The sequence below is a fragment of the Staurois parvus genome, unplaced genomic scaffold (assembly GCF_062004578.1).
Source record: "Staurois parvus isolate SC_StPar_1 unplaced genomic scaffold, SC_StPar_1.0 ptg000269l, whole genome shotgun sequence".
NCBI classification, from domain to species: domain Eukaryota; kingdom Metazoa; phylum Chordata; class Amphibia; order Anura; family Ranidae; genus Staurois; species Staurois parvus.
In genome coordinates this window covers 153,359-225,447 of record NW_028318065.1, presented here as the reverse complement: position 1 = coordinate 225,447, position 72,089 = coordinate 153,359, and the positions used below count along the sequence as shown (strand labels likewise).

Here is a 72,089-nt window from a genome sequence, read left to right as displayed (position 1 = left end):
TCAATCTCCCCCAAAACCACACTTGAGGGATCCAAATAAAGGATATGTGCAACCCGTGAATTCCCTCTTCTTGGGAACATAAACAGTGCAAACGGTGTTAAGTGTCATACAACACACAACAAATATGTGAATAACACTAATAAATATCCAGAGCCAACAGCAAACAAATAAATAATCATGAAAAAAAGTCCCAAAACAACACATATGATAGTGCTCCAACCCCACTCTCATACAAGTAGTGATGTGTAGGTAATCGTTAGGTGACTATCCTTCAGTGACCAAAATGCCCCCTCGCCTCCTTATATAGACCCCAAAGGGCCAGCTCGCTTTAGGGATCACACCGATCCTAATAAGGACAGACTCCTCACAGGCTTCCCCTCAGTGATGGTATATATCCTTCAATCCCAAGCCTCCACACAGCTACCAGCAAGCATCTCCCAGGATCATAATGAAACAAAAAAGATCCTCCATAGTGCAAACTGTTTAATCCAGCATAAATAAATATAAAATGCCCACTCCCATTGTATGCTTTACATATTCGCTTTTCTACCACGTTACGGATGTACTGCATGTACGTCACCGCGTAACTGGAAGTTCCTCCCCGCGTACCGATGCGTTGCGTCACGCTTACCACGTGACTTCCTCAGGGTATCAGTCACCCTGAGGAAGTCACGTGGTGTGACACAACTCGTCGGTACGCGGGGAGGAACTTCCGGTTACACGGTGACGTCATTTCCAGCATGGGGGCCATATTGGAACACCTTTCTAGATACCCAAGCAGTACACCCGTCGTGCACTTATATCTATGTTTATCACATAATTTATTGATTGTCGATATTATTTAGTTTTGTTTTAGCGCTACACTGTGTTATTTATTGTCACTTACACTTATCAGGTATAAGGTTAGTGTTAGCAGCTTTAGGGTTAGGGCTCCATTTAAGCGCAGGAGGATCCTCTTTATATTTATTAATGATGGGGTGTGATTCCTACCACAACCAATGATGGAGTACTATTCCTCCCACTGACACCAATAATGAGGCACTATTCCTCCCACTGACACCAATAATGAGGCACTATTCCTCCCACTGACACCAATAATGGGGCACCATTCCTCCCACTGACACCAATAATGGGGCACCATTCCTCCCACTGGCACCAATGACGGGGCACTATTCCTTACACTAGCACCAATACTTGGGCATTATTCATCCCACTGGCACCAATGACGGGGCACTATTCCTTACACTAGCACCAATACTTGGGCATTATTCATCCCACTGGCACCAATGATGGGGCACTATTCCTCACTCTGGCACTGATACTTGGGCATTATTTCTCCTACTGACACCAATGATGGGGTACAATTCCTCCCACAACCAATGATTACTATTCTTCCCACTGACACCAATGATGAGGCACTACTCCATACACTGGTACTGATATTTGGGCATTATTCCTCCTAGAGACAAGAAGCTGATTTGACCCTCTTGATGACCCTTGTTTTTGGGTGGAAATAATCGCTGGTTACCATAGAGTCGTCTCCTTGCTGAGCACGTTGTCGGAGTCTATGGAGGGAGAGCCCTGTCTGAGCACATAGTAGGACAATGGGACAAGGTACTCCATGTGGTTTGTCTGCTGAGGGACAGGACACTGGAAAATCATTCCATAGAGTCCCACCCTGCTTGTCATTTCCTCTGACGGCTAGTATTTGTATTGAAGGAAGATAAAAGAGTTCCTCTGTAAGCAGGACATGTCTAGCATGGAGCACCAGCACTGTCCATACAGGACACTGAGCTCCGCCCATGACGTACTGCAGCCTATACTGCGAGGACATCTGTGTAGTATTCCCCGGACAGTGTCCGGTATCCATGCGCGGATTGTATCACTCATGTCTTCCGCTCCACCCACTTTCCGGTGACGTAGCGGGTGAAGCTGAGGTCTCGGGATTCTCCCTTTCCACGCGTCCTCCACCAGCCGGATCCCGCTGCCTGATTAGGGGTGGGCGCGGCCTCATGTCACTAGTCACCGCCTACCTGACACGCCCCCCACATGCAGGAAACCCAGGTGCTGGCGCTGTCTTCTCTGGCTGTCCCGGGGCAGTGAGCTGGGAGGCAGGAGATGGGTGTAGAGGAGGGCTCCTGTCCTGTGCCATCATCTACATCTATAGCAGACATCAGTCTGTACACTCCACTGGAATATCAGCCAGCACTGACAGTAAGCTGTGTTCACACACTGCTCACTTCACAGAGCCAGGACATGCTGCACTCATCATACAGCCATCAGGGTAATACAGCCATCAGGGTGCAGCACACAGCCCACCTTCAGGCGAGGTTCACACCTATTGCAGGTTGCATTTCAGCACCTGCATTTTTGATGCGTTTTGCATGTTTTTAATTTAACCTTGTTGCCAGGCAAATTTAAAAACGCAAAATGCCGCAAAAACGCAATACATGCTTTTTTTGCAGCGTTTCCATTTTTTGCGTTCAAAAAAGTCCCTGACCCTTTCCAAAAAACACATCGGGTGAAAACGTGCAGATGTGATCATGTCCCATAGGAAATCATGTTAAATGGACTGTACTGTGTTTCTGCAGAAAATGCTTTTGTGTGAATCTAGGGTCATAGGAATGGATAAAGCGCGTTAGTCTGTCTTCAGTACTAACCTCTTCACGCCGGCCGAACGCAAATGTGCGGCCTCCCAGCGTCTGGGCCGCACATTTACGTTCTATTAAAAAAGAACATGTGTGCTGTGAGCACACTCCATGTGCACTCCAAGCACACATGTCCGGTACTCACGGAAAGGTCCCTATCTAATCTTTCGATTCAACCTTTCCCGATCATGTGATGGCGTGTCACGGCGGTCACATGACCCTAAACCCGCCTCCCGGCTTCTGAAGCCCTTAAAGGACCAGGAGGCATCGGCGTGAAGGTGTTAAACCAAAAATGTATTATAATGTAGCTTACCAATCATTAGATATGGCGGCTGCATTCGTTTTCCTTTTTTATGCGTTCTCCCCTCTTTTCGCCTAATGATCTGACCAGTAACACACTTCCAGTATTAGAGTGCCCCCACTCTGGATGAAGGAGCACAGGGGGTACAGCAGACAGCAGCATTGTCAGTCTGGGGGGAGTGTTAGGGACAATCACATACCACATTACCATGTAATTCACACACATTCCTGTGCACTGCTATTTTTTTTCACTGGAACGCAGAGAAAATAGTGCATGTACTGCTTTGAAAAATGCAAAGCACCAAATCACATGGTACTGCGATACTATTAGATTCAGTGCTTTTAAATGCACTGCATTTGGGGTGCCGTTAATATTACATTGGCACCCGCATGCAAATTGCAACAGCAGTGCATTTGAATGTAGTACTTGGAACGCGCATTTTCTACACTGCATTCTGGTGTGAACTTGCCTTTATATGGACTACAAAGAAACCCCCCACAAAAGGATAAAGCACCTCAAAAGCTTATAAGCGGTATATATTTATTGCAGACTTAATTCAATCATGTCATTTATTCAGTGTATATATCCCATACATCCCCTCCCCATTTCCCCCACTCCCACCCTGCTGACCCCCCACAAGGGTGATTAAAAAAAGGGGGGGGGAGGGACGAAACATGTAAGGGATCACGTCCTCCTTCCATGTGACGTGCGATCCCCTGTTGAGAAGCCGGAGTGTACGCCGGCTCTCCTGACCTGCTTTGAGACTTTTGCAAGTTGTGCTGCCTAAACTTAAAGTGGAGTTCCACCCAAAAGGGGAAGTTCCGCTTTAAAGATTGGTCCCACGCTACCATTAAGGATTGGCACCTTTGGGGAGCGGGAGAGGGGGAACGGGTACCTGAATTTGACAGGCATCCACTCCCACTTCCACTGCGATTGCCTAGGGCGATCGGAAAAGGAAGTTGTCCTCCTACCCTCCCTCCCTGAAGTCTTGTGGGACACGTGACAGGTCCCATAAGACGACATTCAGGAAGCCCAGTGCTACTCGCGCATGTGCAGTGGTCACCTGTCTGTGAAGCCACAAGCTGTCAGAGCCGGGTGCCCACACTGAAGATGCCGGCGCCTGGAATACAGGACAGCCGGTGAAACGGACTGCGGAGGGGGGAAAGCGGCATTGTGGGACAGGTGAGTGGCTGTTTTTTAAAAGTCAGCAGCTACAGTTTTTGTAGGTGCTGACTTTTATTTTTTGACAGACTGTGTGGAACTCCGCTTTAAGGATACCGTGTACGTCCGACTGGATTACATACAGAACGGATGTTCTTGGGCCTACATGGTGAGACTGGTCCATTTCCCTCCTGTATGAGTACAGGACTTATTCTACGGCTTATGGATATACAATCAGCTTCCTGGATGTAGGCTGGACCTGTCAACTGCCGATTATACATCCTTTTTGGAAAGCTCCAGTGTTGGTGATGAGGACACTAGGAGGATTTGAGCATTGATACTCTATCTGAAACTGTGGTATTCTTTTTGAGGCATATCTGTTGCCCTATTGTCTATTGCTCTCCTCCTCAGAGGACCTTGTGGCCCCTATACCACTAGCCAGATATACCTTGGCTCTTATTGGATTACATCATAGCAGGGTCTTTCAGGGAAAGTCTACATCTGCACAGGAAGGGGGACTTGGAGACTAGTAGGGGGCTGGCCCTAATCACCCTTGTTTGGGATTAATAGGGGGGAGAAGGTAGGGTAGCTTGGGTGGGACTTTTGGGGGGATCAGTACAGGGTGGGGGGGTCGGCTGGGTGGGAGTGGGAGGAAATGGGGAGAGGATGTATGGGATATACGCACTGAATAAATTACATGTTTTTATTGTTAAGTCCCCAATAAATATATACCGCTTATAAGCTTTTAAGGTGCTTTATCCTTTTGTGGGGGTTTTCTTTGCAGTTACTATTGGTAGGATGCACCTCCCCCTCATTGGATACCACTCCTAGGACAGGCTATTGGGCCATATGGGTTTTTGTTGTATACCTTATATGGACTATCAGATTTAGATTCACTAATAAAATTAAGCCAAATTCCAGCTAACACTTTATAATCAGTTACAGTTTGTTTTGTTTTTTGGGGATAAAGATTTTACATAACTGTTCCTTTAAGCACCCCTGCCAGTGTTAAATGGTTTGTCTCATCCCTCTAACTGCTACATCTGGAAGAGAGCTTGTTCTATTTAAAGACAGGCTTAATGTGTGAATCACCAGATGAAAATAAAGGAAAAAAAGCCTAATGAATACCACCTACTCAAAGTGTCCTTAATCACCACCACACCAGTAATGGTGTCTGTGATCACCGCTACATCAGTTACAGTGTCCAGGATCACTGCCATGTCAGTGAGGGTGTCTGTAATCACGGCCATGCCAGTTATGGTTGTCCACGATGACTGCCATGCCAGTTACGGTATCTGTGATAACTTCCATGCCAGTTACTGTTGTCCATGAAGACCGCCATGCCAGTTATGGTATCTGTGATCATTTCCATGCCAGTTACGGTTGTCCATGATCACCGCCATGCCACTTACGGTGTCTGTGATCATCACCACACCAGTCCCATTGTCGCGGATGACCACCACACCATTTATATTGTCTATAGTCACTGCCATCCAGTCACAATGTTGCTAATCGCCGCCACACCAGCCATATTGTCCCTGATCACTGCCACATCAGTTAACCACTTGCCTTCCAAGCCTATTCTGATACTTTACATATACACTCACTGGCCAGTTTATTAGGTACACCTTGCTAGTGAATAGATATTAGCAGCTGACAAGAGCAGGCCTGCTATAAAAGAAGGTATATAACGAATCCCATGCGGAGTAATAATTCACTGTTATAGAGGATGCAATTATTTTTATTAAGATCACATGGATCATGGAAAGGTAGACATTTAGATCATGGTGAATCTTCAGTATTCTTAATCTGTATCTTCTATCTTTAAAGGTATAAGAGTTTTTCCTTCCATTGTTCATCAATATGTAGTGATGAAAACATGAGTAGTAGAGATCCTGAAGAATAAATGTATAGTGAATACAAAGAACATAGAATAATTGCTAGAAGCCTGTCATGAACTTGCAGTATCAAGATAAATCCTATTTGTGAATCGTATGGCTCTAAAATAAATAGACAAATGTTATAGCATCAAATTCAAATGAAAATCATGGGCAATTCCAATGAAAGAAATAGTTACCCTAATAGAAACCATGTTTGTTTCCACTGATAAGATATGGATCTATGTAAATCCTATGTAGAGATGAGAGATACAGTATATATCCTCCTGGATACCAAAATATTGTTGAACTACAGTAGAGATATCTTGATTGTGCACTGTGGCACTAAACATTTGAGTAACTGGCCTATTAAGGGCTCCAAAAATTCCTCTTTTATGTGAGAGCAAGGCGGTTCCTTTAAAAGGTTCTTAGGACTGATCGTCCCGTTTTACATATGATAATGCTTATCATGAGATAAAAAAATCAGTATTCACCTATGAAAGGTCCAAAAAGCAGCTTGCTATGGGGGCACCCGCTGCTCTATGTGTTCATTCACACACAGAGACGTGGCTTGGCTCCGTCCCCTCAGTTTCCTCATTGGCTGGCTGGCTGTGACTGACCATAGCGGAAGCCAATGGCTTCCGCTTGCTGTCTCAGCCAATGAGGAGGCAGAGACCCGGGAGAACCTGACCAGGCCATTTTTTGCATTACGGCGCTGCATTACTATAGCTGAAAATTGCGTGGTTATGCCACGCTGCACCCAAATGAAATTTATGTCCTTTTTTTCCCATGAATAGAGATTTCTTTTGGTGGTATTTGATTGCCTGTGCATTTTTTATTTTTTGCGCCATTAAAAAAAAAACAGACTGACAATATTGAGAAAAAAACAATATTTTTAACTTTTTTCTATTAAACATGTCCAGTAAAAAAAATTTAGAAATCAAATTTCGTCCTAAATTTAGGCCAAAATGTATTCTGCAACATGTCTTTGCTAAAAGAAAATCCCAATACGTGTAAATTAATTGGTTTCCGTGAACGTTATAGTGTTTACAAATGGTGGTATATATACTGGGATCTTTTTATTTTTACTAGTAATGGCGGCAATCAGCGACTTAATGTGGGACTGCAGTGGCCAGTCTGACACTGGGGGGAACTGACTTGATGTCACTGACATCCCCAGTGACACCAATACAGTGATCAGTGCTAATAAAAAGCACTGACACTGTACTTATGACACTGGGCAGGAAGGGGTTAACATGTGGTGCGATCAAAGGGTTAACTGTGTGCTGTTTTATTAAGGGCTGTGTGTTAGTTCTTCACTGTAAGTACACTGCTTTGCATGGCTGTGCTATGCACAGTCATGCAAAGCAGTGTGCATGAGCTGACAGGGAGGAGAACTGTTTTGTTTACAAACAGTTCCCCCCCTTCCCCCCGTTGGAGATGCTCAGCAATCACCAGGCGAGTAATCACCAGCTGGGACCTGGTGATTGACAGCGGATGGCAGCGTGGGTAGGGTGCACGCCCCCCTACCCTGAAATGCAAAATCACGTATATATGTGTGATTTTGCACACCCCTTCCACCCTGTAGCAGTATATCTGCTATAGGGCGACGGGAATACAGTTAAATTGCCAACTTTGTTTTAAAAAATTATTTTCCGCGTTCTCCAAAAACTTTTGGCAAAAAATGGAGTCTTTAAAAGACTCACCATGTCTCTTAAAAAAAACCTTGCGGTGTTTACTCTAAAAAAGTGGTCATTTTGTGGGTATTTCCATTGGTCTGGTGCTCCAGGACCTCCAACAATGCAACAGTTAGGAAATTAGATAATTTATGTCCCTAGAAAGCCTGAAGGTGTTCCTTAGATTTTGGGCCCCTCTGTGTGTCTAGGCTGTAAAAAAAAGTTTCATACATGTGGTATCACCACACTCGGGAAGAGTAGCAGAACATGTTTTGCTGTGTATTTCGAAGTATGCCTATAATGTGTGTTAGAAATATCTTATTAATTGACAACTTTGTGTAAAAAAATATACATTTTCATTTTCTTTCCTGAATCTTCCAAAAGCTTGTGGCAAAAAATGACATTTTCAAAAGACTCATTATGCCTTATAGAAAATACCTCAGAGTGCTTTCCAAAATGTGGTAATTTTGTGAGTGTTTCTATTGTCCTAGTGTTCCAGGGCCTCCAAAAATTTAATAGGTAGTCAGGAAATTAGACGCGTAATTTATGCCCCTAGAACGCCTGAAGGTGCTCCTTGGATTGTGGGCTACTCTATGCATCAAGGTTGTGAAAAAGTCTCGCATTTGTGGTATCCCCATAGTCAGGAGGCATAGCAGAATGTGTTTTAGGGTGTAATTGTAAGTATGCCTGTGTGTGAGAAATACTGTAACTTGAACTGTCCTGGAATTTTAGGACCTCAAGAAATGAGATATCAGTACATCAGGAATGATCAATTATCAAATATATATACTGTACCATGGTTTGTAGACTTTGTAACTTTCACGAAGATTTGGGTTATTTTTACAAAAAAAAGGTAGCAGAATACATTTTGGCCTACATTTATGCTAAAAGATTATTAATTAGCAAAATTTTATGATAAAAACTAAGAAAAACATGCTTTTTTCAAAATATTTGGTATTTTTTTCATTGACACAGCAAAAAAAGTGGTGATTAAATACCACCACACAAAAGCTATATCTGTCTCAATAAATAATAACAATTTCATTTTGGTACAGTGTTGCATGGCTGAGTGATTGGCATTTAAAGCATGACAGCATCAAAAGCTGGAAGAGGGTGAAATTGTCCAGTCTTGAGGTGGTTAAAGAGCCTGATAGGGAAGGGCGCAACACAGCAGCAGTGGTGAGTATAGAGGTGGATATCAGTGCAGTGGTGAGTGGGAGCATTAAGGAGAGGTGGTGAGAGCAGGGAGTAGGATGGGGGTCAGGCACAGTGGTGAGGCTGTACAACTTTCCTGTCCATACATGGACCGAAATTTGGTCGATTCCTGTATGGCTTTCTTTACAGGGGCACAGACCGCAATAAAAACTGACAGGTGTTCTAATACATCTCCCCTCTATCCGAAAGTAAAAAAAAAAAAAAATGTTGTTTTAGTGACACTTTAACTGGTAAGTGTTTTATGCCATTAGATCCCGTTTAGGCAATCACAAAGTATCCTGTACCTGTAAACATATCTCCTAATATATGAATTTTGGTCAGTGGTCATCATACCTATAACAGCTAGTTTTCACAATTACAATTTTTTAGAGCTGCTGAGAAGTTAGTAAATCACCACCACAGTGTCCCATGGCAAGAAAAGAACTGTCCAATGGAGAATACATCTGCTGAATGTACAATGATGCAGAAAAAAATCAAACAAATGCTAGAAAAGATTTACAAGCAAGTGAAATTCACATTCCTGTGCAGTTTACAGATACGTTTTTTAAAATTATATAGGATGAAACCAGCCTATATCCCCGCACTCAAGAAATGGTGGCATTGGTGAAGTAAAAGCTTCTTTCTGGCACCTTGACCAAACAGCTCATTTTTGTTCAAGTATAACCGTATTGTACTCCTTAAAAACAACCACACCATCTTTTTTCAGAGCAGCCTGTATTTCTTTTGAGGTTGCCTGTGGGTTTTTCTTTGAATCCCGGGCAATTCTTCTGTCAGTTATGGCTGCAATCTTTTTTTGGTCTACCTGACCTTGGCTTGGTATCAAGAGATCCCCGAACTTTCCACTTCTTAATAGGTGATTTAACAGTACTGATTGGCATATTCAAGGCTTTGGAAATCTTTTTATGTCCTTTTCCATCTTTATAAAGTTCCATTACCTTGTTACGCAGGACTTTTGACAGTTCTTTTCTGATCCCCATGGCTCAGTATCTAGCCTAGTCAGTGCTTCCACGTAAAGCAAACCTTTAAAATCACTTTAACCACTTCCCGCCCGCCATATAAGGAAATGACGGATGGGAGGGAGTTCTCTTGTTCTGGGAGGATGTAATCCTTCTACTCCAGCTGCACATGCGCACCCCTGGGGGCGTGCGGCACAGCGATCCCTTGGACACAGCGGATCACTGATCGCGATAAAAAGCCGATTACATGTCTAATCGCAGCTGATCACATGTGAACAGGAAATGCCAGTTAGCTTCATTCCTCAGAGGGGACATCTACACTGATAATCAGGGCACTGATCATCAGTGCCCTGATAATCAGTGCTACCTATCAGTGCCCATCATTGCTGCCGATCAGTGCCCATCAATGCCATATATCAGTGCCCATCAGAGCTGCGTTTCAGTGCCCATTAGTGATGCCTGTCAATGCCCATTAGTGCCATCTATCAGTGCCTTCTCATCAGTGCAGTCTATCAGTACCCATCAGTGCCACCTATTAGTGCCGGCCATCACTGTCACCTATCAGTGCCAATCAGTGCCGCCTATCAGTACCAATCAGTTCTGCCTATCAGTGCCACCTATCAGTGACCATCAGAGCTGCCTATCAGTGCCACATAGCACTCATCAGTGCTGCCTTTCAGTGCCCATCAGTGATGCTTGTCAATGCCCATCAGTGCTGCCTATCAGTGCCTCCTCATCAGTGCAGTCTATCAGTACCCATCAGTGCCACCTATCACTGCCAGTCAGTACCACCTATCAGTGCAAGTCAGTGCTGCCTAACAGTGCCACACACCAGTGCTGCCTTTCAGTGCCCATCAATGATGCCTGTCAGTACCCATCAGTGCCATCTATCAGTACTGTATATCAGTGCCGCCTATCAGTGCAGCCTCCTCAGCACACATCAGTGAAGGAGAAAAAATATTTATTTACAAAATTTTATAAATATTTTTAAAAATTGTAGTTTGTTTAGCAAAAAAAAAAAACAGTGGTGATTAAATACCACCAAAAGGAAGCTCTATCTGTCTCAATAAAACAATACAAATTTGGTTTGGGTACAGTGTTGCATTACAGCGCAACTGTCATTCAAAATGTGAAAGCGCTGAAAGCTAAAAATTAGCCTGGGCAGGAAGCACGCGAATGTGCCAGGTAGTCAAGTGGTTAAAAAGTGTTAGCTGGAGTTGAGCTTGGTTTGGCTGGAGTTGGTTTGTAACCAGGGGCGGACTGACAACTTAAGGGGCCCCCGGGCAATAGGGGATCATGGGGCCCCTGTGTGCTTGCCCAAACTCAAAAAAGCCTATGAAAAAGGTACCAGGGGCATCTCATGGGGCCCCCTACTGACCCCGGGCCCTCGGGCAGTGCCCGAGTTTCCAAATGGTTAGTCCGCCCCTGTTTGTAACTTCCTTGATAACAACCACAACAGTGCTCAGCACTTTGGAATACTAATAAAGCTAGAACAACTGCTACTGAATAGAATTGTGCTGTCAGGTTGATCCTTTGGTTTCAACACATGCTATACCGCTGACATGGAACAAATATCATACTTATGACAGATTAGTAATCCTGCTTTTACCAAGAACACACCAGTGAGAAGTGAGCAGTAAAACACTCTCATGCTTGCTTGAGTCGCTCCCTCGCCAGTTGGATAAGTGAGTTGTTGCTCTCTCCTTGCTATGTATGAATAATTTTGTGCCAACTTTATTCTTCCATAAATGGTATTGACGTAAAATTTTAAAAACCTGCTGACAGACAGAGTTTTTATAACAGAAGAGACCCTAGCAGTGTCTTCTGCTATAAATGCTTCTCCTGGCCTGTCAGCGGTAATGTTATCTGGGCCCTTCATGCACAGCTCAAACCACATGACGGCACCTGTGCTATGCCATGGTGAAGTGACTCCCATGTGGGGAAGTGATATCATTGCAGCCCAGCCATTTCAGCTAATGGAATCTTCTATTCCTTCTACCAATCCATCCCCCACAGTTATTAACTTTTGTACCACCAGCCCCTTCCTCTTAGATTGTAAGCTCCAAGGAGCAGGGATCTCCTAACCCTCTTGTATTGAACTGTATTGTTGCTGTATTGTCTCCCGTTATATTGTAAAGCTCTGAGCAAACTGTTGGTGCTATATAAATCCTGTATAATAATAATAATTCAACAGAGGGCAAATGGATGGAAGACTGAGGAAAGATGGAAACACCTGGGACCTACTGGAGCAGTGACAATGCAGTGCTAGAGGGCTGATTTTGACAGTTAAGTCTGCCATAATGTGCGAATATGTGGTGCATACTAGCACACTATGGCATTAACCTCCTGGGGGCCCATAAAAAAAATTACAGGAGAGTTTAATAACGTTTTAACCTAGGATTTAAGCAAGTGTAAACTGTCAGATCACCTGGGAGTGGAGCAACCATAGCAGTAGGTGGACTGTTATTGCCTGTCCATACAGATCTGCCATCATGCTTGTTGTAGGTAACTATCTCTAATAGTACTGGGGCCAGGGACATCCAGGCAGCTAGCATTTTCAGAAGAGCAAGGCAGCCTATACTTTTATCTCATAGCTTTCCTTAACAACAGCAAAGACACTCCTATTGCTCTTCATTTCCAATATTAATAACCAATAATACTAAACATTTTTCATAGCCCTTCCATAGGTGGTACTAAGCTAGCATTACATCAAGACTTACACTTATTTTACTGCTATGAGGGGCATTCCAAGCAAAGCAGGACTTTTAATTTTTTTAGCTATAAAAAGGAATGCTAGCATGGTGGTACTACATGCAGTAGTAAGTGGCAAGTGTGTCATATTACTGATAGGCGGTACACATGTTGCAGGCCAGTCCAGAGACCATTAATCAAGATGGCAGACAACAGTGTTAGTGCATGCATGGAACAGCATATGGTGATGAAGTTTACGGAGGCGTAAAACCTGTGGATATCTACAGAAGACTTCAAGCACAGTACGGTGATGAGACTCTAAGCTGCAGTAAGACATCCTGGCCATGGTGGTTCCCAGCCCACAGCAGTTATTCCTGTGAACATTCAGCACATGGAACACCTGATCCTGGATAATCGATGTATAACCTGTAGTGAAATTGCACAAGGGACGAATCTTTCTATAAGAACGATGAAGACAATGGTGACAAAGTGAAGTAGGCTCCCCTAGGATGGTTCAGGCGTACTGACAAATATTTCTATGCCGAAGCTTTCCAGGCATTAGTTAGGCCCCTTTAAGATGGGGCGGACCCATCAGCTGATCCGCTTGCTCAGTGGGGGATCTGTCTGTTGATACCTGCTGAGCAGGGGTGGACTGACCATTTGGAAACTCGGGCACTGCCCGAGGGCCTGGAGTCAGTAGGGGGCCCCATGAGATGCCCCTGGTACCTTTTTCATAGTCTTTTTTGAGTTTGGGCAAGGACACAGGGGCCCCATGATCCCCTATTGCCCAGGGGCCCCATGAGTTGTCAGTCCGCCCCTGCTGCTGAGCAAATGGATGACAGGTCTGTGTTTGCTCCGCTTATGCAGAGCAGACAGAGACACAGCCCGCTGTCCTCTATGGGCAGTCGGATAGAAACAGACCGCTTGTCCATTTTCATCCGACTGCCATTCCAATCTGATTTGATGGATGGAAGGGGAATGGATCCCCATTCGTCTCTTTTTGGTGGAGTGACTGTTGGTAGGTGTAAACGGACATGTGTCCGTTTACACCCGCCGATCCATAGAGGAGAATGAAAGGGGCCTTAAACGCTGGGATAACAGTATACATGTAGCAGGGGAGTATGTCAAAAAGTAAATGTAGTTTCCACTCCTTGAAATTTGTTCCTATATTATATATAATCAAAAGTCCCAGTTTGATTTGAACACCCCTCATATTTTCAGCAGAAGTAACACAAGGATTAATATATTCCACAATTGGGATATCTTTACTTCTTTATACCAAGCAGGAATGTAAACTGACAGAATAATACAGGTTTCTTCTGTAGTCACCCTTTGCCTTCTCACTTTTTAAACTTTCTTTACACAACACTTGCATTTCATCTAGCCTTCATCCATTACCAGTCCTTTTCTTATTGTTTTTTACTGGTCATTGTACACCGCTTGCACAATGAATAGAACAATTTTTGCCATTTTTCATCTGCATTCCTTTGACAACAATGTGAAAAAATGGAAGATGGCAGGAAGGCTGACCTTTCATATTTGTACATAATATGAATTTCCCATTAAAACTAAATGTACACATTTAACAAAAGCCAAAAGCAGTCAACATGTAGCAAATTCACAGCACAAAAGTGCACTGTATGGTGTACACAGGGCTCATTTAAACCGCAAGCATTGTTATCAAGGTTTTTTTCTCAGAGAATAGGTGCAGAAACTCCGCCCTTCTGAATCACTTCTTGTCTATGCCCCCTACCCACCTTCGAGTACAGTCCCTTGGTTCCACCTCTGCGCACCACCCAGTACCCCTCCTTATAGAGAATACACAGCCAAGTATCATGTAGTGCTGCTAAGTAATTTGTATGGAATTTGGTAATGATAACAAGAAAAGCAGTAAAATAGAGTCCCCACAGCCATGATGAATAGACCCCGCCCCCCCAGCAACAATGGACCTTGGCAAAAAAATACCACCCAAGCAACAATAGACCCCCAGCAGCAAAAACAGATCTCCAAGCAGCCAGCAACAATAGACCACCATGTAAAAATAGATCTCCTCCAATGACAATGGATCTCCAGCAGACAGCATCAATAGATCCTCCAGCACCCCTTGCTATTACATACATTCAGTGCTGGATCTGTGTTCCCCCACGTTCCCACTGGAAAAAAAACCCTGATAGTTGTACATTTTATTAATAGGTCTCATACCTGAAAAAGAGATGGAATGTGTTGGAGCAAATCCCTGTATGGTGCAATTTTGAGCGAATTGACCTGCATTGTAACATTCAGGTCAATTCAGTTGGTACCTATCTAAAATGCAGTCTGCTTGACATACATATCAGTGCTATGCACCTTAACGCATGCACTCTGTGTGAGTCCATAGTGAAGCATAGGCCATAGACTTCAATGAAAAGGTATTGGAACCCTATACTCTGTGAATAAAGCAAATATCTTGCCAGCATTTCTTTTCCCAAAGCTGTAATCTGTGAGCATTGTGTGTTTGTTAATTACTACTTGTGGAGCACATTTTGGCAACACGACCAAAATAAAAAGAATAATGCTTTCACTTAGCTTAATATTGTATGCTATATTTAAAATGTATTTTTTTCCTGTCACTGCAGACAGATGTTGCTCTTATGAAACCTTTGTAGGGAATGTTCATATAAATATGATTTCTATACCATTTTATTTGCTAAAAAAGCAAATTGGAGCCAAAGCAATCAATTGCTGTTGTTGGGAAGTGGACTAAACATTTTTTGATAAGGGGCAGTAAAATCTTTGCACTATACTATATGGTGCGATACCGCAAGTCACATTAAAGCGATCTTCACCCTCCAGGCAATCTTCCCTCCTTCCCCCCACCCCCCCCTTCACCAAAATAGTGCTATCTATTTATTTTTTACCTTTAAAAAAAAATATGTTTCGGCCGCCCCTCAGGTGCATGTCATTTGTCTAGACCACAGGTGTCAAACTGGCGGCCCTTCAGCTGTTGCCAAACTACAAGTCCCATGAGGCATTGCAAGGTTGACAGTTACAAGCATGACTCCCAAAGGCAGAGGCATGATGGGACTTGTAGTTTCACAACAGCTGGAGGGCCGAGAGTCTGACACCCCTGGTCTAGACGAATGACGTGCACTGTGCTCCTTTGGCCTCCTGGGATATGCACATCATATATCCCAGGAGGTATTGTCCTTCATTCAGTAAAGGAGGAGAGGAGGGGGGGGGGCAGGCCTAGCAGCTTGTCATTGGTAGGCTCGCCGGCTGAACCCAGAAAAGCCTGTGCCTTCCGATGATGTCACAGATAACACAGCGTTTTGGGGACAAGAGGTGGCAAAACAGAAGGTGACCTCAGCAGGACAATGCTAGATTTTTTCAAAAGACAATCCCCAGTAAGCAGGGGTTAAGAAAAAAATTGGGGGGGGGGGTGAAGATCCGCTTTAATTCGCGAACCATATTGCATTATGGTGCTATTTTTTTAGTGCTACCCTAGTGATCTATTACAATAGCAGGGAATGCACCCAATGGACATGGCATGGGTTGTGGTGCGCTGTATTAAAAAAAGATCAGGTCTGTTTTTTTGTGCATTAGGGTGTATTTAAAATGAATGAGCTGCCTTAAAGAATGATCACTTTTTTTTTACATGATTCAAAAGACCATGTGATACTTTGTCCCATCTTCTTAGGTGCCTTGTAACACTAGCTTTGATGTTGGACAGGATGCCATCCTTTGGCACAGGGCCGGCAGATTCCACCACTGGCAAGGAGATGGCTGCTTTGATAGCAACCACCTATCCCCAGCTCCCAGCACTTGCTTGAGACAAGCACCAGCAAGAGGAATGTAGAGGAAGGTGATGCGGACACATCTCACCACCCTCTCCATTCCTCTTGCCAGTGCTTGCCTTGTGACAGAGAAAGGTATTTGCCATTACAGCAGCCGTCTCCTTGATAGCTGTGGAGTGGGGCAGCTGCATGCCAAGAGGTGGCAATGTGTCCGACATCGCCGCTAGTGTTATAGATCACCTTTGTCCCATCCGGAACTGAACAATGCAAAAAAAGTGATAATTATGCTTTAATGCAGAGCACCTTGATGTGTGATAACGCATTAAGTTACAGCACATGTCCTAATGGAAAGCATAGTGTGAATGTGTCCTTAGGCTCTGCTTACATAGACATTTGCTCCCTCCTCTTCCCCATACTAGTGATGAGCCGAACACCCCTCTGTTCAATTCACAGTCAAATATTTGAACCTAACAAAAGTTTGACCGCAAACCTCGAACATAATGCAAGTCTATAGGACTCGAACTTGTAAATTCAAAAGTGCCCATTTTGAAAGGCTTATATGCAAGTTATTGGCTATAAAAGGGGTATTGAGACTCGGGTACTGCCCTGAGGGACATGAATCAGTGAAAATAAAATGTTTCAAAAAGTACTGTTTTTAAAGGGGCAGTCATTTGGACACAGCTGACACATGACATGGTAAAAGGCCAATCACAGTGGCCTTTTGACATGTGATCAGCTGTGTCCAGTCACAGCTGACCACAATGTAAATACACGTGCTGGTTATCGACAGTACTTTGCTCACGCTGAAAGTACTACCCGTACCGGCAACTGTCAAAGCAGACATCGGGGGAACTGATCAGTGCAGCCCCAAAAGTACCCAACAGTGCTGCCCATCAGTTCCCAACAGTGCTGCCAATCTGTGTCCATCAGTGCCGCCAGTCAGTGCCCTTCAGGTCTACCTATTTGTGCCCTTCAGTGCCGCATATCAGTGCAGCATCATCAGTGCCTCCTCCTTAATGCCCACCAGTACTGCCTCATCAGAGCTACCACATCAGTGCAGCCTATCAGTGCCCATCAGTGTAGCCTATCAGTGCTGCCTATCCATGCAGCCTCATCAACACACATCAGTGAAAGAGAAAAATTCCCTGTTTGCAAAATTTTATAATAGAAACAAGGAAAACCTTTTTTTTTTTTTTTTTTTTTTTTAATTTTCACTTGTTTATAGTGCAAAAAATAAAACACCCAGTGGTGATTAAATACCACCAAAAGAAAGCTCTATTTGTGTGGAAAAATGCTAAAAATGTTATATGGGTACAGTGTTGCATGACCGCGCAATTGTCATTCAAAGTGCAACAGCACTGAAAGCTGAAAATTGACCTGGGCAGGACGGGGGTAAAAGTGCCCAGTAGGCAAGTGGTTAAATATCATGCCTGGGGGGGGTCCCCTTAAACCACCTGCAAAGTTGCACATCTGTACAATGTGTAGAACCTTCTGCAGCAGGACTGATTTTTTTTTTTAAAGAAAAGGACATTTAAAAATAACCCCCTCAAAAAACAGCGTGGGGTCCCTTGCCTAATCCTTATCAGACCCTTTAGGTTAGAAGGTTAGAAAGGAGCCCACAGTAAATTTTTTATTTTTTTTAAAGTGTGTGGGGTTCCCCCTAAAAGCCCTACCAGGCCCTTCAGGCCTAAACTCCTACTAGACCCTTGAGCCGAGCACAGGCCTGGCAGACAAGGAAAGGGGGGGATGAATGAGCACCATGTTGATGGGGACAAGGGCCTCTACCCCACGACCCTGAGCTGTGGTTGTGATGGTCTGCAGGGGGTGATTTATCGGAATCTGGAAACCTCCGGATCCTGGTCCCCCCTTTGCAAATGAGTATGGGGTACATAGTACCCCTACCCATTCACCAACAAAATGTGAATAAACAACAGTTTCAGCTCTTCATTAAAAAATGGTTCCCTCATTGTCATCCATGGTCAATCACAGTGTCCAGCATTGTCATGACGACGATGACTCGCCGGAATTGAAAAAAAAACCTGAAGCACGCTAACCCATCGGCACTCACCAATCACTCGCCGCTATCTGACATTTGCCAGTCAGATGTAAAAAAGCTGGCAGAGCTAGCGGTGATGTTACCGCTAGCTCTGCCCAATTGTGCTATGATTTGCCAAAACTGTGGTCAGGTGCATTGCTTTGGCCAATCACAATGCACTGTCAGAGCACAGTGCATTGTGGGGTGTGGCAGGCAAACAGTCTGCTGAACGCCCTTACCGTTTGTGTGTTTGCCAAACACACGTGCGGCCGATGTTCGAGTCGAACTTACATTCAACTTGAACATCGAGCCTATCTCTACCCCATACATATGAATGCAAAAATAACTAAAAAGGAACTCAAAGGCAAGCTAGTTAAGTCAATGGACATAAACCCTTATACTGGTTTGTGCAAAGTAAGGTATATGTACAGATGTAGGCAATTTTTCATCACATTACTGCATGATAAAATTCAAAATACTAGCCACAACATACAAAGCTATCCACAACACTGCCCCCAGCTACATCGCAAACCCCACCTGCAGATACTGCAGTCATTCTCTTCTCTCTTCCCAAGACATTGTGCTCTCTAGCTCCCTTGTTACCTCCTCCATGCTTGCCTCCAGGACTTCTCCAGAACCTTTCTCAACCTCTGTAACTCCCTACCCCAGTATGTCCAGTTGGCTTCTACCCCGAGTGTTTTGCTGCAAACAGTGCTGTGCTGTAGACATTTTTCGGAATCCTTCCCAGGAATAGAACATAAAGAGCTGGTCTTGAGGGACATGTACCAGTGAAAAGAAAACATTCAAAAATACTGTACAGAGGGGAGAGAGTCATCCCTTTAATGCGGCTTTGAGTGCGATATGGGAAAAACTCCAATAGTATGGCTCTAATCGCACTGCACACACCAAAAATGTGCAGGACCCTTTTTTTGGTCCGCAGTAGAATTGGATCACATGGGTATTCACACCTATGCGATCCGATTCTGCACATTGTGGATCGCTTTCGGGGTGTTGTTAACTTAACATATACACCAGCAGCGGTTCACATTAACAGGGTGCGATTCTGATGCGGTGCGGAATTCGCACAGAAAACACTGCAAATTCCGCACCGCATCAGTGTGGACCAGGGCTCAATGTCTGAAGTAAACAATTTTTGCACATGACCACAATCATCTTCCTGCAGCAAGTGAATGATCGTGTGGTAAAATAATGTTGGTGACTCATCCATGCCAGTTTGAGGGGCTATGGTCAGATTATCAGAAGGAGAAGAGGAAGAGGGTGCTTTACCTGCAGTTGCAGACAACTGCTTGCTCGGCCCCTGGAGGAGAAAGAAAAGGAAAGCTTTGTCAGCTTCTCCTTTGTGAGCTATGTCCATATAGCCACTCTCAGGAAGAAAAGGCAGACTTTGCCTGCTTCTAGACATTGCAGTCATCCTTATACTTTTCTTTTTAACATTCCCCATTACTGGCTGTGCTAAGCCACCGGACCTAAATTCAAAGTCCAGCAAGTGCATTATTTGTGGTTGGTTGATGCGGCAGCTAAAAGTGCATTAGTTTGGTCTGTGAACGCATGCTCAACCTGAACCTCATTCTTCTAATCATAAAGTTATTCATTCAAACGGTAAATCAGAATAGGTGATCCATGGGTAACTTTTGTAGCTTCAGAACATCTTCTGCTAATGGATAAGGGTGGATATTTCAAGGCTTCTGATAACAATAGTCATTCAATCCCTGGAGTAGACTTTATATTTTCACTCTTCACAGCTTTATCTAAATATTTGTAGCCAAAACAGATTCAGATTAAAAAATTCTGATTTTCTTAGAGGCCACAGTCACCAAGATAAAATGATGGGGGATCCTAAATATTAGAGCTGTTCCCAGCAAGTGGTGAATATAAATCATAGGGACAAATGTTTGGGAGACAGCTAAGATGAGGATTCCCCTCAATTTGGGGAGATTTTTGGCTCATTTCCCATTGCTTCTAAAACAAATAACCCAATGGGGTACAAATATTTTCCTACGCTGTTCAAAACTAAAAATCTGAACTAAAGAACCAAAGCTGAGGCCCTTTTGTATTGTTTAAAAACACCATGGTATACATCTCCCTTTACAAAAAATGTTTGCTCAAAAAAAAATCTATCCAAAAATTAAAATTCAGTGTTTGTTAGACATGTGCAGTACAAATTGATTTCCAGATGAAAATTCGATTTTCAGAAATTCAGATCTATAGGAATCTTCAAACAGACATAGTAACAAATATCAGCGAATCCAAAAAAAAGTTATAATGAACCTAACGAATGCATCTGTTTTATTAATTTCATTCGGATGACGTCACATGATGCGATAGTAGTTCAGGCTCATGGGGAATTTAATTCAATTCAATTCATTTTTAATTTGTTCGATTATTTGGATTTCAGTAAATTTGTGATTTAAATTGAGTTTGTAATTGTTAGAGCCAGTCAGTTCAGTTCCACAGACTAATATAATTATTAGATTTGAAAATTTTTGGGACTTGGAATTTTGCATTATTTATTCTGTTGCATTAAAAAATAAGGAATCCTTCCAAATAGTTTCGATATATGATTTTTGAAATATATAGCAATCTTCTGAAAAAACTGCTAAACTTTTTGAATCCAGCCAGAAAAACAAATATATGAAAGGAATGTTAAATACAATGAAACTAATCAAGAAAATGAATCAGTTCAACAAAACGAATATGACAAAACTAAAATCTTCAATGAACAAATTCATCCGAAATGTAACAAAATTAAAATTTCCAGTATGCACATGTCTAGAGTTTGTTGTATTTTAGTCAGCAGTTTGATGTTGGCTAATTAGAATGCATTTTTCAGCAAGATAATACTTAAGCAGGGTGGCCACATGCAGGGCTGCTGTTAGAAACCACGGGGCCCCATACAGCCACCCTAACAGGGCCCCACCCAAAAAAACACAGTTTATTATGCTTCAATTATGAATGAACACAGTGAGTGATCAGTACTGAGGGGGCAGGTAAATGTGATATATGCTATATTGCCAAAAGTATTGGGATTCCTGCCTTTAGACGCACATGAACTTTAATGGCATCCCTTCATAGTCCGTAGTGTTCGATATTGAGTTGGCCCACCCTTTGCAGCTATAACAGCTTCAAACTCTTCTGGGAAGGCCGTCTACAAGGTTTAGGAGTGTGTCTATGGGAATGTTTGACCATTCTGTCAGAAGCGCATTTGTGAGGTCAGGCACTGATGACAGACGAGAAGGCCTGGCTTGCAGTCTCCACTCTAATTCATCGCAAAGCTGTTCTATCGGGTTGAGATCAGGACTCTGTGCAAGTCAGTAAAATTCCTCCATCCACCCCAAACTCGCTCATCCATGCCTTTATGGACTTTGCTTTTTGCACTGGTGCGCAGTCATGTTGGAACAGGAAGAGGCCATACCCAAACTGTTCCCACAAAGTTGGGAACATTAAATTGTCCAAAATGTCTTGGTATGCTGATGCCCTAAGAATTCCCTTCACTATAACTAAGGGGCCAAGCCCAGCCCCTGAAATACAACCCCACACCATAATCCCCCCTCCGCCAAACTGTACACTTAGCACAATGCAGTCAGGCAAAACTTCTTTTTTTTTAATTACTTTTAGTAGACAGGGGGTTAGAACCTCTGTTAGGTATTAATTTCTGTCTATGAACCTATTGTTGATCATGTTTTTCTTGGTGCCTTGGTTCACCAAAACAGGAGTAAACTGGACATCTTTAAATGGAGAGATTTATTTTGGTGGCAGCTGAGGATTTCCATTCTTTGGGGAATTTTTCTTTCACTTTATGTTGTATCTCTAGATTAGGAAGTGAGTTAAAATTTTCCTAATGGGGCACAAACCATAATTAAAATCTGACAGGCCATTGAACTATTCCCTACTCTATTCATAAATGAGAAATGAAAATTATTTATCTGGAGTTTCCACTTTGTCTCCAGTAATAGAAAGACAGGAAAAGTTGGTGCCAGATGTATCCTTTTTTTGTTTCAGCAGCCAGTGTAAGACTCCCACTGAGAACATAATTTGTAATTATGGCTGAACTGTATAGGATGATGACACAAAAAAGACAGACTCTACCTGAACTGCAATTTCAATATAGGTGGCTAGTTCAGGCCTTTTTAGCTCACTAGTTCTTACTCCTTCCTTGGACTCTGGTAGGTTGATTTCCTCATTACAATAATAGCAGAGTCCAGCTCAAAATTCTGCTTTTTTTTACCAAACCATTTGCTATCATAGTAGATGTTTGTTTGTGGTTTCTTAATAGTTACAGACCAGTAACACCTGATAAGCTGAGCTCTGGATCCTCCACAGAAGAGTGGGTGGGAGGTGCGAACTACATTCGTTTTAGTAGAGTTGCTCTTTAAAAAGGAATACTTGGAAGCACATGACGATATACAATGTATCCAAAAAAGTCTGGATCCAAAGGCATTGAGTTATTAGAAATTATCATTTTCCATCCCTTTTAAATGCAGTCCAGGAACGGCTTTGTAATGACACAGAAAGGTTTTCTGGAATATTGTGAGTGATTCTTACAAAAGCTAGGATTTATGGTGTTTTACGGTGATTAAGCCTAAATGGTCATCCGACCCTGGACTGGCTTATGCTATCTGTCAAATCCAGTGACAAGAGAGTGGGGAAGTGGGGCAGACCTGCCTAGTGTGTGTCTATAGATGCACACAGCCTGGTTTGGGATTGAGTCGGTATGAGTGCCCTCAGAGTAAGTGGCTTGCTGTGAAGGCACTCAAAAGGAAGGAGGAGCTGAGAGTGCTGGCAGGAGACAAAAGAAGAGGAGGATTGGGGCCACTTTGTGCAATACCATTGCACAGAGCAGGTAAGTGTAACATGTTTGTTATATTTATATAAAACACTTTTTTAACTTTACAGTCACTTTAAAGGAGAAGTATAACCAAAGCTCTTTTGGTATATTTATCTTATGGGTTACAGGACTGCACTTAGTTCTGCACTCCTGTGACCTGTTTTCAGCTGACAGCGGGCTAAAGTCTGCTGTCGGCTGACGTCAGATCCTACTTAGAACCCTGGACTGGCAACTGGCTCAGCCTCTCAGTGATCCACTGAGAACCTGAGCCAGCCGCTCCTGCCTCCTTTACAGCCCAGTGCTCCAGTAAGCACTGCAGGGGCAGAGCAGAGAGCCAGAGACTGACAGTCCTGGATTTCTGCTCAGAAGGGAAGCATAGAAATGACTGAGTCGTTGATCGCTCAGTTCTCTGGGCGGAGCCGGTGGGGGACAGATGCAGCATCAAATTGAGGTATATATATATATTCTTTTTTTTTTTTTTAAATACTCCATACTTCTCTTTTAACCACTTCCCGACCGGCCGTTGCATATAAACGGCCGGACGGTGGCACTGCAGGGTCGGGTGGCCGTCTATAAACGGCCTCCCCGCACCCTGCTTGTGCGCGCTCCCTGGGAGCGCGCAGCACCGCGATCCGGTGCCCGCTGTGTCCTCCGGACACAGTGAAACACCGATCGTCGGACGGGACCTCTGTACGAGGTCCCGATCATGTGATCACTGATTGGCCAATCAGTGATCACATGCAAAGTAGTAAGCAAGATGTCACTTGTGACATCATTGCTTACTACGTGTGAAATCTGTGAATGATCACAGAGGTCACATGGTACAAGCCTATTCACAACAGCCTTGTACCATGTGACAAGCTGTGACCAATCACAGCTCAGTCAGTACTTCTCAATGAGTGCATGAATGCACACAGAGAGAAAGAGAAATGATTGCTTTTACATCCTATATGGGTGTAAAAGCAATGTGTAAAAAAAAAAAAAAAAAATCTTCATCACCCCCCACAAGTAGTACAGTGTCACCATGGTGACACTGTACTGCTAGGGTGACAGTATGTAAAAAAAAATAAAAAATAATAATATAAAAAAATAAAATAAAAATGTAAAAAAAAATGTTTAAAAATTATAATTTTTGTTATAAACTAATTTGGATTTTTTTTTTTTTTTACTAAAAAGATAACGGAATAAATTTTGGCAAAGATTTATGATGAAATATTATTTATTTGCAAAATTTTATAAAAAAACTTTTTTTCAAAATTTTTGGACTTTTTCATTTACATAGCAAAAAAAATAAAAATCCCAGCGGTGAATAAATACCACCAAAATAAAGCCTTATCTGTTTCAAAAAAATGGTAAAAAATTAATTTGGGTACAGCGTTGCATGACCGCGTAATTGTCATTCAAAGCGTGATAGCGCTGAAAGCTGAAAATTGCCCTGGTCAGGAAGGGGGTAAAAGTGTCCTGTCTTGAAGTGGTTAAGAAGTCATGTGGCCACTCAATGCAATTTAACCCTAAAATGCATAAGGTGTCCTCTACTGTAAGGAACTCCCTTCCACAGTTGGTGGTGTCAGCAGGAAATGTTGATAATTAAAAAAAAAACAAACCTTTAAATAGGCATCTTAACAAATGCAATATGCAGGCATATGGGAAATAGTAGAGACATACAGCAGGTAAAATAAGTATGAACATGTCACCATTTTTCTCTGTAAATATATTTCCAAAGGTGCTATTGACATGAAATGTTCACCACATGTCAGTAACAACCCATGCAATCCATACATACAAAGAGCCAAAACAAGTTCAGAAATTAAGTTATGTGTAATAAAATGGAATGACATTGGGAAAAGGTATTGAACACGTGAAGAAAAGGAGCTGCAAAAGGGCATTGAAAGCCAAGACACCAGGTGAAATCTATCAGTAATTAGAAAGTAATCCTGCCTCTTATCAATGCAAATTAATATTAGCTGGGTCAGTCTCAACTGATAGCTTATAAAAAGGTTTCTCCTTACCAAGGTGTCACACAAGAAAAATCTCAAGATGGGTAAAAGCAAAGAGCTCTCTCAGGACCTTAGCAACCTTATTATTACAAAATATACTGATGGCATTGGTTACAGAAGGATTCCTAAACTTCTGAATGTTCCAGTGAGCACTGTTAGGTCTATAATCCAGAAGTGGAAAGAACATTTCACCATAAACTGGCCATGACCAGGTGCTCCTTGCAAGATTTCTGACAGAGGTGTGAAAAGAATTATCAGAAGAGTTGTCCAACAGCCAAGGATCACTTGTGGAGAGCTTCAGAAAGACCTGGAATTAGCAGGTACAATTGTTTCAAAGAAAACAATAAGTAATGCACTCAACCGCCATGGCCTGTATGCATGCTCACCACGCAAGACTCCATTGCGGAAGAAAAAGCATGTTGAAGATAGTTTAAACTTTGCCACACAACATTTAGACAAACCTGTGAAATACTGGGAGAATATAGTCTGCTCAGATGAGACCAAAACTGAACTCTTTGGATGACATAACACACCATATTTGGAGGTCAAATGGCACTGCACACCACCCCAAAAACACAATACCAACAGTGATGTTTGGAGGTGGGAGCATCATGGTGCGGGGCTGTTGCTCAGCATACAGTACTGGCAAACTTCATGTACTCAGATATTCTTGATAAAAATCTGCCATCTGCCAGGATGATGAAGATTAAATGAGGGTGAACATGTCAGCAAGACAATGATCCCAAACACAAAGCCAAAGAAACTTTCAATTGGTTTCAAAGAAAGAAAATAAAGCTACTAGAAGGGTCCAGCCAATCACCAGACTTGAATTCGCTAGAAAATCTATGGAAAAAAACTAAAGATCAGAGTTGATAGAAGAGGGCTTCTATAGAAGGGATAGATTTGAAGACTGTGTGGAAGAATGGGCCAAAATCACACCTGAGCAATGCATGCGACTAGTTTTTCCATACAGGTGTCTTGAAGCTGTCATTACCAACAAACGATTTTGTATGAAGTATTAAATAATTTTCAGTTAGCGTGTTCAATACTTTTTCCCTCTGCCATTCCGTTTTATTACACAAACTTTAATTTCTGAACTTATTTGTTTTGGTTTCTTTGTATGTATGGATTGCATGGGTTGATACTGACGTGGTGAAAATTTTATGTCAATAGCACCTTTAGAAATGTATTTACTGACAAAAAGGGTGACATCATGTTCAATACTTATTTTACCCGCTGTAACTACATACACACAGACTGAACTGGATAGAACGTTGTCATTATTTAGCGTGTAACAGGACACATAGTGGCTGACTTACTGAAACTGAAGAGTGCAAAATCTAGTGCGCCTCTGCATAGAAACCAATCAGCTACCAGGTTTTATTGTCAAGGTTTAATTGAACAAACTGAAGTTAGAAGCTGATTGGATGCTATGGATAGCTGCACCAGATTCTGAGTGCTCCAGTTTTAGTAAATCTCCCCCAGTGTTTTTATGTCTGTCCTGATCCCAGCTTTGGAAGACTGGAAAGCAGCAGTTAGTAGTAGAGAAAAGCCATAACAAAGAACAATGTGCGCAGGTTACATATAATGTCAGTATGAAGGAAGTGGATCTGCCCGTGGAGTGCCTCTTCTAAGCTGGTACGGATGTCAGACCCGATCCTGTGGTCCTGTCAATGTGCAGCGCTGTATGTACACAATGCGGTCAGCCAGTCGGTGGCCGCCTCTCGCTTTCTCTCTAATGTTCCATTGTGAGGAGGTTCCATGCTGACATCACTCCAGTGTGTGTCCATATATGGACAGTTACGTCACTGGAGCTTCCCCGGGCGGAGATAAAAGCAGCCGGAGTCTCCTGTCAGAGGGAGAGGAGAGAGAATTCTTGTAGCATCTCCCCGGAGGGATCTGACACTCTATATCCTCCATCCCCGGGGGGCACAGCCAATAACCCCACCCCATCCCCACCATACATACCTACCCCAGTCTGGGGCCCCCAGATTACCTGTCCCCACACCTGTTACACATCTCCAGCACCACCCTAGTCTCTTCCACATGCACGGCGGCTCTGCTCCTGACTTGTCCCTTCTTTGCTCGTGTTGTGTCTATAGATCGCACATTCCTCCATCTTATGGGGTAGCATTGCAGTCCTTCTGATCTTCATCCTTCATTTCTCCATCTCACTACTACCCCCTCTCAGGGGGGTGCATGGGGCAGACGTGACAGCCATCCGTACTATGGAGCACAGTCGGTGTCCCCTTTGATTCCTGTTCGAGGGTTCATCACAGCAGGGGCCAGTCCAGAACCTTCACCCCCTTCCCAGGCACAGCTCTGATCAGAGGGCACATCTCCTACAACTTGGACGGTGGGAGATCTACGGCGCAAAATCCATCCTGCCCCACTGTAGCCGGGGCTATGACCGGAAAGCTGCTGGATAAACTCCCGGTTAATATGACATCGCTTCTACCGGACAACCTGTACGCCGAGGAGGGGCAAGACCTGTCAGGAGCTCTGTCCATCTACCCAGGTGGGGGCAACGAGCAGCACTACTCCGCCATGTCTGCAGGTAAGTGACGGAGCGATACAAAGCCTTTACCTGCATCGTGTTCTAATGATCAGTACCTATAGAACAACTGTCATTTCCAGTACCTATGGGTCTTCTGTCATTTCCAGTACCTTCAGATCAACTGTTATTTCCAGTACCTATGGGTCCTCTGTCATTGTTAGTAGCTATAAGTCAACTGTCATTTTTCAGTACTTATGGGTCATCTGTCATCGTTAGTACTTATGGATCAACTGTCATTGTCAATACCTATGGGTCAACTGTCATTTCCAGTACCTTTAGATCAACTGTCATTTACAGTACCTATGGGTCCTCTGTCATTTCCAGTACCTTTAGATCAGCTTTCATTTACAGTAACTATGGGTCCTCTGTCATTTACAGTACCTTTAGATCAACTGCCATTTATAGTACCTATGGGTCCTCTGTCATTGTTAGTACTTATGGATCAACTGTCATTGTCACTACCTATGGGTCACCTGTCATTGTTAGTTCCTGTGGGTCAACAGTCATTTGCAGTACCTATTGATCATCTGTCATTTCCAGTACCTATGGGTTATCTGACATTGTTTCCAATACCTAAGAGTCCTCTGTCATTGTTAGTAGCTCTGAGTCAACTGTCATTTTTCAGTACCTATTGGTCCTCTGTCACTGTCAGTACCTATGGGTCTTTTGTCATTGTTAGTACCTATAAGTCCGCTGTCATTGTTAGTACCTATGAATCAACTGTTATTTTCAGTACCTATGGGTCATCTGTCATTGTTAGTAGCTATAAGTCAACTGTCATTTTTCAGTATCTATTGGTCCTTTGTCATTGTTAGTACCTATGAGTCAATCGTCATTTTCAGTACCTATAAGTCCGCTGTCATTGTTAGTACCTATGAATCAACTGTCATTTTCAGTACCTATTGATTATCTGTCATCTCCAGTACATTTGGGCCCTCTGTCATTGTTAGTACCTATGGGTCCTCTATCATTGTCAGTACTTATGAGTCCTTTGTCATTGTTAGTACCTATGGGTCAACTGTCATTTTCAGTACCTATTGATCATCTGTCATCTCCAGTGCCTATGGGACATCTGTCCTTCCAGACTAGGTATATGTGCAAGGTAAAGGTGACAGTTGAAGGAGTAGATGATCATATATGTATATAAGAATGGAGTTTTGGGCTGTAGAGGAGAGGTCCTCTAGTGGATGGATTCCGGCAGGCTCAGCAGTGTTACATTGTATCATTGTCAAGTTTTCTTTCCTGTGTTGGAATGTTACATGTAACAAGTCGCACAGATCGCTCTGCTGTAGACATTACAGGAGGAGTCTGCACTTCCAGGATCGAGCGATGCAAACAGCAATCTATGGATTTGTAGATCATATATGATATGTTATGTGATATGATATATGAGATGTAATATTGTGGTCTGTGGATGATGCCCCGATCCCTGTCTGCCTTCATCCTCGGAGTTTTCTGCACTCGCAGATAACAGATCCGGAGTGTCAGCCAATGACCCTGTGTGGGGTGATGTCCCTAATACTGGGTACCCTATAGAGGTGGGATCCTTCTGTACCCCAACAACCGGAGGTCCCCCATCTCCGGGGTACTCCATGGCGGTGATAGCTGCACCATTCCCCTTCAGACGCGGAAAACGTCACATTGTGGGGGAAGGAGAAGTCTTTAAATATGGTTGCGGAGGTGGGGGAGCTCCCAGCCCTGTGTGTGGGGGAGGCAGGCGACGGAGTTGGGAGGTGACACGTGGGGGCAGCTGGTGACAGCTCACAGGATAGAGGTGAGTAGGTGTATGGGGGGGCGGGGGAATTCCAGCTTTAACCCTTTAAATCGGAGATGACCTGCAGCATTTACTAGCCACACGGTCCAAACTACTTTGTTACAAGTCTGGTGTAAACATATCCAAGTAACACAATATCTACAGAATGGATTTATATCCAGCAGACTCAGACTTCACCTTCATCAAATTATCACAAGCAATCCTCACCAAGTTATCAGTGATAGCATAAAAACCAGGGACATCAAGTATCAGGGATGTCTTTAAAAAATCATTTACACCAAGTACTAGGGATGGCATTAAAAACCAGCGACACCAAGTACTAGGGATGGCATTAAAAAACAGTGACACCAAGTACTAGGGATGGCATTAAAAACCAGTGACACCAAGTACCTGGGATGGCATTAAAAAACAGCAACACAAAGTATCAAGGATGGCATTGAAAACCAGCAACAGCAAGTATCAGGGATGGCATTAAAAAAACATACAAACCAGGTACCAGAGATGGCTTACAAACCATCCACACCAAGCACCAGTGATAAAATTAAAACTACCCTTACCAAGTACTAGAGATGGAATTAAAAGCTGTCCACTCCAAGCATTACAAAGTATCCACCCCAAGTACCAGATATGTCATTACAAACCATCCACACCAAGTACCAGAGATGGCATAACAAACCATCCACCCCAAGTACCAGAGATGGCATAACAAACCATCCACCCCAAGTACTAGAGATGGCATAACAAAACATCCACCCCAAGTTCCAGAGATATCAAATCATCCACACCAAGTACCAGAGATGTCATTACAAACGATTCACACCCAGTACCAGATATGAAATTACAAAACTATCCACACCAAGTACCAGAGATGTCAAACCATCCACCCCAAGTACCAAAGATGGCATAACAAACCGTGCACCCCAAGCACCAGAGATGTCATTACAAACCATCCACACCAAGTTCCAGAGATGTCAAATCCTCTACACGAAGTACCATGGATGGTATTACAAACCATCCACACCAAGTACCAGATATGACATTACAAACTATCTACACCAAGTACCAAAGATGTCAAATCATCCACACCCAGTACCAGAGATGTCATTACAAACCATCCACCCCAAGTACCAGAGATGTCATTACAAACCATGCATGTAAATACCAGAGATGTCATTACAAACCATCCACATCAAGTACCAGAGATGTCATTGCAAACCATCCACCCCAAGTACCAAGGATGGCATAACAAACCATCCACCCCAAGTACCAAAGATGGCATAACAAACCGTCCACCCCAAGCACCAGAGATGTCATTACAAACCATCCACACCAAGTTCTAGAGATGACAAATCATCTACACCAAGTACCAGAGATAGCATTACAAACCATCCACACCAAGTACCAGATATGACATTACAAACTATCTACATCAAGTACCAAAGATATCAAATAATCCACACCAAGTACCAGACATGTCATTACAAACCATCCACACCAAATATCAGAGATGTGAAATCATCCACACCCAGTACCAGAGATGTCATAATAAATCATCCACACCAAGTACCAGAGATGTCATTACAAACCATCCACACCAAGTACCAGAGATGACATTACAAATCATCCACCCCAAGTACCAGAGATTACATTACATATCATTCACACCAAGTACCAGAGATGGCATTACAAACCATCCACACCAAGTACCAGAGATGGCATTACAAACCATCCACCCCAAGTACCAGAGATGGCATTACAAACCATCCACACCAAGTACCAGAGATGGCATTACAAACCATCCACACCAAGTACCAGAGATGTCAGTACAAACCATCCACACCAAGTACTAGAGATGGCATTACAAACCATCCACACCAAGTACCAGAGATGGCATTACAAACCATCCACACCAAGTACCAGAGATGGCATTACAAACCATCCACACCAAGTACTAGAGATGGCATTACAAACCATCCGCACCAAGTACCAGAGATGGCATTACAAACCATCCACACCAAGTACCAGAGATGGCATTACAAACCATCCACACCAAGTACCAGAGATGGCATTACAAACCATCCACACCAAGTACCAGAGATGTCAGTACAAACCATCCACACCAAGCACCAGAGATGTCAGTACAAACCATCCACACCAAGTACTAGAGATGGCATTACAAACCATCCACACCAAGTACCAGAGATGGCATTACAAACCATCCACACCAAGTACCAGAGATGGCATTACAAACCATCCACACCAAGTACTAGAGATGGCATTACAAACCATCCGCACCAAGTACCAGAGATGGCATTACAAACCATCCGCACCAAGTACCAGAGATGGCATTACAAACCATCCGCACCAAGTACCAGAGATGGCATTACAAACCATCCACGCCAAGTACCAGAGATGTCAGTACAAACCATCCGCACCAAGTACAAGAGATGGTATTAAAAACCATCCATGCCAAGTTCCAGAGATGGCATTAACAATCATTCACCGGAAGTACCAGAGATGTATTAAAAACTATCCACCCCATGTACCAGAGAAGGCAATAAAAAAATTAGCACACCAAGTAAGCCCAGGTTCACACTGATCCATTTGTGGATTCATTTTGAACTGCAGTGATTCGCTTGACATGAAAAATAAAATGCTTTCCTATATATGCAGTTCAGCCAGAGTGTGATTTGAAAAGAGGTCCTGTGTGTGTGTTTGGAGTGGGGCGATCTGTTTTTGGGCTCTATAGAGTTGAACTGAAACCGCATTGGAAATGATTATGTGTTCAGACAGAATGAGAATTCCTCTGACTGAGCAGCTTTGCAGGAAACAAGTTTAGTATATCCTGCTAAGGCTCTTTCACATGGACATTTTGATAGGGTCCTCCTGCCCGTTTTTCAGGTGGACCCAATCTGAACCTCTATTCTTCTCTATGGTGCGGCGGTTGTAAACTGACGTGCTTGTTTACACCCACCGACATCCAATCCGATCCACCAAAAAGAGATGGATGGGTATCCACTCCCCTTCCATCCTTCAGATTGGATGGGATGGCAATTGGATGGAAATGGACAGGTAGTCTGTTTCCATCCGACCACCCTTAGAGGACAGCAGGCTGTGTCTGTGTCCACTCTGCAGCAGCGTAGTGGACAGGAACCTGTCATCTACTTGTTCAGCGGGCATCAGCAGAGAGATCCCCTGCTGAGCAAGCAGATCCATTGACGGGTCCACCCCTTGTGAAAGGTTCCTGAGGAACAAGAGATCCAAAATCGCAGCTGGACCAAAATCGCATGCAAAACGCATTGGTATTCAAGCAGAACTGTAGGTGAATTACAACGCTGCTGCTCACTGAATCGCACTTGAAAACTGAACAAATTGGCACCGCATATGTCTGAATCTAGCCTAAAAGACTACAGACTCCCAGGGACAATGCTTCGAAACTCTGACTGTTCCTGAAAAAACACAAGGTACCAGGAAAATATAGTTCTCTTAAAGTTCAGCAAACTTTATCAATGCATGTGTATTTCTCCAGCAATACATATTTTAACATCTATTCCATAAGTTAGATCTTTTGGCAATGGTGTGCTGTGTTTTGTCAGTAAATAACTGTAGTTTAGTAATACAGTCAGGTCCATAAATATTGGAACATGGACACAATTCTAACATTTGTGGCTCTATACACCACCACAATGGATTTGAAATGAAACAAACAAAGATGTGCTTTAACTGCAGACTGTCAGCTTTAATTTGAGGGTATTTACATTTAAATCAGGTGAACGGTGTAGGAATTACAACAGTTTGCATATGTGCCTCCCACTTGTTAAGGGACCAAAAGTAATGGGACAATTGGCTTCTCAGCTGTTCCATGGCCAGGTGTGTGTTATTCCCTCATTATCCCAATTACAATGAGCAGATAAAAGGTCCAGAGTTCATTTCAAGTGTGCTATTTGCATTTGGAATCTGTTGCTGTCAACTCTCAAGATGAGATCCAAAGAGCTGTCACTATCAGTGAAGCAAGCCATCATTAGGCTGAAAAAACAAAACAAACCCATCAGAGAGATAGCAAAAACATTAGGCGTGGCCAAAACAACTGTTTGGAACATTCTTAAAAAGAAGGAACGCACCGGTGAGCTCAGCAACACCAAAAGACACGGAAAACAACTGTGGTGGATGACCGAAGAATTCTTTCACTGGTGAAGAAAACACCCTTCACAACAGTTGGCCAGATCAAGAACACTCTCCAGGAGGTAGGTGTATGTGTGTCAAAGTCAACAATCAAGAGAATACAGAGGGTTCACCACAAGATGTAAACCATTGATGAGCCTCAAAAACAGGAAGGCCAGATTAGAGTTTGCCAAACGACATCTAAAAAAGCCTTCACAGTTCTGGAACAACATCCTATGGACAGATGAGACCAAGATCAACTTGTACCAGAGTGATGGGAAGAGAAGAGTATGGAAAAGGAAAGGAACTGCTCATGATCCTAAGCATACCACCTCATCATTGAAGCATGGTGGTGGTAGTGTCATGGCGTGGGCATGTATGGCTGCCAATGGAACTGGTTCTCTTGTATTTATTGATGATGTGACTGCTGACAAAGGCAGCCGGATGGATTCTGAAGTGTTTCGGGAATATTATCTGCTCATATTCAGCCAAATGCGTCACAACTCATTGGACGCTTCACAGTGCAGATGGACAATGACCCAAAGCAGACTGCAAAAGCAACCAAAGAGTTTTTTAAGGGAAAGAAGTGGAATGTTCTGCAATGGCCAAGTCAATCACCTGACCTGAATCCGATTGAGCATTTCACTTGCTGAAGACAAAACTGAAGGGAAAATGCCCCAAGAACAAGCAGGAACTGAAGACAGTTGCAGTAGAGGCCTGGTAGAGCATTACCAGGGATGAAACCCAGCGTCTGGTGATGTCTATGCGTTCCAGACTTCAGGCTGTAATTGACTGCAAAGGATTGCAACCAAGTATTAAAAAGTGAAAGTTTGATTTATGATTATTATTCTGTCCCATTACTTTTGGTCCCTTAAGAAGTGGGAGGCACATATGCAAACTGTTGTAATTCCTACACCGTTCACCTGATTTGGATGTAAATACCCTCAAATTAAAGCTGACAGTCTGCAGTTAAAGCACATCTTGTTCATTTCATTTCAAATCCATTGTGGTGGTGTATAGAGCCAAAAATGTTAGAATTGTGTTGATGTCCCAATATTTATGGACCTGACTGTATATAAAGCAAAACAAAAAACATGTATAATGCTACAGTTCCCAGCCCTAGACCAGTAAACTGAACTCTGGTAGAATGCTGGCAGCACTTTCCACAGCTTTATTGAATGAACATGATAAGCATTAGTCACATCTGAATTGCCTTATTAATACTGGGAATTATTAAGAAATAACAAGGGAGAATGTCACCAACACACCGAGGATCACCAATATGGGTCCAAAAGTTTTAATGAACGGTCACATAATTACAGCAAGGCAACGTTTCAGAGTCTCGCAGGACCCCTTCATCAGTCATGTGACATGCCTGATGAAGGGGTCCTGTGAGACTCCAAAAAGTTGCCTTGCTGTAACTATGTGATCGTTCATTAAAACTTTTGGACCCATATTGGTGATCCTCGGTGTGCTGGTGACATTCTCCCTTGCTGATTCTGTTCGGTTCCAGCAGACAGTTGCTGCAGCACCCACTTATACACACAGCCATTTTTAACGCAGGAACGTGCGCGTTTGGATTATACACTTTTATTAAGAGATAAAACACATAACAAGGTCACACATGATGTCAGACATCGAGCTACCTACATTGTGGGAACATTTCTATAATTTTATGTCATAGGAACTAGTAGTGGTTAGCTAATTATATTCATCTTTACTTTTCAAAAAAATCAAACTGTATTATATGCTAGGTCAGGCAGCCAAAAGCTGATCCTTCAGTCATTTTGATGTTCAAAACAGTTATACATACTGTATACGTGCCACTGGGTCAGACTGTCAGGGTCAGGACTGGTATGCATTATGTAGGACAGTCTTTCTCAAACTCTGCAACACAGAAGAACCCTTGAAATAATTTTCTGGTCTCCAGGAACTCCTGATAGTAATTACCATGTCTTACTGTACATTAGTGCAATTGTCAGTTGGAAGAATGCTCCTTACACCATTGACCAGTGGGAAAAACGCCTCCTTACTGATAGTTAAAAACATCACTGGTTTCAATGGTTACTTATCTGATAAGCAGAAATTGTTAATTGCTCTTAGACAAGGCTTTTTTTCACAGAGAATAGGTGCTGGAACTCGCCTTTTCCAAGTCACCCCTTGTCTCCACCCCCTACCCACCTCCCAGTACCACCCTTTTAGAGAATACAGAACATATCATTTTGTGGTGCTAAGTAATTTGTATGGAATTTGGTAATGGCGACAAGAAAAGCCGTAAAATAGATCTCCTGCAGCCAATAACAATAGACCCCCTACCCCAGTGACAATAGATCCCCCCAACAATGGTTCACCTGCAACAAATTAAATCCCAGAGGCAACAACAGATCTCCCCATAGCCAGCATCAGTAGACTATCCAGTAGCCAGAAACCGTAGACTCCATCCTCAACAGTAGATCTTGCCTAGTAACAATTGCCCCCCAGCAACATAAGACACACCCCAGCAACAATATATCCCCCACTAGCAACAACAGACCCCCTTGCAAAAATAGATCTCCTCCAGCTGCAATAGATCCCCAGAAGCTTGGATCAATAGACCCTCCAGCGCACCCCAGCACTCCTTGCTGTTACATATATTCAGTGCTGTAGGTGCCGGAACTGCGTCCCCTGCATTCTCAGTGAAAAAAAGCCCTGGTCATAGAAACCCTAGCAACTCCAAAGGAACCTTAAGGCTCCAGGAACCCCAGTTAAGAAAGGCTGATGTAGTGTTTCAACTGTTTTCCAGAGAGGAGTGAGTGAATTATTGGTTAGTGTTGTAGAATTGGTCCCCTAGATTAATTTCCTACCAAGAACCCGGACATGTAGTTTGCATTGTATGTTCTCCCTATGTTTAGGCTTCTTAACCTTCCTGGCGGTATTCCCGAGTGTAGCTCAAAGTAAAGTTTCAGCACCACAAACGGTAACCCCAAGCTACACTCGGGAATACCCTACAGCGTTGCTCCAGGATCTCTTCTTCACTTACCTTGTCCTTCGCTCCCGCGATGTCCCCCCTGCAGCATCCCCGGCAATGTCCTCCGGCCGATGCCGGCATCTGTCTTCCGTGTTCTGTTCCCTGCTACGTCTGGACGTACGGGGACTGAACTGGTGGGAAATTTCAAAATGTCAAAAAGTGACATTCACAAAATACATTAAAATCACATAGTAAAACATTACTGTATCAAACCATTTCACATACATTTTGTCCCGAGTGCTTTGTCCTGTGCCCTGCCTGCATTTTTATTGTTCTTTCTGCCTGGAAACTGAGAAGTCCATGGCGTCCAAAAAGCGTCCCTTTAGTTCAAAAGTGGTTTTAGACTGGCTAGAGAACAGCGATAGTAAATTAGAACTACTTGCAGAATTGAGTGATAATGATTCGTGGGGAAATTCGACATCAGACACTGAAAACGATTTTGTGACTTTGCTCAGTGATGTGTGAACTTGGCGCTATAGTTCAAATTTCAGTGCTTTTGGTTTGATTATATTATTGAATAACATTTATTATTATTATATTATTATTTTTTATGATTATTTGTTATATTATAATTTATGATTTCGTGTTTCAAATTTTAACATACCCGGAATGTTTACTAGACTCTTGTTCGCACAGATTTCAGTGAGTTATTCCTAAAAATTACAGGCCTACAATAAAAAAACTACATATTTCCATGCAAAAAAATGTACCGCTTTGAGCACAGAAATACTGACATAATCACACCGCTAGGAAGGCTACGGGACTTCTTAGGCTTACTCTGGATGCAACAGTTGCCTCACATAGTATATTTAACATACTGGCTCCTTAGCCACCGCCTTTCTTTAAAACCATGTCTGCTCACTGCAGTTCTCCAAGGAAAACAGAAATATTAGTGTTTGCCTCTTCCCTAGACATTAATATACCATATGCATGAACTACCTGAATATTCTTGTTTATGTCTGTATCTGGCTAAAAACCTTTCCCAATGACTGGATTGTACATGTACATTCACCTGTCAAATGAATAGCCAGCTTTAGGGTTAGTCAAATGAAGAAGCAGCAAGTCAAATGCTTTCAGAGAAAATCAAAATCCAAAAACTATTTTCAAAACTGGTTCATAATCACATATCAAATGTAAAACACCCATGTAAGATACCCATGTACACTAACCTTTGGGAACATTAGATTGTAACTTCCATTGGGGAAAGGACAGATAGGAATGGTTCTGTGTTCTTTTCAAAACACAGTGGAAAATGTAGGAGTTATTTCATTTATCATAAGCTTATCCCTCTCTGTCTCCACACTTCTGCTTTAGGGGACTTTAAAGTGTTCCTAAACCCACAACAGTAAAATCAGCCTGTATATGCAGTAAAGCATGCTTGTTATACTCACTGTGGAACCTAAGGGGTTAATCCTCTGCATTGTGTAAAAAGGCTGTTTGATCCTTTCTTTTCTGCCCCTCCTCTTGTTCAAATGTCCACATCTTATCTCCTGATAAGACAGACTGAATCTGTAGTCCTTCTGCATGTGCTCAGTTAGTTTATAGGGCCAATCACCACTGCCCAAACAGAGGTCAGGGGTTTTGCATCCTCCTAGAGAAAACTCCTCCTACAAGCTTTAACCAGTGCCCAGCTGGTATTTAGCCATTTGTATTCACTAAAATAATTGCATTTCCATGTTCTGTATACTGGGGGAGACCAGATATATTGAGTACAGGGTCCTAGGTTTAGTAACACTTTAAACTCTTGTGCTTCCTAACTGGAGATGTGCATAAAACTCTTCTGAAATAAGCTTAACATCTACACTGCTTAATGATGCTCATGAGATAAGGGAAATTATTGTCACCTTCAACTTTGGATGTATGTATGTACTATATGTAGGCATATACAGTGCCTTGAAAAAGTATTCATGCCCCTTGAAATTTTCCATATTTTGTCATGTTACAACCAAAAACATAACTATATTTTATTGGGATTTTATGTGATAGACCAACACAAAGTGGCACATAATTGTGAAGTGGAAGGAAAAAGATAAATGGTTTTCAAAATTTTTTACAAATAAATATCTGAAAAGTGTGGCGTGCATTTGTATTCACTTCCCTTTACTCTGATACCCTTAGCTAAAATCTAGTGGAACCAATTGTCTTCAGAAGTCAACTAATTACTAAATAGAGTCCACCTGTGTGTAATTTAATATCAGTATAAATACAGCTGTTCTGTGAAGCCCTCAGAGGTTTGTTAGAGAACATTATTGAACAGACAGCATCATGAAGGCCAAGGAACACATCAGACAGGTCAGGGATAAAGTTGTGGAGAAGTTTAAAGCAGGATTAGTTTATAAAAAAATATTGCACGCTTTGAACATCTCGCAGAGAACTGTTCAATTCATCATCCGAAAATGGAAAGAGTATGGCACAACTGCAAACCTACCAAGACATGGCCATCCACCTAAATTGACAGGCCAGGCAAGGAGAGCATTAATCAGAGAAGCAGCCAAAAGGCCCATGATAACTCTGGGGGAGCTGCAGAGATCCAGAGCTCAGGTGGGAGAATCTGTCAACACGAGAACTATTAGTCGTGCACTCCACAAATCTGGCCTTTATGGAGGAGTGGGAAGAAGAAAGCCATTGTTGAAAGAAAACCATAAGAAGTCCCACTTGCAGTTTGCGAGAAGCCATGTGGGAGACACAGCAAACGTGGAAGAAGGTGCTGTGGTCAGATGAGACCAAAATGTTACTTTTTGGCCTGTGGCAGAAAACTAACACTGCACATCACCCTCAGTGGTGTATTTTGGATTTGTGCTGCCCTAGGCAAGACTAAAATCACACCCCCTATCTAAATTTGTCCCACCCCTACCTGTTTAGGATCCACCTCTTCATCTGTAAACTCCACCCCTTCTGCTTTAGGCTCCTCCTTTTCCTATTAGAGCTCCACCTCCAGGAGTTTGTCAGAGACTGCAGAGAAGATACAGGAGACGGTCAGAGACTGGACAGGATACAGGAGACAGTCAGAGATTGTGGACAGGATACATGAGACGGTCAGAGACTGTGGACAGGATACAGAAGACGGTCAGACATTGTGGACAGCATACAGGAGATGGTCAGAGACTGAGGACAGGATACAGGAGATGATCAGAGTCTTCTGACATACTATAGGAGATGGTCAGAGACTGTGGACAGGATACAGGAGATGGTCAGAGACGGAGGACAGAATACAGGAGATGGTCAGAGACTGAGGACAGGATACAGGAGAAGGTCAGAGATGGCGGACAGGATACAGAAGAAGGTCGGAGACTGAGGGCAGGATACAGGAGATGGTCAGAGATGGCGGACAGGATACAGGAGAAGGTCAGAGACTAAGGACAGGATACATGAGAAGTCAGAGATTATTATTATTATTATACAGTATTTATAAAGCGCCAATAGTTCACTCAGCGCTGTACATTACAAAGGGGGACAGAACATGTGACAGAACAATACCAATACAATGCAAAACATGAGGGGATCGAGGGCCCTGCTCTTTCGAGCTTACAATCTAGAAGGGATGGGATAGTGGTACAGGAGGAGATAGCTGTGGGGGATGGAGTGGTAGGAAGAGTGGAGGAGGTCAGCAAGTTAGCAGGGGGTGAGGTAGGCTTCCCTGAAGAGATGGGTTTTCAGGGTGCGCCTAAAGGAGAGGAGAGTAGGTGATAATCTGATGGGTTGGGGCAGGGAGTTCCAGAGGATGGGTGACACCCTGGAGAAGTCCTGGAGGCGGGCATGGGAGGAGGAGACCAGGGAGCTAGAGAGAAGGAGGTCTTGTGAGGAGCGGAGTGTGCGTGCTGGGTGGTACTTGGATATTAGGTCAGTGATGTAGTTCGGGGCAGTATGGTGGACAGCTTTGTACGTCAGTGTTAGGATTTTAAATTTGATCCGTTGCGCAATCGGAAGCCAGTGGAGGGATTGGCAGAGGGGGGTGGCGGAAACGGAGCGTTTGGAAAGGTGAATGAGTGAATGAGTCTGGCAGCCGTATTCAGGATCGACTGAAGCGGGGATAGCCAGCGGCGAGGCAGGCCAGTGAGGAGGGAGTTGCAGTAGTCGAGTCGTGATATGATGAGGGAGTGGATGAGCTGTTTAGTGGTTTCTGGGGTTAGGAACGTGCGGATTTTGGCGATGTTGCGGAGGTGGAGTCTGCACGAGTTTGTTAAAGATTGGACTTGGGGCTGGAAGGATAGGTTGGAGTCCAGAATGACACCAAGTACTCTGGCCTGCAGAGCGGGTTTGATATTGGCGTTGTTGGATGTGATGTAGAAGTCAATGGGGGGTGGGGTTCGGGCTGGGGGGAAGACAAGGAGCTCGGTTTTGGAGAGATTCAGTTTAAGGAAGTGGAGCGACATCCATTCTGATATGTCGCTCAGTAGGTGTGTGATTTGGGCAGAGACCGAGGGGGTGAGGTGGGGGGTTGAGAGATAGATTTGTGTGTCGTCGGCATAGAGGTGGTAGTTGAAGCCGTGAGAGTGTATGAGTTGGCCAAGGGAGGAGGTGTAGATGGAGAAGAGAAGGGGCCCAAGGACAGAGCCTTGAGGGACCCCAACAGAGAGGGGGAGTGAGGGGGAGGTGGTAGCATTATAGGTAACGCTGAAAGAGCGTTGTGACAGGTAGGATGAGAGCCAGGAGAGAGCAGAATCTCTGAGGCCGAGGGAGTGTAGTATTTTGAGGAGGAGGGGGTGGTCAACTGTGTCGAAGGCCGCAGAGAGGTCAAGGAGTAGGAGCACTGAATAGTGGCCATTAGCTTTGGCGGTTAGAAGGTCGTTGGAGAGTTTGAGTAAGGCGGTTTCGGTGGAGTGTAGGGGGCGGAAGCCAGATCGAGGAGGTTGTTGTCGTTGAGGTGAGAGCATAGGCGGGTGTAGACGAGGCGCTCGAGGAGTTTAGATGTAAGTGGGAGCAGGGAGATGGGTCTGAGGTTGTTCGGGTCATTGGGGTCCAGGGAGGGCTTTTTAAGTATGGGGGTGATGTGTGCATGCTTCAGTGGGGAGGGGAAAGTGCCGGAGGAGAGGGAGAGATTAAAGATGTGGGTGAGGGAGCGTAGGATGGAGGGGGAGGGAGGTCGTAGGAATTGTGAGGGGATAGGGTCGAGGGGGCAGGTGGTGAGGCGGGCATCAGAGAGGATCTTGGAGACTTCCTCGATGGTAGTAAGGTCAAAGGTGCGGAGTGTTGGGGGAGCTTCAGTATGAGGAATGTAGGGTGGGGTGGGAGAGGAGGTCAGAGCAGTGGTGAGGCCGTGGGAGAGGGGTGAAGAGGGGGTAGCTAAGTGAGGGGGAAGGGGGTTGGAGGGAGTTTGAGCAGCGACGAAGTCCCTGCGGGTAATGTCGAGGGGGAGGGGGGATGATGGGGTAGCTGTGTGAGAGGGGACGGGTTGAGAGGGCGTGTGAGTTGCGGCAATGTCCTTGCGAATTGTGTCAATCTTGTTTTTGAAGTGATTGGCAATATCAAGGGCGGTGAGTGAGGTGCTGGGTGGAGGTGGGGGTGGAGAGAGTAGAGAGTTGAAGGTGGAGAAGAGTCGGCGAGGATTGGAGGAGAGGGCCTTGATGAGGGTCAGGAAGTAGGCTTGTTTGGCTGCGTGGAGGGAGGAGGTGTAGGTGCGGAAGGCAGATTTGTAGCAGGTGAAAGCTTGTTGGGATTTTGTTTTTGCGCCATAGATGGCAGACAGATACAGGAGAAGGTCGGAGACTGAGGACAGGATACAGGAGAAGGTCAGAGATGGTGGACAGGATACAGGAGAAGGTCGGAGACTGAGGACAGGATACAGGAGAAGGTCAGAGACTGAGGGCAGGATACAGGAGAAGTCAGAGACTGAGGGCAGGATACAGGAGAAGGTCAGAGACTGAGGGCAGGATACAGGAGTTAGTCAGAGATGGTGGACAGGATACAGGACAAGGTCAGAGACTGAGGACAGGATACAGGAGATGATCAGGGTCTGCTGACATACTAAAGGAGATGGTCAGAGACAGTGGACAGGATACAGGGGATGGTCAGAGACTGTGGACAGGATACAGGGGATGGTCAGAGACTGTGGACAGGATACAGGGGATGGTCAGAGACTGTGGACAGGATACAGGGGATGGTCAGAGACTGCAGACATGATACAGGGGATGGTCAGAGACTGCAGACATGATACAGGAGATGATCAGAGTCTGCTGATATACTACAGGAGATGGTCAGAGATTGTATACAGGATATAGGAGAGATCAGAGACTGCAAACATAGTACAGGAGACAGTCAGAGACTGCGGACATAGTACAGGAGATGACCGGAGACTGCGGACAGGATAGAGGAGACAGTCAGACTGCGGACAGGATACAGGAGATGGTCAAGGACTGAACCAGCTGTATAGGCCTGGTCTATACCAAGCACTATAGATATCTGGTTTGCCTACACACATTAGACGGGTGCTGCACAACCTGTTAGACCCCGAAGCCACTCAAAGAGTCTAGTCTACATCAAGCTTTCACCAATATCACACATCCAGCACCTCCGAGAAGACTCACATACTGCACCTCCTAGGTAAAACGAGTAGAACCTCGATATCTTCATAGACATTGTGCCCTTTATTGGTCATGGCCAGGCCTGACTAGGACAAAAAATAAGCCCGGGCACTTTGGACTGAGCAGCCCAAAGCCCAGGGACCCTTTCCTCAGAGCCTGGTGGTGGAACGCAAGGGTCTGGTCACAGGAGTGGCCTTTGCGACCCTGTTAGTTTTGCCACTAGTGCCAGTAGGTTTTTCGTTTTATTTACATTTTTTTTTACATTTTTTTGGAGGAGGGAAGGAAGAGAGAGAGAGGGGGGGGGGAGAAGAGAGGAGAGAGAAGAGAGAGAGGGGGGGGGAGAGGGAGAGAGAGGGGGGAAAGAGGAGTGGAGAGAGGGAGGGAGAGAGAGAGGAGACAGAGAGAGAGAGAGGGGGGGAGGGAGAGGGAGAGAGAGGGAGGGGGGGGCAGAGAGGAGGGAGAGAGAGGGGAGAAGGAGAGTGGAGAGAGAGGAGGGGGAGAAAGAGAGGGTGGGATCAGAGAGGGGAGAGAGAGGGGAGAGGGGGAGAGGGAGAGAGGAGGGGGAGCTTTGGCGAGTTGGTCCGCTATGCAGCTCGTCGTGTCTCGTCTCGTCCCCTCCTCTCTCAGTTACTCTCGCTTCCTGCTCTCTATCTGGCGCCCTGCTTTCTCCTCGATCAGCTCCCACTCGTCGCTAGCGCGCTGGTAGCAGCGCGATCTGGTTGTACGCTCCGTCAGCTGCGTGTCGTTTTGTGGTCTCGTTTTTTCGCTACTCTATTTACTTGGGTTGGTGGTTTTGGGGGGGGTGCTCTCTATCCTTTTAGCTCTGTGCCGCCAGAGGTGTGGGGCTCCCCGCTTTAGCCTTTCTCTTTCTCAGCTGCCTTTTTCTCGTGCTCTCCTTTCTTGCTTGCTCTCCGTTTCGGAGGATCCGTTCTCGTCTCTTGGTTCTCTCTGCTCTCTCTATAGGACACTCGCTCTGCGTTCTGGACACGCTCTGCTCTCCTGTGTTAGGGCCCGTCCTCCCCCCTTTCATTGCAGTCCTAGATGTCCTGGGTCCGCCACAGAGTAGGGCGGTGTGGGAGCTTCGTGTGGCCGGCATCTTTCTCTCTGCACTCCTGTCTGTGTGAGGGGGGTACTGTAAGCACTGGTGACTGCATATGTTGACAGATCCCCTGCAGTGCTGGAGGGGGGGCCGTGGGGGAGCATACAGGAGCTGACCTCATGCAGTAGATGGATAGGAGAGGTGATCGGGCGGCACATAGAGCAACTGAGAAATGCACGGTCCTCTATGTGTCACCCGTCCCCCTCTCCAGGCGGCCCCATGGCTGACAGGTTCTCTGTCTCCTCACCCATCCTCGCCGCCGAGCACACAGGAACCCGCCCGAACACCCCCAGCTCTAGCACACACGAGCACACCCCCCTAGCCAAGCACCTCCCTTTGCAGCGACGGCACTGGTCCTTTCTGCCTGGGAGCGATGCCGCCCCCCTGAAAAATGTCGCCCAAGGCAGATGCCTTGTTTGCCTCGCGGCAGATACGCCCCTGATCACCCTGAACACACCATCCCCACTGTGAAACGTGGTGGCAGCATTATGTTGTGGAGTTGCTTTTCTTCTGCATGGACAGGAAAGCTGGTCAGAGTTGATGAGAAAGATGGATGGAGCCAAATATAGGGCAATCTTAGAAGAAAACCTGTTACAGCCTGCAAAAGATTTGAGACTGGGACGAAAGCTTACCTTCTAGCAGGACAATGACCCTAAACATACAGCCAGAGCTACAATGGAATGGTTTAGATCAAACCATATTCATGTGTTAAAATGGACCAGTCAAAGTCCAGACCTAAATCCAATTGAGAATCTGTGGCAAGACTGGAAAATTGCTGTTCACAGACATTCTCCATTCATTCTGACTTGCAAAGAAGAATGGGCAAAAATGTCACTCTCTAGAGGTGCAAAGCTGGTAGAGACATCCCCAAAAGACTCGCAGCTGTAATTGCAGAGAAAGGTGGTTCTACAAAGTACTGACTGACGGAAGTACTGACAGTATTAGAATACAAATGCACGCCACACTTTTCACATATTTATTTGTAAACAATTCTGAAAACCATTTATCATTTTCCTTCCACTTCACATTATGTGCCACTTTGTGTTGGTCTATCACGTAAAAACCCAATAAAATACATTTACGTTTTTGGTTGTAACATGACAAAATGTGGAAAATGTCAAGGGTATGAATACTTTTTCAAGACACTGTTTGTATGTGTGCATGCATGGCAGTAGTTTTGCATTTTTCCAACTCATATCAAAACAGAAAAGCTAGTATATAAAGCATCCATTTTCTACATACTACAGTCTCAAAGCTGAGCATCAGGCAAGCAGGCAAATGTACAACTGAGCTTCATATATGCACTTTGTCTTATCTAAAAGAGGATTTGTTCTTAGCTTCAGGTAATGTTGTGATCCAGGCACCCCTCCAAGACAGCACAGCAAAATCCTGACTTTTAAAACTTTTTTTTTACATTTCTTCCTGATTCCATGCTTAGGCAAATTACCGTATTTTCCGGCGTATAAGACGACTGGGCGTATAAGACGACCCCCTACTTTTCCTGTTAAAATATAGGGTTTGAGCTATACTCGCCGTATAAGACTACCCCTCTTCCAACGCACACCAAATAAAAATGAAAAAACATCAGATTTGATTTCAATATGGTATGCTATTTCAGTATGGTATTCCAATGATGGGGTGCTATTCCTCCCACTGACACCAATGATGAGGCACTACTCCTCCCACTGATACCAATGATGGGGCACTATTTCATCCACTAACACCAATGATGGGGCACTATTCCTCCCACTGATACCAATGATGGGACACTATTCCTCCCACTGACACCAATGATGGTGCCCCATCATTAGTGTCAGTGTGTGAGGAATAGTGCCCCATCATTAGTCAGTGGGAGGAGTAGTGCCCCATCATTAGTCAGTGGGAGGAATAGTGCCCCATCATTGGTGTCAGTGGGAAGAATCGTGCCCCATCATTGGTGTCGGTGGGAGGAATAGTGTCCCATCATTAGTGTCAGTGGGAGGAATAGTGTCCCATCATTGGTGTCAGTGGGAGGAATAGTGCTCCATCATTGGTGTCAGTGGGAGGAATAGTGTCCCATCATTGGTGTCAGTGGGAGGAATAGTGCTCCATCATTGGTGTCAGTGGGAGGAATAGCGGCCCATCATTGGTATCAGTGGGAGGAATAGCACCCCATCATTGGTATCAGTGGGAGGAATAGCACCCCATCATTGGTGTCAGTGGGAGGAATAGCACCCCATCATTGGTGTCAGTGGGAGGAATAGCGCCCCATCATTGGTATCAGTGGCAGGAATTGCGCCCCATCATTAGTGCCAGTGGGAGGAATAGCGCCCCATCATTGGTATCAGTGGCAGGAATTGCGCCCCATCATTGGTGTCAGTGGGAGGAATTGCGCCCCATCATTGGTGTCAGTGGCAGGAATAGTGCCCCATCATTGGTATCAGTGGGGAGAATAGTGCCCCATCATTGGTGTCAGTGGGGAGGAGGAATAGTGCCCCATCATTGGTATCAGTGGGGAAAATAGTGCCCCATCATTGGTATCAGTGGGGAGAACAGTGCCTCACCGTTGGTGTCAGTGGGGGAGGAACAGTGCCTCATCGTTGGTGTCAGGGTGGAGGAGGAATAGTGCCCCATCGTTAGTGTCAGTGGGGGAGAGGAGCAGCTGCTCCTTCTTTCAGTTCGGCCGCTCGATTTTCGCGGGGCCGCTCGGCTCCGCCTCCTCGCCGGTGATTGGTCGCCTGTGTGCCTTTCCAGTGCTGGCGCCCAATCACCGGTGAGGAGGCGGAGCCGAGCGGCCGCGTGACCATCGAGCTGCCGAACTGAAAGAAGGAGCAGCCGCGCTTCCTGGACCGGATCGTCGTGGGACCGGAGCCAGGTAAGGTACAGCAGCCCCTCTGCCCACCCCTGTACTTAGTGTCCATTGGAGGAGGAGGGGGGGCGGCGCCACGCCGCCCCTCGAAAAAGTGCCGCCCTGACACTGGCTCGCACCGGCGTATAAGACGACCCCCGACTTTTCAGAAGATTTTCAGGGGTTGAAAAGTCGTCTTATACGCCGGAAAATACGGTACGTCATAAATCTCAGTATACAGGTGTTTGTGTGTGTGAGGGGGGATTTCTCAGCTAAGCACAAACTTCTGCATGTACGATTGTGTTCAAAATAATAGCAGTGTGTTGAAAAAAGTGAATAAAGCTCAAAATCCTTCTAATAGCATTTACTTCCATACACACAGATGCATTGGGAACACTACACATTCTATTCCAAATCAAAACATGAAGAAAAATATATCAAATTTGTGTTGTTCCTCTAAAAAAATTGAAGAAAAGTAAATATTAGACTGTTCAAAAAATAGCAGTGTTTGTATTCTTCTTTACAAACTCAAACATTCACTATATAAACTGAAAAATGTTTGAAGATTTTGCTTTCCTTTGAATCACTTAATTAATATTTAGTTGTATAAACACTGTTTCTGAGAACTGCTGTACATCTGTGTTGCATGGAGTCAACCAACTTCTGGCACCTGTGAACAGGTATTCCAGCCCAGGATGATTGGACTACATTCCACAGTTCTCTATTTCTTGATTTTGCCTCAGAAACTGCATTTTTGATGTCACCCCACAAGTTTTCTATTGGATTAAGATCCGGGGATTGGGCTGGCCACTCCATAACGTCAACCTTGTTGGTCTGGAACCAAGATGTTGCATGTTTACTGGTGTGTTTGGGGCCGTTGTCTTGTTGGAACACCCATTTCAAGGGCATTTCCTCTTCAGCATAAGGCAGCATGACCTCTTCAAGTATTCTGATGTATTCAAACTGATCCATGATCCCTGGTATGCGATAAATAGGCCCAACACCGTAGTATGACAAACATCCCCATATCATGATGCTTGCACCACCATGCTTCACTGTCTTCACAGTGTACTGTGGCTTGAATTCAGTGTTTGGGGGTCGTCTGACAAACTGTCTCCGCCCGCTAGACCCAAAAAGAACAATCTTACTTTCATCAGTCCACAAAATGTTGCGCCATTTCTCTTTAGGCCAGTCAATGTGCGCTTTGGCAAATTGTAACCTCTTCAGCACGTTTTTTTTTCAACAGTGGGACTTTGCGGGGGCTTCTTGCAGATAGCTTGGCTTCACATAGGCGTCTTCTAATTGTAACAGTACTCACAGGTAACTTTAGACCTTCTTTGATCTTCCTGGAGCTGATTGTTGGCTGAGTCCTTGCCATTTTGGCTATTCTTCTATCCATTCAAATAGTAGTTTTTCATTTTCTTCCACGTCTTTCAGGTTTTGGTTGCCATTTTAAAGCATTTGCGATCATTTTAGCTGAGCAGCCTATCATTTTCTGCACTTCTTTATATGTTTTCCCCTCTCCAATCAACTTTTAATCAAGGTACGCTGTTCTTCTGAACAATGTCTGGAATGACCCATTTTCCTCAGAATTTCAGAGAGAAATGCACTGTAACCAGCATGTACAACATTTGCTGCCTTCCTTCCTTAAATAAGGGCAGTAATTGCCACCTGTTTTTCAAAGAATGAATGACCTCACTAATAGAACTCCACATTGCTATTATTTTGAACATGCCCCTTTCAATTAGTGATTCAATTACACAGAATCAGCAGCATGCATGTCATGACTGTTGGGTCTGTTGGATCTCTATTACTCTACTACACCTGCTAGTAAATTATTTGCCATGTAGAAATATAATTTCTACCAAAAACAGTGATTGACCAGGTTAGTGATGTGTGACTGCTATTATTTTGAACACAACTGTATGCCTGAGCTAAGGACAGATGGATTCCAAGAAGTAAATGCTACATGAATCATCTGCCTGGATGGATGCATTTGCGTTGAACATTAAAAATGAATTAAATTGTCTTTTTGGTTTTTGGTGCTAAGATGCAGTGTAGTTCTGCTTTAAGCAACACAGCTTGGATAATGAAGCTGCATGCCCACAATGACAAGGGTATTGTTTTGCTCATTCTGCTCTCCCCTCCTCTCAACAAGCTCCTAAATTCTGCTGAGGAGGGAAATACAGAAAGCTTAAAAAAGACATTTAGAGTACTTACATTAGCTGCAAAAAATACATCACTAGATTTTTTTTTTCAATATCTGCCTTGAGTTTGTTTTTAGCTGTCAGACACATGCCTACTTCTCCACATTTAAAGTGGAATTCCAGGCTCTAACTATCTTCTGTTAAAACTGCGCCCACCCCCATCTAGTGCCTGGTCCCCTTTTTTTTCTTTTTTTTTGGTTTAACCCAGCGGGCTAAGCGGTATTAGTACAGCAATCTTTCTTGCTGTGTCTTTGTGTTCTCACAGGGGGACTGTGGACTCCCCCCGCCCCTGAACACACCGATCGCTGATCGAATGCTGTTTTTTTAGCATGTCCCTTCGACAAAAGTTGGTCCTTAGACCGGCTACTGTTGGAAAGACAGCTGTACACATGGTCTCAGTCTCAGCCTGTTCCTGCTGAACTGGCCGATATTTGGACCATGTGTACCCAGATTAACACCTATTCTAACTGGTCAAGTCATGCAATTTCCCCAGCGACTGGCTCCTGAGGAGAGGACAGAGTGCCGACAACAGCTGAAATGCCTGGGCAGTGATGTCAGCCATAGGCATCCATTGTCAGGTGTCCTTCCTCTCCCCTAAAGCTGCCACTAGCTGAGAGAGAAGAGCCGAGCATGTGACTAGACAGGAGTGCCCTGAGAATAGATAGGTATGCACCAGGGGCGGAATGACAACTCATGGGGCCCCTGTGCAATAGGGGATCATGGGGCCCCTGTGTCCTTGCCCAAACTCAAATAAGCCTAAGAAAAAGGTACCAGGGGCATCTCATGGGGCCCCCTACTGACCCCAGGCCCTCGGGCAGTGCCCAAGTTTCCAAATGGTCAGTCCGCCCCTGGTATGCACAACTTCTTTCTATAGGGTAGTTAGAATAGGAGTTAGAAGGGGATGGGAGCAGATTTAAAGTATATGTAAACTCTCACCTTGTAAAACAACCCATACAGTTTAAAATAGAAATGAAAGGTAAAACATTTGTGCATAGATATAAAAAACATTATAAATACTTTTCCCCTTTTCTATAAGTGATCACATACCCTCTGCTCTCAGAGCTTCGGAAGGAGAAACAGCATCACACTGATCTTCCCTGTGAAAGTCTGTGCAGGGCGGACGTGTCAGCACAAGTCTGATCACTGGAGCATAGCAGACTGAGATCCTGGCACAGCTAGAGAACGGACCACGGTGTGTTCTTCTGCCTAGTGTGGTCAGTTGTTAATAGGAAAGTAGAGGGACTGGCAGGAACACCAGGGATTTCACACAAAGGAAGCAATACAAAGAGAACAGGATGCTTTTTCATACAAACAAACATGGTACAGCAAGCACATATCAGGGATATGAAATGTCACATTTACATCTTCTTTAATTCTTGAAAATCTACACTGAAATATCAGTTTTGGATGGGCTGTCCCTTTTATAATGGAAGACTGATTTTTCACTGAGAATGGAGTGAATAAAAACTGCACTTCCAAAGATGGCATTCTCTCCAACAACTAATACATTTAAACATCCACTTTGTCTCTTTAGGCCAAACCATATTTTCTCAATCAGAAACTATCCAATCACAAGCCACATTGCATATGTGTTTTCATTGCTTACTCACATGCGGTAGTTGAATTAAATTATTTCAAAACAGTACCATGGATACTACAGACATTAATATCATTCACAAAGCATAAAGAGTCAAACTTTGGTCAAAGGCATGCTGGCAGCTAATGTTATCAAGGTCTCTCAGCTCTGACAGCAATACAAAGATTACATATAGGTCTGGTGTGCATTAGCATGGACGAGTCTCCCTGAATGTTTGCAGTGCAGGTCACTAATTACATCTGAACTGTTCACTGACATCTAGAAAATGCTATATTGTGCAACTAGGTTACTTTTTATTATTTTATTTTTTAATCCCCATGTCCTACCTACCAGGAGCTCAGCACACAGTGATCACAGATGCTTTTGAGGAAAACTTCAGAGTACCTTTTTCCTCTTCCCAATTTTTTGTACTCAAGGTTAGTACAATGAATATTGTAGTGTTTTTTTAGCTTAGTTACAGTTGCAAGAAAAAGTATGTGAACCCCTTGGGATTACGTGGAGTTTTGCATGAATTGGGCATAAAATGTGCTCTGAACGTCATCTAAGTCACAACAATAGAAGAACACAGTCTGCTGAACATAATACTACACAAACATTAGATGTTGCCATGGTTTAATTGCACATAACATGTAAACATTCACAGTGCAGGGAGGAAAAAATATGTGAACCTTTGGACTTATTAACTGGTTGACCCTCCTTTTGGCAGCAATAACCTCAACCAAACGTTTCCTGTAGTTGCAGATCAGACCTGCACAACGATCTGGAGTCATTTTGGACCACTCCTCTTCACAAAACTGTTTCAGTGTAGCAATATTCTTGGGATGTCTGGTGTGAATCGCTCTCTTAAGGTCATGCTACAGCATTTCAATCGGGTTGAGGTCAGGACTCTGACTGGGCCACTCCAGAAGGCGTATTCTGTGCTGTTGCAGCCATTGTTTTGTTGAATTACTTGTATGCTTTGGGTCATTGTCCTGTTGCATCACCCATCCTCTGCGGAGCTTCAGTTGGCGGACAGATGGTCGTACGTTTTCCTGCAAAATGTCTTGATAAACTCTGGAATTCATTTTCCCATCAATGATAACAATCCGTCCAGGCCCTGAGGCAGCAAAGCAGCCCCAAACCATGATGCTCCCTCCGCCATGTTTTACAGTGGGGATGAGGTTTTGATGTTGGTGTGCTGTGCCTTTTTTTCTCCACACATAGTGTTGTGTGTTCTTCCCAAACAACTCAATCTTGGTTTCATCTGTCCACAGTATATTTTGCCAGTAGTGCTGTGGAACATCCAGGTGTTTTTTTGCAAACTTCAAACGTGCTGCAATCTTCTTTTTGGACAGCAATGGCTTCCTCCGTGGTGTCCTCCCATGTACTCCATTCTTGTTTAATGTTTTCCTTATTGTAGATGTGTCAACAAAAATGTTAGCATGTGCCAGAGATTTCTGTAGGTCTTTAGTTGACACTCTGGGATTCTTCTTTACCTCATGCAGCATTCTGCGCTGTGCTCTTGCAGTCATTTTTACAGGACGACCACGCCTAGGGAGAGTAGCAACAGTGCTAAACATTCTCCATTTGTAGACAGTCTGTCTTACCGTGGACACATGAACATCAAGGCTTTTGGAGATACTTTTGTAACCCTTTCCAGCTTCATGCAAGTCAACAATTCTTGATCGTAGGTCTTCTGAGAGCTCTTTTCTGCGAGGCATGGTTCACATCAGACAGTACTTCTTGAAACCAGTAAACCCAAAACAGGTGTGTGTTTTTTAAGGGCAGGACAGCTGTCAGCAACACATCCAATATCATCACACTGATTGGAGTCAAGGTTGGCTTACTCCTGGCTCCAATTAGCTCTGGGAGAAGTCATTAAGCTAGGGCCTCACATACTTTTTCCTCCCTGCACTGTGAATGTTTACATGTTATGTGCAATTAAACCATGGCAACATCTAATGTTTGTGTAGTATTATGTTCAGCAGACTGTGTTCTTCTATTATTGTGACTTAGATGACGTTCAGAGCACATTTTATGCCCAATTCATGCAAAACTCCACGTAATCCCAAGGGGTTCACATACTTTTTCTTGCAACTGTAATTACTATGAGTTCCACAATGGATCACAGTGATTTGCTGCCCACTCCATGGATTTCAGTGGAACATTGGAACATTGTTTTTTTTTAATTGCTTGTGTTTATCCCAAGATCCTGATGACCATTCTACTCATAGTTAACCTATTTCTAAGAAATTAAGCCCATCAGAAAAGGCAAGATAGTTGTCCATGGACAAGCATGGCTGTGTCTGTTCTAAGTGTGGTTGAAGCTATCTGATGTATAACAGAATGTCTGCTGACCACACACATATATCAATTTTGCATGATTTTGTTTAAAATTCAGTCTGAATATGGGCAGTCATGACCCATAATGGTTTCGGTGAAGAATTTCTCAAAGGGATAGGCTTATTGTATGACCATTCGGTGGCCGCTATAAAAATGGGCGGTAGGTTATCCATGTCCTTTCTGGATGGCCATGGCACCAGACAGGGTTGTCCCTATCACCTGGGCTGTTCTCCCTGATGATGGAGCTGACTGCTATGGCCTTACGCATCTCCTCCTCGGTACATGGCATTCAGGTGGGTAGCTTAGAGGAGAAGACGGCCCTTTATGCAGATGATGTGGTATTATTTCTGTACAACCCTGTGACCTCCTTACCACATGCTCTGTCCATCCTAGACCATGTAGCCACTTCCTCTGGTTTAAGGGTTAATTGGCACAAATCCACAGTTAACCCTTTGAGTAAAGAAGTGTGCACATCCCCCTCGTCCACTACACCTCTTCAATGGGTAACTCAAGTGAAGTATTTAGGACTCACTATTACTAATTCAGTATCAGATTTTATCAGATTAAATGTTTCGCCCATTATAACCCACTTTACGCAAAAAAAATTAATGCCTGGAGGAATCTCCCTCTCTCTATGATAGGGAAAGTGAATTTGATAAAAGTGACATTTCTTTCTGCTGTTATATGTCCTGCTGAACTCACCTGTCCAGATTACTAAGACTGTTTTCAGCCTTTGCATGGCCTGATTTCTGAATTCCTCTGGCAAGGTGGTGTCCCGAGACTCCGACTTGGGATTCTACAACAGCCGTGGAAGGAGGAGGCTTAGCTGTGCCAAACTTTTATAAGTGTTTCCTAGCAGGACAACTAGTTTTTTGCCCATAGGTGGCTTACGGGTCCTTTAGATGATACTACAGTGGCCTTATAGGCAGCCATAGTGGACTCCTATTAGACTCTAGCCCACTTGGTGCATAGGGGTCGCAAATCTCCTTATGATCAAACTGTTTCTATGCTATCTGTTCTAAGAGGCTGGATGGTGGCCCATGGGGCCAAATTTGGGGAACCCTCTTCTCCTTCTCCTCATGCTCCCCTCTGGAGAAATCCGAATTTCCCCCATTTTTTTTATGTTCAAGTCCCTTACTGTGTGGACGAGATATGGGGTAAAAAGATATGTAAAATTACTACTAATGGGTCCATGTGGTATTTTAATGAGTTAAAATCCCTGTATCATCTACTTAATAGGCGGTTCTTCCATTATATACAGTTAAGGTCTGCTTATCAGTCGCAATTTGGGTCTACTAGCACCCCCTTCTCTTCATCGGACCTGAAGTGTTTGTTGCGAGATGATGATCTCACTAAGCCCTTATGCACTATTTACAATTTTCTCTTCCCTAATAAATTACTGAGTATGTGTAAGTCTTGGTGGCTGTCAATGGTCCCTGATCTAGATATTGAGGATTGGTAGGATATCTGGGATGCACCTTTCACTAGGCTCATCTTTGCTCATGATTAGCTTAATCGTTAAAAATGTTTGCACCCAATTTATATGACCCCTGCCAAGATTACTAGGATTTTTGGGGTGGCCTCTTCTTCTTACTGGCATTGTTCTGCAGTGGGGGGCAGATTGCATGCTGATCTTTTGGGAATGCCATGCTATACAATTGTATTGGTCCAAGGTCCTTGGGTGTGTTCAGGATGTGGCTACCATACTCCTGTGTCCCACAGTGCGACATTGCCTCTTAAGTTTAGTTGATGACTTAGCCCCCACCAAAGCTGTATGTACATTACTTACCTTGTTATTTTACAATGCCAGGTAGCTTATAGTGTTATCTTGGAAAAAGACCACTGCTCTAGCAGTAGAGTCCTGGAAGGCTTCGGTAAATGAAACCTTACCTCTTTATAAAGCCAGGTATTTGAATGGGGGACACTACACAAATTTGATAAGTTCTGGGGAGGATGGGTAGGCTTCTCTTCTCACAGCATCAGATTAATTGTGTATTCTGTTCTGTGCTGTTTCTCAGGGTCTCTGGCCTTGTTCTGTGCATAATGTAGTTTCTGTGTGACCACTGTTTTTTTTGTTTCCTCACCCATACCAGTTTCTTAGGCTGGGTATAGGGTGTGGATCAGGGGCGGACTGACAACTCATGGGGCCCCTGGGCAATAGGGGATCATGGGGCCCCTGTGTCCTTGCCCAAACTCAAAAATGCCAATGAAAAAGGTACCAGGGGCATCTCATGGGCCCCCTACTGACCCCGGGCCCTTGGGCAGTGCCCGAGTTTCCAAATGGTCAGTCCGCCCCTGGTGTGGATAGATTTCTGTATATAACCTCTGCTGTCATATTGTAGAGAGGTTCCTCTATCCTGATGTCATTTATTGTATGGATACCAGCTGTAACTTTCACAGGCATTGGGGATTTTTTTTTTTGTTTTTTTTGTTTTTTGTCCCCTTGTTGTTTGATTCTTTGTTTAGGTCTGCTTGTCTAATTGTGGCCTGGCAGTTCTGGTTTTCTGTTATGTATTGTATGTTTCATTGAAAAGAAATAAAGAGAATTAATAAATAAATAAATAAAAATTCAGCCTGAATTTCAATCATATTTGTAAGCAATTTATTTTGATTTTCCACATTTGCAGCTTTTTTCTTTTCACATCTAATCATTATCCCAATTAACAGTCTCATTAACAAGCATTTAAAAACAAAATCTTCATTTAATTGATTTAGTTCAGTATGCTATAAAAGACAAGAAAATATAATTAACTGTACCAAACATACTACAGTACACCCCCATTGCAGATTATAGTAATTTTCTGACATGTACATTTGCTTCTTTTTAAGGCTAACCTCAATAAAAGCATTTCCAGCTTCAAAGCTGTCAAGTCAAGTTAGTGGTGACCAGGTATACAAACAAATCAGGGATTTAATATCCCCCCTGATCTGAACTAGTGGCTTAGAAGACATCTGGGATCTAAAGGATCACTGCTGGTGTCACTACTATTACATAAGGGACTTATCAGCCCCCTTGATAGTAGCAAAAAGAAAAAAAAGCAAAAACATTAAAAAAAATAGTAAAATAATAAAAAAAAAAGAAATACACCCTCCCAACAAACACATACACAAATACTTAGACAAAACCCCAATACGCTAGATGAAGAAGAATAACTTTAGGACCATCATTTCAGTTTAATGTTCAATTAATTTTTAATGTGTCACCTATATATAATTTTGATTATCTTAGTTTTTTTGCCGTTTTGCAGCAGAAATTTTTGTTCAGTCAACAGTCTGTGTAAGCCAATTGCCATATAATATGAACCTATAAACCTAAACACTTTCAAATTGTATGCAATCAGTTAGGCACTTGCACTACATAGTTGATGGTAAATCTAAAGGAAATTGAACAAGAAAATTGTATAATGTGCAGCCAGCTTTACTGTATCTTACCATCCACCCAGGATGGTTGTTGAACTACAGCGATTGTACTGGAAACTGAAAAATTATGTACTGATTTAACCAGTTCCCAGATATAGCCAAAAGACGGCTACAGCACGGTTGTCTACTTCTGGGACAACGTCCATGGACGTCATTCCAGAACAGGCCCCAATGCCACCGGTGATCTCTGTGATACCATAAAAGGCCAATTACGGCGGCCTTTTACCACGTGATCAGCTGTGTCCAATGACACAGCAGATCACCAGGTAAATACAGTTGCTGGTTATCGGCTGCACTTTCCTCACGCTATCATACCTGTGTCCGTCAGTGCTGCCCACTTGTACCCATTAGTGCCACCCACCTGTGCCCAGCAGTGCCACCCACTGTGCCTATCAGTGCCACCCATCGGTGCTGCCGATCAGTGCCACCCATCAGTGCCCATCAGTGCCGCCAATCATTGCCGCCTATCAGTGCCAGCTCATCAATGCCGCCTATCAGTGCCTATCAGTGCTGCCTATCTGTGCCACCTCATCAGTGTCCATCAGTGCTGCCTGTTAGTGCTCATCAGTGATGCCTATCAGTTCAGCCTCATCAATGCACATCAGTGATGGAGAAAAATTACCTGTTTGCAAAATTTTATAATAGAAACAAAGAAAACCTTTTTTTAAAAACATTTTTGTTTATAGCGCAAAAAATAAAACACCAAGTGGCGATTAAATACCACCAAAAGAAAGCTCTATTTGTGTGAAAAAAATTATAACAATTTCATATGGGTACAATGTTGCATGACCGCGCAACTGTCATTCAAAGTGCGACAGCGCTGAAATCTGAAAATTGGCCTGGGCAGGAAGGGATTAGAAGTTACAGCGCTGACCTGTGTTTCAGAACTTATATACATATCTGGGGTTCCTGCAGCTGGGATAATAGGAGAAAATTATTAAGTGAAACTATTTGTAATAGTATTAATTATATTAAATACTTAAAGTAGAATTTCACTCCCAAAAGTGAGTTAGTTCTGCTTTAACACTTTTCCCCTCACCAAGCATGAATGTAGGATTTTTTTTTGTTCGTTTTTTTCTATCTTTTTTTTCCTATTTGTTCATTTTTAACCCCCCCCCCCAGCCAGAGTGATGTCTATCTGGTCCATCAGCCTTCTGGGATACTTCCCTCCCAGAAACCTGCAGGATCTGCACACACAGCAGTCCAGATAACAGGCTGGGGTGAGTCCAGTGCATCATCAGAGCTGGCTGCCTACACTCAGAAGCAGCCAGTTGAAGATGGCAGTGAAGGACCTTATGGGTGGCATCCAAACAGATCACAGTGGGACAACGCTGGATTCGCTGTGCAGGTGAGTATGTGCTTTGAAGAGCACTGCAGCACTACAGGTAAGTGGAAAAAAAACATGTGGGGGAAAGGGGGAGGGGGGGAGTTGAGTACCACTTTAGGAATGAAACAAAACAATTTTTTGGCATTCTGTCCATTGCTCTACATATTTAAAAAATCAAAGGCATTAAAAGGTTGAGTAAACTGATGCATACCAAAACGGCAAACTTTGGTTTGGTCATAAAGGTTTTGATCACGTCAGGACTGGAAAGGGTTGAAATACCTTCCTACTCCTAAGGTGACTACATCAGTTTTCTTTTTTGCAGTATGATAAAATAGGCCCAGATCCTTCCAGAATTCAAGTGTCTTTGTTAATACAATGTTATCAGCTTTCCCAGCTACCTTCTGTGAAATACAGGACACCTCCCACTATGTAATGGACACACAGAGCTGGCTTCGTAGTAAGCATTCATGTGTGCTTCCATAGCAAGTGGCTTGCTATGGGGGCACTCGGCAGGAGGGGAGAAGCAAGGGGCGCTGGCAAGAGGACCCGGGAAGATGAGGACGGGGCTGCTCTGTGCAAAACCATTACACAGAGCAGGTAAGTGTGACATGCTTATTATTTAAAGAAAGAAACAATGATTTCTAATCACTTTAATGAGGACTTCATTTAATATAAACAGGATGTAGAATTTATAATATATCGGAAACATATTGTAGAGATTACTCTACTATGTTTTCCCTAACCCCATTAGTCTATTTGTAACCAACATTCCAATAATCAAAGTCAAACATTTAAAAAAAAAGTGGCAGAAAATGAATTTTAAGATTTCCAAGAAAATATTTTTTTATTGAAGCAGTTAGAGAGGCAAATAAAAACAATATCTTGGCACTGACAATGAAGAACTGATTCCACCGACACATTGTAAGCCTACAAATGCGTATTGATTTTTATAATGTCATATGATATAAAACAAAATTTTAAACCTTATTTTTTTTAATCAATTTTTAAATCTAGGGTTGAACGGGTCCTTGAAGGTGGGAATTTGCATAGGACCACCACCATGATGGGTTGCAGATGTAAAGCCTGGATTAAAGACAGTTAGCTGCTAAAGCACTGTGTATCATTAACAATTGCCATTTTTTTTATAGATAATACACTTTTCACCTTTTTTATCATTCATTTTTGCATCTCAGCTCTGCTGATATCCTGCAGCCTTTTCATTGCCACTTCCTGTCTACATGCACAACAGACCACATTAAGTGACATAATTTTTGGAGACCAAAAGAAGAGATGTTTAGTAATATCCATTGCACTATCCATGAGAAATATGCAAAACTAGCTGCTAAATAAGTTATATACAGTATGCTAATGATGTCCAGTGGAAGAGACATTTTCCACTCTAGCTACACCCCAAAACCTGTAACATCTTACTATACAAATACACCTCAGTAATGGGGCAATACACTTTTCCTGGGTCAGTCATCTAAGAGGGCCACATAAACCACAGATGACAAACTGCTAGCTTACACTGTAAGCATTTATATCTGAAGTGGTACGGCTGTTTCTTTGTGCTGTTGCTGAATTACCCATAACTGCAGATTTTCTCTGACATGTGGTGCTATGGAGATGCATTAAAGCTCAGTAACTCTGTGAGTGCCAGAGACATGTTTGCAGAGCTCGCATTAAAGAAAGCAGAGTATATAACAGGATTGCTAACAATGTGTTACTTCTACTGACAATGAGTGCAACTTCCCAGTAGATGCAAATATTCTATAATCAGCTTGGAGACTATACAGTTGTGCTCAAACGTTTGCATACCCTTGGAGAATTGTATACAGTATGTACAATTTTAAAAAAACATGAGTGAGCAGGCAAAACATATTGCTTATGGGATTCATATTCAACTGTAGGTCATAACAGAATGGCACAATCATAAAACAAAACATGGCATCAAGTAAACAAATCAAATGATCGTTCTAAAATCTGCATACCCTCAGTTCTTAACACTCTGTATTATCCTCTTTAGCATCAATGACAACATGCAGTCCTTTGTAATAGTTGTCTATGAGGCCCCAAATTCTTGCAGGTGGTATAGCTGCCCATTCATCTTGGCAAAATGCTTCCAGGTCATGCAAAGTCTTGCATGAACCACACGTTTGAGATCTCCAAGAGTGGCTCAATGATATTAAGGTCAGGAGACTGTGATGGCCACTCCAGAACCTTCACCTTTTTCTGCTGTGACCACTGGAGGGTCAACTTCGCCTTGTGCTTAGGTAAATTGTCATGCTGGAAAGTCCAAGAGCATTCCATGCGCAAATTGTCTGCCACTATTTTCTGATAACATTTGGCATTCATCTTGCCATCAATTTCACAAGATTCACCGTGCCTTTAGAACTCACACACCCACGAGCCACCACCATGCTTCACAGTGGGGATAATATTCTATAGCTATAGACCTTGTTGACCCCTCTCCAAACATAAAGCTTGTGTTGGGCATATTATACCAAGGCTTTTTTGTGGCATTGACACAGTAAAAGTTTCTTTCTGGCAACTCGACCATGCAACTCATTTTTGTTCAAGTATCATCATACCTATTAGTCCTTCATTGCACAATATATGAAATTTAGATAGATTATGGTAAGTGTTTGGCTGTCTATGGAACAGGACACATGCAGGCACGTTCATTGCTGGTAACATATCCGTCACTGTCATTGGCAGGAATATTCGCAGCAACACAGATCAAACACTTCAGATGTGCACACAATACTGATAAATGTATTGTACAGATGTGCACTGTGTGATGCCTGAAAAGAGAATTGAACTCTTGCCAGTTACACAGCCAAAAAAGATGCCACCTAACTAAATGTCCTGCCTCAGTTGATGTCTAGCATTGGTATAACAATCTGCCACTTTGCATGTGACTGTTGCCAAGAAAAGAAAGAACCTCCAGTGATCAGAGGTTTCATACAGAAGGTTTTCCTTGAAACAGAGTACGTTTCAACAATATTTTGTGGGGAAAATGAATGAAACAAAGAGTGATTATTACGTGGTGTCTTACTATCTCTCTTTCTCTTTATTGCTTTCTAGATAACGTTATGGATTTAGGACTGGCTAATGACAAAACCTCCCAGGATCTCTCATATACAGGTACATTCCAGCCAGGTAATAAAACTGTCACCTACCTGGGCAAATTCTCCTTTGACTCTCCCTCCAACTGGTGCCAAGAAAATATAATAAGCTTGATGAGCGCTGGCATCCTTGGTGTGCCAACATCCCAAGCCAACGGTGCAGGTGGGGGAGGAAGTAGTGGAGGGAATGGAGGCATCATGGGTCAAACGCAAAGTGATGTGGAGTCAATGTTCCACAATCTTCCACCTTATTCTAGTTGTGGGGACCTGTACCATGATCAGGTGGGCTTTCAAGGAGGCAGTATGACCCCCTACTCCTCCCAAGAGTACTCGTCTACCAAACAGAGCTTAGACTCTACTGTTTTTCCTATGATACCAGACTACAACTTGTTTCACCACAACACTGAGATACCCACAGTAGATCAAAAGCCTTTCCAAAACATGGAGGCCATGCGGGTTAATCCACCACCCATAACTCCACTGGAAACCATCAAAGCATTCAAAGAGAAGCAAGTCTTGCCCAGCTTTGGGGGCATGAGTCATCAACCCCCACTTACCCTTAAACCAATCCGCCCAAGGAAATATCCTAACCGTCCTAGCAAGACGCCACTCCATGAGAGGCCCCATGCTTGTCCAGCTGAGGGCTGTGATAGGCGCTTTTCACGCTCAGACGAGCTGACTCGCCACCTGCGTATTCACACTGGACACAAACCCTTTCAATGCCGTATATGCATGAGGAGCTTTAGCCGATCTGACCACTTAACTACCCACATCCGTACTCACACAGGAGAGAAGCCCTTCGCTTGTGACTTCTGTGGACGCAAGTTTGCACGCAGCGATGAGAGAAAACGGCATGCCAAGATACACCTTAAACAGAAGGACAAGAAAGGGGTTGAAAAAGCAGGCTGCTCACCGTCAGTTTCTGGGGCACCAGCTGTTACCACATGTGCCTGAGTTTTTATCTGAATGGACTTTATTCAAGGGGCTGGAGGAGAATGCATTATGTACTGTACCTACAATCTTTTGAAATGTTTCTCTACAGACCCTTTGTTCTGGTTATTACTCAACTAAAGGAGACCTGCAATGTATGTCTCCCCTAACAGATATACTTCTCATGATCTGCAGAGCACAACGCAACTTTCTAGCTAAGCTTCACACTTGGCGCCACTGCTCCTTCTTCAGGTTCCATTTTGAAGCATTAACACACTCTTGCTAAAGACCTCCAGCTACCCTTGACATTCTAGGTATCTTATTCTTGGAAACATTTCTTTAAAGCTGGCCACATAAGCTATGATCTGAATGCTCAATAAATTAAATATCAAAAAAAACAAATACAGTTTTAAATGCGAACACCACAAAAATTTAATTTAATCTAAGATAAGAAAAGTTTGAATGCTTTGTGTAGGAAGATTGGAAGATAACTATGACAGTTAAGAACAAGCATATGTGGCCAGCTTTACAGTATGGGTTTACCTGCAGATCATCTCTTTGCTTGCCTACATCTAAACCACATGACTTGTACAGCCTCAATCTACATACCTAATTGTAATGTATGTGCTAGAATGCTGAGAATTTGGGGACACACGGGTCTCAGGGTACTTGGATTTGGTAAAGGCAAATCCTTAAAGTTTGAGGCAGGGTCACAATTTGCTGCTATAGCAAGATATTCTTCTGCTGCTATGTCCAAATGTTAAACCCTCATGTGCCTGCTGTCTATGTTCTGCCCCTTTCCTCCTCCTGCGGTCATCATCTTCATAGTATCACATCTATCTTCGCACATTCATTTCTTTGTGAGGTTTTTTCTTATCATTCTCTTGCTTTTCCATCCCCCTCCTCTCAGTCTTTTTCCCTCCCGTACATGCTCCCCCCTGATTTCTTTTCAGCGTCTGTCACACAGTTTTATTAGGGAAAAAAAACAACTACAGCTTGAGTCAGTGTGTGTGTGAAAATGTGTGCGCATGATTACATACGGCCAGGTTTCATTGTCCTAAGCTCAGACTGATCGCAATGAAAGAATATCAGGTCTATATAGATTTTTTTTTCCTTTCTTTAAACCAAAGAACTAGCCAATCCTGCTGCAACTGGGTTGGGATTTATGGAAACATACTCAGCCCATAAGTGTGAAGTTTAATTGAGGGTCCAATCAAAGATTTGACTTGAATTCCCAGGACACAGCACTCTGAGCCAACTTTCTCAGAGCATGTGTTCCAGTCCTATTTTTTTCTTCCCTTATGTCAGTCTATTTTTTGCATTCTGATTTCTCTTCTTAAGTAAGTAAGGGACATTTAAAGCAATTTTAACGTTTCACACCCAAGCATTTGCAAACAAGGCCACAGAGACACAGGCACTTTTGTTTGGATGGGCTCCAAATACAATATTATGTGAATCAAAAAAAAAAAAAGAAGAAAAAAAGACATGCTATGTTCTGAAATCCTTAAATACAGCAAGAAAATTGAAGTAAATCTGAGAATTACCCAACACTACTATTGAAAAAATGTGCAGGAAAAGTTCATTCACAACACAAAGGTTTAGTTACACCCTTAAACAGCAGCTCCACCTAACTTTTCTAGCTTATCCTGACTACTATAAAAATTAGTTCACATGTTGGTTTTCCATGTGATCCTGGTTCCCCTAAGCTATAGCCATGTGGAAGGGGCTGGCTAGACAAACTTTATTGCTAACAAATCACTTTAATAGGTCTAAACCTTTCTAATATATATAAGAAACCAATGCATCATTCAATACCCCCCAAGAATTTAAATATCAGAGAGTTGATTTTAGGGGTTCATATAGTGGACCTCTTTAGACCCAATCTTTATACAGAAATCAGTGTCTGTCATCTGATTGGGCTGAGAATGTTTTCTTTTGCCTATGAACACTTTACAAATCTTGGAGACATTGATGGAAAATTTATCACCTAAAAAGTCACCTGGCAAAGCATACAAACATGTCTATGGAAAGACCTAACTGTGAAAATCAGTGTTATAATGACCACATTCAATTAAACAAAACGTGCTCACAACAGACAACTGAAGCTGAAGTCCAGAGATGATATATTTTGCATACTTATATTGGGCCAACTTGGCATTTGTTATGCATATGTGATATCCAATCAGCTTCTGTAGAAGCTGTAAATCCCCATACAGTCTAGGCTACTACAGTGAGAGCTGCAAACTTCAAGGTGCTGTGCTGAGTGGTTACCCTTCTGATAGTAACCACAGGGGGTCACTCACTTCTCATAGCTACTGTTCAGAGAACGCCTTGGATTTTTCTCATTGAATTCAAAGTGTTCTCTGATTGGACTAGGTGGAGAGGAGGGGTGGGGCTGAGCAAGCAACCCTCTGTGGTTACTGTGCAGAAGAGCAGTACTCAGCATGGCACCCAGAAGACTGCTGCTATTACTGGAGTAGCTCAGGCTACTACAGTGATTTACAGTTCAACAACAAAGGACATTCAGTTATCATATATGCACAACAAGCTGGCACAATGTAAGTATTAAAAAATCATCCCTGGAGTTCAGCATTAATAAACATTTAGTATTGAAGTGGTAGAATGGGATTTTTGTACTCATAAATAATTTCTTTAGAGACAGTTGGGGTGTATTGCAGCTTACAGGAGGATTTGGATACTGGCACAAAAGCAGTGACAGGTCTAATATAACCCTTCCCACTCCCAGCATGCCTCGGAATGTAGAGAAGCAGTAATAGGGGTAAGATCACAAAAGTTGGGGGGGGGGGGAGTGGGACCTATGTCCCTCAGTAAACTCCAAAAAAACAGATTTTACAGTAAGTACAAATATACTATTTTCTTTTCTTGTTCATTAAGGGACAGAGAATTCAGAGAGAATATGGATGTCTAAAAGCATTTCAACTAAGGGACAGGCAACAGTAACACTAAAAGGCCCACATAACAAAAGAACTGAGGGCAGCCTCCAGCTTAAAGATCTCTCTTAATGTGATAATAAAGCATGGGATTATTTAACCTGAAATGAAAAAAGATGTTATATCTACCTGTTCTGTGTAAGGTTATTCCACAAAGTGGCCCTTACCTTCTCTTCCGGGTTTCCCCGCCGGCACTGTCTGCTCCTCCTCTCCTGAGCGTGACCCCAGAGCAAGCCAGGTGTTATGGTGGCACACATGCCGGCAGGCTTCAAAGCTGGGCTGTGTGCCTCCATAGACACACACAGCCCTGCACAAACATGCCCCTTGCCCCCTCCTCACTGGATTTGATTGGCAATCAATGGCACTGCTATCAGTCTGTCCTCTGAGAGCTGGAAGAAAGACCAACGATGCTACAGAAGGGTACAGCGCTTGATCAAGAGATGACCAAATTAAGTATTTGGGGGGGGGGACAAACAGAAAAATGAAGTTTTTTTTACATTAATGCATTTAATGCATTAAATTAAAAACCCTTTTGACTTTAGAACAACTGCCTAAAACTTTAGAACTCTGCCTGAAGCTGGACATCCACTGAAGAGAAACAGCTGCTTTTTGCCAAAAAGCCCCCAAAACACTGACAAATCTTGTAGCAAGAGCTTTAACAGGATTCTTAAGACTTTAAAGTGTCACTAAACCCACATCATAAAACTATCAATAAATGCTGTATTTCATGCTGTTCATACTCACTCAGTCACTATGAGATTTGTTTTCTGTGTTCTGCAAAAACCTGGTTGATCCTTCTGCTCTCTATTGCCTCCTTCCGTTCATGACCCCAGTTAACTAGGGATTTTGCAGCTGTAGTGGCAACTCTGCACATGCTCAGTTTTCAGTGAAGTTCTATGCTGAGCATTTCCTCCCTATCACATCTGAGCAGCCCATGTGACTATAGAGTCACACATGTGGGCGTATACACAGTGAAAAATTACAGCCCACTCCCTATCTCCTCCTCCATGCCCACTAACCAGCTAAACACAATGAGGGGCGGGGTATTACAGATAAAATAAGCAGAAGGTGATACCTCCATTAATCTAAGGCACAGGCTGGAGGGGTGTGGCACAGCCTGTGACTGACAGAAATCTGTCCACACCATGTTATTTTCACAAAACAATAAAGATTTGAATTCAAATATACTGTATATTTGTATGCCAATTTCAAATAGTTTATTGATATTATTTATTTTCACTTTGTATTTCAAAGGCTGTTTTTTTTTTATTTTGAACATGTGACCGGCAGCAGAGGACTAGCAGCTCCTCCTGCTTATGTTTCCCTGCAGACAGGCTGGGAAAGATCTGAGTCATGTGACAGCTGTAGGAATTTTGTTTTTAAATTAAAATAGTTACAGTGCCATCATCCACATACAGAAATAGAAGGGAAATTGTAAATTAAGCAGTGTGTGTTTAATATCACTTTAAGCTTGGATGAAGAGCTGGCTGCCTTTTACAGATGACAAAAGGAAAGCCAGTCTTTCCAAATAAAGCAGTGGCTGGTAGGTTAACCAGTAGACCACAAACTACATTCAGACAGTGAGAAGAAATTTCTTTCTGATGTACAGAGCAGGACAGAGTGTCAGAATAACAGTGTCCTGATTAATACGAACTGCCAAAACCTTAGGAATTAAGGAAACTCTGGGTGTTAACACCACCTTATCTTAGTGTAAGACCAGAAAGGGTTCTTTACAAGATGAACCTGCCAGCTCAGACATGTGCCTCGTAAAGCTTATGACGATAAGGAAGCCACCTTGTGAATAAGGATGGAAAAAGGGATAAAATGGCTAGTAAATGGTTAGTAAAACAGTTCTCAATAGAGAAAAGGCATCCATTCTCCTAGGACACTAGCAAAATCCGAGGCATGCTGGAGATGGGGTGCGGGGTTTTCTCCTCTAGGCTCCAGTAAACCCCGGTTGTCTCAGAATCCTGTGTACCTTAATGAACAAGAAAGAAATCAGATTTACAATAAATGTGCATCGGTAAGAGAACAAATGATCCCAAAGATTAAGCACCAAGGGACAGAATGAAATACGTTGGGGCATGGCCTGGAGTCCAGGCTGAGGCTGCCATTCATCTTACTTCATGCACATGGGTCTGCTAGTTTCCCAGTGTAATCTATTCAACTTTCAGATTCAGCTATATAACCTGAATGGATAAAGATAATGATGACTTACAAATTAAACGTTTTAGTGTATATGCAGCTTTCTTCCTCTGTTACCACCATCACTTTGGAGACTTTAAAATCACTTTACAAAAAAGGCAAACCTATGATGTGGATAATACACTAAGTATGAGCCTTCATGCTAACAGCAATGAAACTAGCATTTCACCAGTGTGCTGTCACAGAGAACAGTTATTACTAATAGCAGTTACACCACAAGCTCCATTCAACTAAATGCTGAACAAAGCTCTTATCTGGAATGTCATGAACAGCAAAGACCATTGTGTGTACAAAGCCCAACATCCCAAAACTACTCCATCTTGCACAATTACTTACTGTTATGCTAATGATATGTTTGTCTAGCAATCTTCTAAAGATGTTTTCTTTTCTAGTGTCTATTATCAACTAACCAGGAGAAGCACTGCAATGCTATAATAAAGCACATGCAATACATTATTTTTACAACTTGTACTTGATTTTGAAAAATTACATACAAACATACCAGCTTGGTTACAGACTCCATGATGGAATCTGTTTGCCAATGAAGTGGGTTAAGTGTACCATTCAATGTGAGAGATTGAATTCACATAAAATTACAGGTAGATCTAATAGCTTTATGCATTCTTCTCCCTTTCCACTTCAGTTTCTGTCATTTTCTCATCTCGATTCACTCCCCTAATTTCTTTCCTCGCTACATTCTCCTTGTCACTAATACCCTCTCCACTTTCTGTCATTCTCCCTCCTCCCCTGATCTTCCTCCCTGTGCTTCAGCCCTTTTTATAAAATGACATGAGTTTGTCACTTTGAGATGAGTGGGGTGGGGGCAGGTTTGGGGGTGAGCCACCCTACCTCTTTCTTGCATGTCTCTGCATGACAGGACTAAAAATGAAATCCTTTTTCTAATGACTTTTTGCTGCTATGTTAAAATTGCAAGAAAAAAAAATACTTCACCCCTTTACTGCCAGCACACAGGTACAACCAAATAAACTGATGCACTTACTTTGTATTAAACACATATTACATATGCAGGTAGACAGCGCCAAATGTCTGGAAAAAATCATTGTGCTGCATAAAGACCAAGGCTCCTTAGTAGGGATATAATAAGCAACTGCTTACCCGGTTACTAGACAGTCATCTTTTCACTCACGAAATAATAGAAAGGTCGTAATAAAAGCTCTGCATTGAATGTTAGCTGTCTAGTAATCTACAGCTGCCACACAAAAGAGTATATCATCTAAGATTTATGGGAATATTGCAGTTTTTCATACCAGCGGTAATTTAAAATGTTTTTTTCTTCAAGCTGCAAAAAAATTATTATTAGCATAAACAAAAGTTTGATGCTTTCATTCACATCACATAACAGCCATTGGGGTTTATTTACTAAAACTGGAGAGTGCACAAACTGGTGCAGCTCTGCATAGACACCAGTCAGCTTCCAGGTTTTATTGCCAAAGCTTAATTGAATATACAGAAGTTAGAAGCTGATTGGCTGCCATGCACAGTGGCACCAGATTCAACACTATCCAGTTTTAGTAAATCAACCCCATTGTGTCTGTGGATATCAATGCATATATCTGATTGACTATTCTTGGAAGAATAGTCCAAATGGCTTGGGGATGTCTAACACTCTCTACCCATTGTACACACATGCTCATTTCACCAATATAATCATGCATGTTTAGGTTCACATCATTTAAATCTTCCTTCAGTGTTCTGAATGTAGATGTAATGGAAGATTAAAGTGGCATGACTAGCCTGCACCTCATTAACAAAGCAGAAAGACCTGTTTCAGGTCTATCTGCACCACCTGCGTCAATGTCTATTTCACAGTCAACAAGCAGCTCTCCTGCTCTCTATGCTGTGTCTGAGTTTAGAAGAGTGGCACAGGTTTTATGCCTGTGCCACTCTTTGATAATCCCCTCCCAATGAGTCAATTTTCTCAAAATTTCTGAAAATAAATTTGTACATTTGTGGACAGTAGACATATTGTCCTTGATTTACTAAAGTTTCTACTGAAGGTAGAGATGTACACCTGCATTCACTTCAAACATCCAATCACGTAAAAAAGAACCTGTATAAACAACTGAAAGTTTTAGGCAAACACTTATAGCTTTACTAATTCAGGCCCATAGAGCAGTGTAGCTACACAAAAAATTTAGCAAGTACTGTAAGTGTATTCGTAGACATACTGACATGGCAACAAAGCCATCTTAAGCAAAAATAAAAGAGACAGATAATAGAAACAAGTTAACTATTAAAACAGTTATTACATTTGTCAGAAAGACAAACATATACACTAAATGCAGCCCTTTGCTTGCCTTCATCCAGCTCTTGGGGCACTATTACTCCCACTGACATTAATATTGGGGCCACTGATTCCAACAATGGGGCATAATTCCTGCCACTGACACCAAAGGTGGGGCACTATTCCTCCTACTGATAACAATGATGGGGCACTTTTCCTTCCATTGACACGAAGGATCTGGCACTATTCCTCCCACTGACACCAATAACGGGGTACTATTCTTCTCACAGATACCAATGATGGGGCATAATTACCGACTCTAGGACATTTCCTACTCCCACCAGTCAGAGCCTGGCCCCTCTAAAGTCTGATAATAAAACTGGCCATTTGTTTGGAAAGTTTGGTGACCCCAGCCCTAAATAGTGTGTTTAACCATCTCTAGGCAATTTAAACCTTCAATACCTTAAGGGGCACTGTACCAAAGGTTCTCTAATACTCCTAAAACTATAACCATATGTAGGTTTATTCAGAAAAAATGCAAAACCCATAGTAAATAATCTTGAACTGTTTTGAGTTTAGAAAAAAGCTGTTCTGGTTGTCTGCTATAGGTTACTGCACCTCAGTACTTGTCTAAGTGCAGCTCATGGATAAAAATTATCTGTTTGCTTTATTTTCAAACCCATACTGGCAGGGACATAAGATGGTCAACCTGGAGAAGAAAGGAACTGGGAGGAAGGGGAAGCACCAGGGTGCAGCTACTACTCACCAAGATACTGTATAATGAAAGTATTCATAGCTGAGTCATTTATAGCAAATTAAGCGAAATATTGTAGCTGCTGACTTTTAATATAAGGGCACTTATCTGTCCAGGGGTCAAGCAATGTCCTCACCCCAAGCCAATTCCTCAATTCTTCCTTGCAGGCTTCACAACCAGTTCCCTATTATGCATGCACAATGTGCACTGCGCTTTGTGAAAGGGCCACCGTCTTCTGGGACCTGTGAAGTAGTGTCCCAGAAGGCTGCGGGAGTTAGGAGGGGGGCACCGAACTTCAGGCTCAGTTTGCTGCAGTGAACTGACCCGGAAGTGGGAGCGGGTACCTGTCAAAACCAGGTACCTGCCCTCCCCTCCCCCCCATAAAGGGCCAAATGACATGCGGAACTTGCCCTTTTGGGTAAAGTTCCGCTTTAAAAGTTTGTTTATAAACACTTTAATGGTGGACAGAGCCAGCATAGCAAAAGTATTGCATTAATTGGCCTTTTTTGAGACTGATACGGATGCATCAAAGCAGGTAATCAGACCACTAGGCCATTGAGCAGATGTACAGGCCTCTGTGGCAACTATTCTGCTGTAATAATGTAAAAATATGACAGCTGGAATTTGTTATGAGTGATACCTCCACTTTACAGACTACACTAAAATCTTTGAAGATAACACTTTCGTATGGAGAACTGCAAATGCACTTGCTTTCTGTATTCCTTGTATTTTCCTGGTGAATGTCTACAAATTTAGTCATTAGTGAAGGCATTTTGCTCTGGCAGTAAAGGGGTTTGAGGTCATGTACAGTGTCCTTTTTCTATGTAAGCATGTAACAATCTGGAGAAGGAATTATTCAACATGGGACCAGCATTTCCACTCCCATTCCTTATTTATGACACCCATCGTAATAATGATGTTGGTGCCTTTCAGATGGATTTTGAATGTGTTGCACTTTATAGTGGTGTCAAGATTCTGTATATATTGGTGATGATCATTCTGCACTGTATAATGATACTGAGTATCTGTATACACTGACAATGCTGCATTGTATAATGACACTGAGTATCTCTGTACTTTCTACAGGAATTCAAGGTGTAGGTCAAACCTGGCACTGCTTTATGTGCTTACAAGTGTTGATATTTATGGGAGGGGGAATTGCTGCTTTTGTGGGAGACATTTTCCAAAATGTTGGCTGTTTTAATACACGCTTAAATTTTTTTTTGTACAAAGATGTATAAAAGTGAAATCAGATGTCTTCTATATTTTGTGGCTGTTTATATTCCCAGAGATATTTCTATGTACCTTATAATAAGGTGAAAATATATATAATCTTTATTTCCAGGTACAAGTTGCTTGTGTTGATCTCAGGCTGAGAGATTTCAATGCACACCCTCTGTTTGGGACATAGTCTGTCTGATCCCACGTTTTTTATCCCTCTGTAACGTGGATGTGTCAGGCTAATATATAAAAGCATTTCAATTAAGGACTGCCAAAATATACATCTGTGTGTGAGTCTCATTGCTCTGGTGTTTTGCAACTGAAATTGATGTGTGCTGGCTTGGTGAATGGTGCAAAGAAATGGACAAAATGTGTCACAAGTGTGAGAATGTGCTTTAATATAACATAAGTGTTTATATATCATACTATCTACATTTTGGTAATGGTAATACCTACAGATGCACAACAGTGAGCCTCATTTACTGAAGACAACTCTATTGCCTTTAGAGGCCAGTCAGATCCTTCTTTCTTTTTCTAACTCTAAAAATGACAATGCAGATATCAATAATTTGTGGTATGGGCTCTCTTATGGAAGTCATGTATGACCTCTTATGGATAGAAGGAAAGTGTGGGTCACTGGTAAAATAAAAACATGAAAAG

At 43.2% G+C, this 72,089-nt stretch overlaps 1 protein-coding gene across 1 annotated transcript; it reads left to right on the top strand.

Moving 5' to 3' along the window:
* The first annotated feature begins 27,052 nt into the window (after positions 1 to 27,052).
* Positions 27,053 to 71,710, top strand: EGR3 (early growth response 3). Its single transcript, XM_089681513.1, has 2 exons — positions 27,053 to 27,733; positions 61,083 to 71,710. Exons 1-2 carry the CDS (start codon positions 27,583 to 27,585, stop codon positions 62,075 to 62,077), a joined length of 1,146 nt encoding a protein of 381 aa, XP_089537639.1. The 5' UTR covers positions 27,053 to 27,582; the 3' UTR covers positions 62,078 to 71,710.
* The last annotated feature ends 379 nt before the right edge of the window (positions 71,711 to 72,089 follow it).

Coding starts and splice junctions, on each gene's coding strand:
- EGR3 (XM_089681513.1), top strand. CDS start 27,583: ATGACCGGAAAGCTGCTGGATAAACTCCCGGTTAATATGACATCGCTT. Junction 27,734..61,082: donor CTACTCCGCCATGTCTGCAG/GTAAGTGACGGA, acceptor ATTGCTTTCTAG/ATAACGTTATGGATTTAGGA.